This window comes from Pipistrellus kuhlii, unplaced genomic scaffold (genome assembly GCF_014108245.1).
Source record: "Pipistrellus kuhlii isolate mPipKuh1 unplaced genomic scaffold, mPipKuh1.p scaffold_m20_p_3, whole genome shotgun sequence".
NCBI classification, from domain to species: domain Eukaryota; kingdom Metazoa; phylum Chordata; class Mammalia; order Chiroptera; family Vespertilionidae; genus Pipistrellus; species Pipistrellus kuhlii.
Genome location: NW_023425529.1, coordinates 132575462 through 132647550, shown reverse-complemented (window position 1 = coordinate 132647550; position 72089 = coordinate 132575462). Strand labels below are relative to the sequence as shown.

Sequence of the window (72089 nt, the reverse complement as noted above, 5' to 3'; positions counted from 1 at the left end):
ATGTGGGAAGTTTCTCACTTCAGATACTTCTTCCCTAATGGAAAGGTTCAGTGCAGAGGGACCACATGGAAGAGACAGGGGCTCTGCAATGAGATGACCTGGTTAACCTCTCAATGGTTTTCCACTCTGTTTACATGAGTCTAATAATAACAACCACTAACTCACAGTTATAGTAAAAGTCAATTAAGATAATCTAGGTAAGGAACTGAGTACAGCAAACAAGCCTCATGTACAGTAAGAGTTTACTTAGTTGGCAGTTGTATTGCTGTTGTAAATTTTTTGTTAGTATTTGAATCTTTGCTTGGAAAAAGAGCTTGTCTGCCACGGTCCTTATTTATTTCCATTGTGATCCAAAACACTAAGCAACTGGGGATGCTGCCAATAGTTACCATTTATTAAACATCAGGCATTTTCCTTGTATTACCTAATTTATTCCAAATAGAAACCCTGTGAAGTAGGTATTAGTTTCTTCCTTTTCCATGAAAAAAATTAGACCCAGATTAAGTACCTTGCCCAATATCACATAGCTAGAATTACAACCAAACTCAATATAACTAAGTTTCTGCCCACAAAATTAGAGTGGGTTATTAAAAATGTTAAAAAGAAGCAAAAAACTTCTAACAATAATATCTACTAAAGGTAAATTTTCATTAAAAATTCTAGAACCACACAAAAAATCCTATATAATAAAAGGCTAATATGCAAATTGACCAAACAGCTGAATGACTGATTGCTATGACATGCACTGACCACCAAAGGGAAGATGCTCAACAGAGGAGCTGCCCCATGGTGGTCAGTGCTCTTCCGCAAGGGGAGTGCTGCTCATCCAGAAGCCTGAATCCAGTCTCATCGCTGGTGAGTACAGGAGCAGTGGCCAGAGGCTAAGAATGTCCTACTGCTGGAGTGGGGGTGGGCCTAAGCCAGCAGTCAAACATCCCCTGAAAGCTCCCGGACTACAAGAGGGCACAGGCTGGGCTGTGGGTCTCTCCTCCCCCAGTGCACGAATAGTAATAATATAAAAATGCAAACATTAAACCACAGCCTATGCATATTTTCCCTAACCTTCCTGCCACATCCCCAATATACATATCAAATACTGATATTTAAAAATCTAATACAGTCAGTCAATGGAATTTGTAAAGTTTTGACCTCATTTAAGTTGTCAGATAGGAGAAGCTTCTAATACACAACCAAGCAGGAGAATAATAAAAATTGCATACAAACAGCTTTGGAAATACCTGAATACAAATCACTTTCTAAACACAGGCTTCTCTTATCAATGAGTGTCTATAAAACACAACCTTTGACCTTCATAGCACTATAAATAATGAAGAAAAGATCTTATGCTCACAATGATTAAGGCATTTAACACACAGAGTGAGCACTGTGGAGAATGTCTTATCTTCATTATACCAAGTGTTATGCAATACAATGAACATAATTTCCCTTAGGTTTTACTAAACATCCAAGCTCTTTAATTTACATTATTTCATTCATTTGGATTTACTAAAAATAAAAAAAAAAAAAAAAAAAAAAATAAAAAAAAACACACCTCACAGTCCTCACAATAAATGAGAAGGCATAGTTAACAAGATACTTTAATGGATCTTAGTAAAAACCAGATGGGGTGAAGGTGAACATCAATTCACCCTAAAGTCACAACAGCTATTGGCCAAATAATTTATGAGGTGAGAGAAAATGTATTCATAATTAGAAGATAATATTATTATTGTTTATATATGCCCCCCAGCTTAAGTTATTATCATGTAGCATCTCACAGTTTTTTGGTTCATATACAAAACATTTTATAAAAAGGAAATTAGCCAATAAACTTGAGTATTTACCATGATGCTTTGCATATAAGCATTCAATGAAACATATTGGACTGACTGAAGTAAGATGAAAACTTTTCTTGATTTAATCACATTATACATCAGATCTTGTGGGCTGTCTTGGCATCTACTTATTTAACATTTACAAGTTTAATATTCTCAAATGATACTGGTGGCGAAGACATGCAGACTTATAACATATGTTTGCTAAATTTTGTTTGATAAAACGGTTTCCTTTTTGGTAAAAATAAAACATCACTATTTTAGCATAGGCAGCAAAATGAAGAAAAAGTTTTTGCAGCTCTATCATTAGGGAATAAGCAATATGTTCTCCAGTTTTTTTTTATGTATATGTATATATAAAAATTTTTAAAAAGCACTGGATTTTGCCAAACATATGCCCATTTTTGTTTGTTTTTACATTGTATTTTTTCCACTGTGTTTGTCTTTCTCACTATTGAGGTTCCAGCTCCCAGCATAGTGTTTGGGATAAATTAAGAACTCAGAAACCATTTGCTGAATAAATAAATGTATTGTTAAAATTTTTTTCATTCCATTACATACTATTCTCATCATTTTAAAATACGTCTTTATGATTTTAGAGAAAGAGAAAGGGAGAAGGAGAGAGAGAGGTAAATATCCATGTGAGAGAAACATGGACCAGCTGCCCCCTGCAGGCCCCTTGACCTTTGCCTTGACCTGGAATTGAACTGGTGACCTTTGGATACACAGGAGGACCCCCAACCAACTGAGCCACTATTCTACAACATTTTTTAAATGACTGCATAAATAATATTTTCTTTCATGGATGTATTGTAATTTATTTAGCCCAAATTCCTCTGATATTATTATACTAATTTATTTATTTATTTATTTTACTAAATAAGCATTGTTGTAGTAAAATAATTTTTAGAAATTCACTTGGACTTCTTTGAAATTGCTATTGCAAAACATGAGCAAAAATAAAAAGAATTTTGATAGCTATTATAAAAATTTCACCATATATTTTAAATATTTACTCTAGCATGTATAAAGTAAGAGTGACCATGTCCTACACTCTGTGATTTACAGGTCTTAGATGGCAAGTATGGGGGGAAATTTAGTTAATCGAGTAAGCCTAATTAATTGACCAGCATCTATGCCTCATGCCTCTATTTTTCTCAAGTGTGCATTCTATGAAATGAATTAAATCACAAATACTTGGAAATTGTAAAAGCTTTTAGGATGAGTCCCATTTGAATGTCAATAGTAAATTGTATCCAGTGTCATTTAAAGGCCACTTTTTAGTCATTGAAAGCCCAACTCCAGTGAGGGTTAGAGTGAATGAAATTTCAGTAGATAAAGGCATTTCATTGGATAGTGCTGAGCAGTAACTTATCCTACATCTCATTTTAGAAAGTAAATATAGCTGGAGCAATAATCTACATCTCAGAGGTATCAGGTTAGAAAGGATTTAACATTTCTCAATAAATTATAAAGAAGCAGAAACATTATGAAGAACTACTGCATTTATTTGTGTCAAAGAAGGAATCTAGAAGTAAAATAGCCATCAACCAGCAATTGTGGTGATAGGAACATTTCAAAATTCTACATTAACAGGAAAAGAGAAAAAGGAAACATTATTAACAAATGGAAATGAAGAGATTTTTCCAATTTTCTTTTGACACTGAAAGGATGTAATTCATCATGTTGAATTTGACCCTTTAAATGTGTGAAATAGTGTTCCTTGTACAGTCCCAGCATTTCAAAAACATCCAGGAACTCCTTAAAAGTAATTCACTTGAGCTGTCAAGTTGGATATAAAATGGTACTAAACAATTTAATTTTAAGAAGCATAATGGAAACAAAGCCACAAAAACTGAATAAAAAGTGACTTTATTTTTTATTTTTTAAAATATACATTTTATTGATTTTTTTACAGAGAGGAAGGAAGAGGGATAGAGAGTTAGAAACATCAATGAGAGAGAAACATAAATCAGCTGCCTTCTACACACTCCCTACTGTGAATGTGCCCCCAACCAAGGTACATGCCCTTCACTGGAATTGAACCTGTGACCCTTGAGTCTGCAGGCCAACGCTCTATCCCCTGAGCTAAACCGGTCAGGGCTAAAAAGTGAATTTAAATGGTAGCCCAAAACAAACAAACAAACAAACAAACAAACAAACAAAAAAACCCCACAACCCTATGGACCTGAGAAGGCCAACTATTATATATGCACAGAAACAGGAAGAACAAAATCTGAGAACAGAGATTATATTCTCAACTCCTGAAAGTGATTTTCAATTATAAGAATGTACCTAAGAGATGATTTTTCAAAATGCCTGATGAAGCAACTTACTATAATATAAAAGTACTGATACATAAATCTGAACATTGTGAAGGTTAATTTTATGTATCAGCATAATTGGGTTATGTGATGCCCAAATAGCTAGTAAAACATTACTTCTATGTGTGTCTGGGAGGTTCTTTCTTTGAATCAGAGGACTAAGTAAAGAAGATCAGCCTGCCCAATGCCTGTGGGTATCATTCAATATGTTGAGGGACTGCATGGAACAATAAGGGCACATTTACTCACTCTGCTTAAGCTAAGACATCCATCTTCTGCTCCCTTCAGACATTGGTATTCCTTGTTCTCAGGCCTTTAGACTCAGACTGGGAATTATACCACTGACTGTTGGTATTTCTCTCAAAAACAGCGAAGGGGGATAGCCATCTTAGAAAAAGTCTGTCAATTTTCTGATATTGCCTAAGCTGTCTACATGTTAAAATTTATTATTTAACTCAGCTGTTACCAAATAGGCCTATAGTTCTGTTTCCATGAAATAGACTCTTCATACATGGTGGTAAGTAGAAAGTAAGAGTAGAATATGGGTTATCTTGCAAGGTGTAAGGAACCAGAGTTTTGTTCTTCTAGAAGGGTACCTAAAGTCATATTCTCTCTGACCACTTCCCCCTTTATTCTGATTTCTCTAAATTTACTTTGGAGTTTTGGTATATTTGTACTTCCCCCCCCCCATGTCTGTGAGAAAATTCCAAAAGTTGACTTTTCCTAAGGGAACTTTGAGAAGGAATTCCATTTTGTACAACATTAAGGGCAGTGTGAAGGTCCAATAATTCCAGCTTTTATTCCTTTATTTTTTTCATTCAGCAGATATTTAGTGAGTGCCCTTAGTGAGTGCTCTGTATTGTGTTATGTACCTTACATTCATGAAGCTTCCATTTCAGTTGAAAAGCTAAAATACAAATAAATGAATACAAGCAGGACTAAATTAACTAATGAAATTGTTGTAATTTGTGATAAATGATATAAAAGATAAGAGCAATAGCCCAATATTCAAATAAAAAGGGGACATCTACTGTTTTGGGGGGCCTGACTGCTGTACAAGTATTGCTCTCTCAAGCACTTTCAAAAAAAAACTTCTTGCATCAAATCCTGTCTTAGAGTCTATTTCCAGAACCTGACCTACAGTGCACACCTTAAACCTTTATTTTAACTTAATACACATAATACCATTGTACCCCTATCTTTTGATGTTGGAAAAATACCCTTTTCTTTTATTACAGTTCTGCTTAGCAGAGGTCTATTATTTTTATGCATTAACCCTAACCTAACTCATCATCTTCAAGTTCAAGTCTCAGTGTCTTTAAGTGAGTGTATACCTAAAGACAGATGCAAGGGTGACTCCACAATGTTTTCAGATTTTAAAGACTGGCTTGTAGTTGTGTTACCACACCTAATTCCAAAGCATTTTTTGTTGAGACTCACCAATTCTCCCCAGATCATTCTACTTAGTCATGTGCATTAAAGAAGCAATAGAAACAATATTTTCTTTGTACACTCCTATTATCTAATTAATTAAATTACATACTTCAGATTATATATATATATATATATATATATATATATATATATATATATATATATATAATATCTTGAATAAATAAGCTTGGGAAGAAGGAAAACTAAGGGTAAATTCACCTGGTGGGTAGATGTCAGCAGGACAGCCACTATAGGTCACAGCATCACTGTGTTTGAAGGCACATAAGGCTAATCCACTAAGTTAGGTGGGTAGATGTGTCAGAGATTTTAAACCCACTCACTGAAAGACACAAGGAAAGTCATGACTTCATCCCCATCTGACTAATCCTGACTAACTGAACAAAAGGGAATTATACTGCTTTAGGAGAGCTGGTTCCTTCTAGGTTCTTAATTTACAGGTAAAGAGATGGCAGGTTAGAGAGAGAAATGTGTGTGAATGATAAGGACACATATGTAATAACTTAGTCAATAAAGAAAAAAATTACATGTTTATTTTTAGTAATTACTACCAAATCGTTTTCACCGGGATTGTACAATTTGGACTCCCATCAGCAATGCTGAACACTGCTCTGTATCTTCACCCACATGTAGCCTTTCCTATTTAGGCTATTCTGGCATATAGGATGGTATTTCATTGTAATTTTAACTTGCAGTTTCATGATGACTAATGAATGAATGCTTCTACAGATGCTTATTAGTTAATTGGACGTTACCTTTCATTCATTCTTTGATTGGATTGTTTATTCTTCCTCATATTGATTTTTTTAGGAATTCTTTATATATTTGTGATTTGAGCCCTTTATTAGATACATTTATTGCACATATTTTGTTCTACTTTTTTTCTTATTCAGTCCTAGAGCTACTGGAGTCTTTCATGGTCAATCATTTTTGAGATAGAGAAATCAACACTGGCTTTGATAATAGGACACTTGAATTGAAAGCTTGGGACATTACTGTGTGATTCAGGACAAGTCTCTTACTTAACTGAAGAATCTCTCTGTACTTCCTGCAAGCTGAAGCTAATAATACCATTCACACTGTGTTGTGATGGTAAGGATCCATTTTAAGTGACAAAGCCTAGTATAGATTGTCTGATATATGTTAGATGCTTAATACATTTTATTAGCTAAAGGGCAATAAAATATACTTTAATTTCATCATGAGTGTCTGATACTGGCTATGGGCTTTTAGATAGTCTCAACTGAAAGTTCAGTATTAATGCAGAACTTGCCTGAGGAATGCCTTCTATACCATTATGTCTTCCTTATCCCTTCCTGTAAACTTAAGGAAATAGAAAAGCCTGAAACAGCCATCTTCTTTTCTTGTTTCTTTCTTTCTTTCTTTTTTATTTTATTTTATTTTTTTAATATAAATACTAGAAGCTCAGTGCACAAAATTTGTACATGGAGGGAGTGGGACCCTCAGCCAAATCTATGCCCTTTCAGTCTGGGAGCCCTAAGGGTATGTCCAACTACATTTAAAACAAATCACCCTGTACTTAAATTTTTTATTAACTCCTCCTTTTAAACTCCCCTCACTCTCACATTCTGTTTCTCCTTTTTATTTAACTATTTTCCTGGCCTCACCACATTTTAGCATCCTTTGCTTTTCTGCTTTCTTTCCCTCCCTCCCTTTGAGCCTCTTGCAGGCCCCTCTCCCTCCCTCCCTCCTCCCTTCTCTCCCTTCATTCCCTGTATCTGTCTCCTTCTTACTCCTCCTTCCTCCCCTCCCATTAGCCTTTACATGTGAGCCTGAACCTTGCCCCCTCCCTCTTTCCCTATTATCCCCACACACATACCCATCCCCACTATGTTCACTGGTTTCTCTTTTAAACCTTCTGCTTTCCTCTGTAGGACCTGCTTCCAGCCCATCTAAGCACACTTTGATATTAAAGCTTCCATTTGGGAGGCGTTAACCCCCAGCCCAGGGCTCAGCCCTGGCCAGGCCTTCAACACCACCATCCCCACCACCCCCACTTCTAAGGCCTTCCCACTGTGGTTCTCCTCCCATTCCCTGCCGGGACATCCCAACTTCTAGTCAACAAAGTACAGTTAACCTGCCACCAACCTAACCATGGCCAGTGTCTTTGGGGTCTAGCCCTCAAGGACAAAGGAGGTACCCTCCTTAGTGACCAACTCCACCCCAGCTAAGCTGTGCCTCCCCTCCCAGCACGGAGCACCCCGCCCAGTGAGGGTGGCCGAGGCCCACACTGCCTGGGTGCTGCTACCAGGAAGCAGTAGCGCCTCTGCCCCAAAGGCCTTGGACCATCCACCCCTCCATCCCAGGACCCGAGGGTGCCTCCCCTCCAATGGCCCACACTTGGGGCCACTGCTCTCCTCTCTCACCTGGGCGGGGCTCCCCACTCTGCACCGCCTGTGCCCTCCCCTCGGGGGGTGCACCTGCTTCACGCCCTGTGGTCTCCACCCCCTTCCACATGCAGCCCCGCGTTTCCTTCCCTTTTCCATTCCTGTGTCTTTTTCTTGTTCCCTTTCTGTATTTCTGTTTCTCCTCTGGGCCTGTCTTCATGCAGGCCTGCCTTCCTTTCCTTTTCCTTTCTTATCCCCTCCTATTGTATCCTACCCACCCCAGACCTCGCAGCTGCCTGAGCAGGGGGTGGGGACGCAGCCTGCTGATCAGTCATTACTTGACAGTGTTCTGACTAATTTGCATATTATCCTATTATTAGATAGATATAAACTAGAGGCCCAGTGCATGAAATTTGTACACAGTGGAGGGGTGGGGGTCCCCTCAGCCCAGCCTGCACCCTCCCATAATCTGGGATCCCTTGGGGGATGTCTGACTGTCGGTTTAGGCCCTATCCCAGTCTGATTAGGTGGGATAAGGCTTAAACTGCAGTCAGACATCCCTCTTCCAATCCAGGACCACTGACTCCTAACTGCTCACCTGCCTGCCTAATCACCCCTAAACACTCTGCCTGTCTGCCTCATCACCTCTAACCACTCATCTGTCTGCCTGATAACCCTTAACTGCTTGCCTGCCTGCCTAGTCACGCCTAACTGCCTCTGTCTCAGCCCCTGCCACTGTGGCTTCGTCCAGAAGGATGCCCAGAAGGTCGTTCAGCTGCCCGGACTAATTAGCATGTTATGCTTTATTATTATTATAGATTATGATAGATACATTTTTACTGATTTCAGAGAGGAAGGGAGAGGGAGAGAAAGATAAAAACATCAGTGATGAGAGGGAATCATTGGTTGGTTACTACCTGTACCCCTCACACTGGGGATCAAGCCTACAACCCAGGCATGTACCCTGATCAGGAATTAAACTGTGACCTCCAGGTTCATAGATCAAAGCTCAATCAGTGACCTACACCAGCCTGGCTTTAGGTCAAGTTCAGAATGTGTTTTTTCCCCTGTGGAGGTGAAATGTATTAGATTTCATAGAAAAATAAATATGTTGGAAATATTTAAAAATATCAAGTATATATATTTCAAGAGAAATAGTTTGTGTGTTCAATAGGAATCAGTTATTTCTCAAATCTCTTTCTTAATAGAAGTTTTATGAATAATAAACACACATTTTACATTATATTTGTTCTATAAAAATGTTAATGACATTTCTAGTTATAAGAAAAGTGAAGTTTTGACCTGTTTAGTGTAACAAGAACTAGTCCAGGAACAGCCAGGTGGCAGTGCAGGCTAGCTCTCTTACGTAATGGGACATCATGATCTTGCCAAATATCCCAAAACAGACTTGAGGAACACCTGGGAAAAATACCATTTTAGGATTTAAGAGTTTTCTAATCAGATCAAAATGTGGAGCTTCTGATATTAGTTTTAAACCTGAGATACCCAGTACTCAATGTCTTGAAATTGCAGGGAAAAGATGTTCATTTTGGTAGAGGAAAAATAGAAAAAGAATTGAGCAAAGTACATAATCTTCTTATCAGAGGAGTTATATTGATTTCTCTATGTATTCTAGAAAGTTAGACCTGATCAGTGAGAAGACATATAGAATTCTGCTCCGTGGTGCTTTCCAATAAATGCTTACTACAACTAAATCCTTCAAGAGATTATTGGAGTTGGTGTTCTCTCCGGTTACATAAATAATATCCCAGTTCCACTCCACTTATAGGCCTTTGATTTTCTCCCCTTAGGAATTCATTTAGGAGTAATGGAAAAGTGCTAGGGGTAGAACACTTGGTTTTACGACCTAGTACTATACAGCTAAACTAGTTCCAAGTGTCCTATTGACTCCCAAGATTTAATGGGTGAGTGGGTTGATGAACACTTGAGGGGGGCGTGGAGTGTAAAATCTGAGTTGTGACCCCATCCTGGCTTTTAACGATGTTAACTTTCAGAAACTGTCACTGAATAATCCTACACTTTTAGTTTTCTGACTTGCAGCAAGTACTTTATAATGACCAGGGACCAGGCTCACTGTTTGTAGCCAGTTATTTGAGATGATGTTTTATTAGTCAGCTGTGGAAATCCTACAGTGTAATCATCCTCAGATCTGCTCTAGGTGTTTGCTGAATATCCTTCACATACAAGCTTGTTTTATATTTATACTTGATGAGGTTCTGAATTCTCAATATTGGATAGTATCTACTGGTTTAAAACTAAAACTAATATACATTTTAGACACTCGGATATTTAAAAATTAAATGTATACTTTAAATTCAATTGAATAAATAAAATTGGGCAGAATCGAGGGGTTTGGGTAGAAGATGTGTTAAATATCCAGCTATGCTGGAAGGATTTTTGTAATGACTGTATGTTTTGAAAAATTCCTTGAAGACGTTGCTTTGAAGGGCAAAGGTCCAAGGAAATTGCTCTAACCAGCTTTGTAGGTCTGAAGAGATGCAAAGAAATACTGAGCCCAAGGGCATCAGGTTCTTTCAGGTCTCCCAGGTGCATGAGAAATATAGAGTCCATGGCTTGGAAGAAGAAAGAACATGTTTGGTGAATTTTATTCTCAAGCATGGAAGCTGTGGGGAGAAATGCAATGGGGATCTTCTTCATATTGGCAATCAATAGGTGGACCGTGAAATAGCAAGATTCCCAATAGTTTATAATTTCTCCTGGTTGTTTTTTATCTTATATATACCCTATAAAGATCAGCAGTAAAATCATTGTAATAGAAGCTCCGAATATGTTGGTATTTGAGAGCAGTAATGAAAGAAATTATGTTCCATTAGAAAGAAATTAGAGCCATTCTTGCTAATAGAATAATTGATGTGACAGTCACCAAAAGGAATGGACACAGGGAAGAAGCTGGGCCTAAAATGTGTCCTAGACCTTCACTATTGAAATGCCCTTGAGCTTTGTCCCTGTTCCTACAGATTTCATTTAAAGAGATTTGCAGTGTCACATTGATATTTTAATCATCTGAAATCTCTAAACACGCCCACAGAATTTCATTATTAAAACACCATTCTTGTCATGATAATGATGGCACATGTGGTGTTAAAAGTAATTTTCAAATTTGGGTTATTTTAGAAACAGACTAAAAGAGGACAACTGTGTCCTAGCCAGTTTGACTCAGTGGATAGAGTGTTGGCCTGTGGACTGAAGGGCCCCAGTTTGATTCTGGTCAAGGACACATGCCCAGGTTTTGGGCTAGATCCCTGGTATTGGGTGTGCAGGAGGCATCCAATCAATGATTCTTTCTCACCATGAATGTTTCTATCTCTCCCTTGCCCTTCCTCTCTGAAATCAATAAAAAATATATTAAAAATAAATAAATAAGAGGACAACTGTGATGTCATCCCCACACTATAACAAACGAAAGCCCAAATCACTGGACTGCAGGAAAAATATTTCACTTGTAACTGTGGCATTTGCTCTCTATCTTTATAAAGTAGTTCATATTTTGTATTATGCAAAAAGTCTAACAGACACAAAAGTACAGGAAATTACAATAAACTCTCTCTATATACCTATCATCTGAATAATCAAGATTTTCCATATTTGCTTCATTTGTCTCTTGAGTTAAAACTTTTAAAGAACATCTAAGACCTCATCTAAGGATTTTAAAGTTTCCAGTGTGTTTTAATTTTACTTGATTTTCACTTTACCAATTATACTGCAAGTAATTATAGTAGGAAATATTATCAATACTTGACAGGGAAGAAAGCCTAGGCTTTGACATTTGACCTAAGGTCATACAAGTAGTTGGTAGCAAAGCTGAGATCAACTCTGTCTTAGCTCCACTTCACTTGTTGGGATAACTTACCAGATCCCAAAGCCCCCTGTTCCTGAGAAATGACCACATGGAAAGGCCACATGTAGACATTTAGCCCAAGCTGAAGTTCTAGGTGACTCAGCATTTTTGGTCTGACCTGTGAGTGAGGAAGTCCAAGAGATGGCTCTAGCCTTAGCCACCATCTCACTGCAATGATACAAGGGACCCTGGGCAAGAACCACCTGGCTAAGCCAGAACTTAGAAGAACAAAATAAATGGTGATGGTTGGATTAAGCCCCTAGATTTTGGGATAGTTTGTTACATAGCAATGAATAACTAGTATAGTGACAATATGTTCTAGATTACCTAGGGAAGTTCTTTTTTTTTTTTTAATCCTCACCTGAGGATATGTTTATTGATTTTAGAGAGGAAGGGAAAGAGAGGAAGTGAGAGAGAAACATTGATTGGTTGCCTACCATTCATGTTTCAACAAGAAATCAAACCACTATCTATAATATGATGTGCCCTGACTGGGGATCAAACCACAACCTTTTTGTGTATGGGACAACATTCTAACCAACTAAGCCACCACAGCCAGGAACCCAGGAGAGTTCTGATTTAAATTATGTATTCCAGTTGTCAGATAATAACAGCAAATAATTATATAGTACTTGTAATATTCCAGGAATTATTCTAAGTGCTTTATATTCTTTTAATTTTCACAAGGGGATCATAAATTAGCCACTGTCATTTTACAAATGAGAAAATTCAGGCATAAAGAGGTCCAAGGTCACACAATTTGTAAATTTTCTGCCAACTTTCAAACCAGATGGATGACTCCAAAGTCCATTTACTTACACACTACCCTAAATTGCCTCAGACCCTGTCGAGCTGTTTTTAAGGCCATTTTTCTCAATTCTTTGTCCCTGATATCCAATAGTTAAGACCATACATAGAGAACAGCAGAATTAATGTATCCCAAATTAGCTTATCCAAGAAGTATTAATGTTTATCACCCTTTGGTTTTTCTGTTTGATATTTTTAAACAAATACCCAACAGAAAACAAAACAAGCTGATGTTCCTAAAAATATTTTTATTAAAATAAAATAAAAATGTATTTCTTGAGCAATCCAGAGAATCTAAAGGATCCCAAGTCAACCCAATTATGTGCAAATAATCATTAGGGGGCATGCTTCTCATTGTGCTGCAACCACTATTTTTACTCTCTAATGAAAACAAGGACTTCAGAGAAATTTATGAAAATAGGTCCAAATATGCCCCTGGGCATGGCTAAGGCAGTAGTGTAAGTAGGTCAAATGTTTTATTCTCTGCTATTTCCTCTTTTATGTTTGTTTTCTCTTTAAGTGACACAACTGGCTTGATACCATCCCATAAATTTAACCCAGCAAGTGTTTATTGAGCTCAGAATTTCCTTATGGCATATATGTATCAGAAGACTGTATCACACTCTGTTGCTCTCCTGATATTAGTAGAGGAAGGCTGAGGGCCACAAAGTGGGGCCTTGTAACAGGAAAAGCTATATAAGACTTGGATTTTTCAAGTAGGGACAGAGAAAGGGGAATTTCAGGTGGATGGATAAGCATGAACAAAGTTGCACGGTGTGTTAGTACAGAGTGTAGGTAATATAGGGAGTTGGGCATATGTTAGAGAACATTTTCAAGAGAGGAGTAGCAAGGGAGATTTGAGTGGAATGGAGGTAAAAGGTTGCAAACACTCAGGGAGCACCTAATCATAGCATATAAATCAGGCACTTTATATATCATTTCATTTAATTTTCACCCAAATCTCTGGTGGTATTGGAAGCCCACCAATATCCATCAGACTCTAGAAGAGGTTAGAACTCAAACTAAATGGATAAATTAACTCCAAAGAGGTATTAGATTCAGATTTTCTCCTCTAATTATGGAATAGAATGCTTGGGCTACAGTTAAAGAGATTTCTACATTAGGGGAAGTAGTTTTAGAGATGCATGTTGAAAATCTCTCAATATAAAAGCCTGAGTGACCATTCAGTCATTCGACTGGTAGCTATGATGTACACTGAGCACCATGGGGGCAGATGCTCAACTCACAGACTATGGGAACATGGAACAGAATGATGAATCTCTGAGAGCAGGGGAAGGGAAGAGGGCAGGAAGAGATTAGCCAAAGATCTTATATGGATACTACAATATAAGCCTAGTGCAGGAATCCATGCACTGGTGGGTGGGGTCCCTCAGCCTGGCCTGCGGGAATTGGGCCAAAACACAGCCCAAGCAGAAACTGGTAGTTTGATATCCCCTGAGGGGTCCTGGATTGCGAGAGGGCAGAGGCCAGGCTGAGGGACCCCACAGGTGCACAAATCCATGCACTGGGCCTCTAATATATATATTTTCTCTATGATAAAAGGCAGGATAGGCTGCCATCCTTGTCTTGCACTGGCAAGAAGAAGAGCAGAGTGACCTCGTGGTCAGCAAATCCGTGTAATGCTCCACTAACTGGGCTGTTTCTTCACCTGTCATGTGGAAGACACTTCTCACTCCACCTGTTTCAAAGGTTGTTAGTAAAAATTAAAACTAATTAAACAACCATATCTGTGGCAATGAAACTTTCCTTTTTTTATCCTGGATAATTCCATTTAAGACAGTCCATTTAGCCGAGACTGGTTTGGCTCAATGAATAGAGCATCGGCTTGGGGACTGAAGGGTCCCGGGTTCGATTCCGGTCAAGGGCATGTACCTTGGTTGCGGGCATATCTCCAGTAGGGGGTGTGCAAGAGGCAGCTGATCGATGACTCTCTCTAATCGATGTTTCTAACTCTCTATCTCTCTCCCTTCTTCTCTGTACAAAACTCAATAAAATATATTAAAAAAAAAAAAAGACAGTCCATTTAATTTTAACACAATTTAAAAATTTTAATCACTTTTCAGAGATTTGGCAGTGGGCAGGAAGGGGTTGATCCTCCCCACCCCTCCCTTTTTAAAAATCAGAATGATAACAATAGAAATAAAACTAATTGTAGAGCCAAAATATTCAAGTTTGGGATCCTGGCCTACTTACTAACTCACGAGCCTGGGGTGACCCTCTTTACCTTTTGGACCTCAGGTACCTGCAGTTCACTCATTACCTATGTCATGGGCAGTTGTAAGGATTTGAGGTTTAAATAAAAAAGAAGGTGCTTTGTAAATTCTAAAGAATTCTGGAAATGTTGGTGCAATATGTAGAGCCGTTCTTGTGTGATTCCAAGCTGGTACCACCGATCCATATGACCAAGACATTTTTGTCATCTCATCTGACTCATTTCACAGAAGCAGCAGTGCATAAGCCAGCACACCGGCCACATCCTGCCCTCCTGTGTGCCACACTGCAAAACCATGTGTCTGTCATGCACTGAGCCTAACACAACACTGAGAACAGTGTGTGATCCTTCATCCACTACTTGTTCAATATCTCATTTCCTGAAATCTTAGCATTTTTTTTATCATACATGTGTGTTCAGAGTTGGAGATATAAGAGAAGCAGATGAAGTTTTAACAAGATTTGAATATTGAAGTTTTATTAAGATATGAAAAAAATTATCAATACATTCTTCCTCTGCCTCCTCACATTTGGGTACCAAGGTAAAACGTGGCTTATGTTATTCATGTATGTAGATTTTCCATTTGCATAAGTATAGCAATAGCTAGAGCTCTGAGGATCTTTTAGATAATGCGAACTGGGCTAGTTAGCCACAACTCTATCTTCAATAAAAAAATTAAAAAAAAGTAATTCAAAGTATTGTTATTGAAGAATACATATCAACACCAAAACAAATTTTAGTCCTAGTAAACTTTATTTTGTATCTACATTTCTTCTTCTTCTGCTTCTGCTTCTTCTTCTTCTTCTTCTTTTACTTTCTTTGAAGCTGAGGTTGATCCTCCAAAGAGACTTTTTCCCTGTCAGGCAGGTAAGCTGGTGGGCAGACTATTCCTTTTCTCTCTTTATTAGTAACATTGACATAACGCATTTCACAGAGTAAGTGCTGCTTAGGAAAAGCTTTTCACTTTAATATGCAGAAATGACTTGTAATTCAGAATTTAAATTCAGGTTACTTCATAGAGTCCAAAGGACAACAAAAGAGTTATTTTATCAGCTAATCACATGCTGCTGAACTTGATTTAAGCTTGCTCTGCTGCTCCCATAACATCTTACAAATCACTGTCTGCACTTCAATGGGCTCCATGCAACGTGCTGGTGGAATCTATTCCTCTTCGTAAAGACCTTCCTATCACCGGAGTGACATTAATGATTATCTCTCCTTTTCACATGGGCGCCCACCAGCTGAATTGCCTAGGTGACTTCCTGCCTGCTTGGATGATTAGAGTTTTGCAATTGACACTGACTTGGGCAGCAGGATCAAATTCCCCCCCTCCATCTGGCCGCTTCCTGCTTCAGTCTCCTGCATCCTAAGGACTAACCAAGGGCAGCGGCATCGCCCTCACCTACCTCTCTTGAAGAACTATAACTTCTCATTGAATGAATGTGAAGGCAGCAGGGCGTTTTGCTTCATTTTTAGGTGAACATTACCATTAAACAATAGATCTCCCTGGGAGTGGGTTGCTGATGCTTGACTGCTAAACTACTTAATTAAGACTGAAACTGGGGTGGGGATAGGGTGGTCCAAGATGGCAGCATAGGAGGAGCTTTCCCCCTCACAAGAACACTTGGCATGTACACTCATAGGTAGAACACCTCCTCCTGAGAGACAAAGGCGATACAATTGAACAGCTTTTGCACAACAAAGGACACATTGCAGAGAGAATGTTGGCAAACCACAAGAGTTCTCTGTGCACTGAAGGAACTATCTGGGACTGATGAACCAGGGAACAGCATTGTTTCTGCTTCCCTGCACGTGGATACTGGCAGGAGCTCCATCCAGGTTATCTGGCCAACCTACAGGGCCTCTGTAACATGTCCCCAGCCACCTCCTCGCTGAGCTAGGAGGGCACCGTAGCTACGTACAAGGATTCCTTCCACCCAAGGATTGATCCAGGGGGTAAGGCAGAGTGCTGCTGTGTGTACCCACTAGGCTGCTCATGCATATGAGGCCAGTGGCCTGAAGAGATTATTATAGTGTACCCCCATCTTACAAAGGACGCCTCTAGAAGTCAAATTAGGGAGTCATTTACTAAAGGCCAGTGGCATACAAGGGGCTAAAGCTCCCATCTTGCAGCCCTGAACAGCTTGCCACATCTAGCTTATATTGGCAGAATATCACAAAGGTATCGATTACATCTTTGGGTTTGGAATGAGGAACCTGTTTCATGCAAAGCTTTTACAGAAGTGAAATTGAGCAAGTATCTGAGCATCACTGAATCAAGAGAAACACATTTTCTGGGACCACCTGGGCAGTTTAGAATAATTGTGCTGCCCAGATTCTGGGACCACTGAGTCAACTGGAATGCATTATCTGTAGCTACTGAGGCCATTTAGGGTAATTGACCTGTCCTGGGTTCCAGAAGATTATTCTTCAATGACCAGTGAGATCACAATCAATGGGACATTCAAATCATCAATGAAGTATTAGGATAGCATACAAGAGTTCAGAAAATCAAAATAACTTTCTATTGTTTTATCAAACAAATAAGTATAGAACCCAAACAGCAGTTTCTACTACCATACTTCAAGATCACAGAGCTAGCGAAAAGCCTAAGTACCCACATGCAGGGTTGCCCCATCCAGAGAAAGTGTGCAGTTAGTGGGGTGCTGCCACATGCACAAGTGGGGACAGTGTAGAGCTAGCAAACCACATACAGGACTGCTCCATGTGGTGTGAGTAGGGTGCTGTTGCACACAGATGTGAGGCTGCCCCCCCCAAAGAGAGGACAGAACTAGCAGAGCGCGGTGGTGTGCACACAGGGCTGCCCCATCCAGAGAAAGTGTGGAACTATAAAAGCACTGCGGTACCTGCATGTGGACTACCTGTGGTGTGGAGATAGTGGTGTACTGCTGTAACTATTCCACCTGGAGGAAGTACAGAGCTAAGAGGGCACTGAGACAAAGATAGAGCAGTCCCACGCAGACCCAACTTGGGCAACAGACAGTTAAAACAAAGGGTATACCATGCATGCATTGGTCAGCACCATACATACCAGGCAGCTCTGCAGAATCAAAATGGAAACCCAAGCCAAAACAGGTTTGGCTAAATGGATAGAGCATCGGCTTGGGGACTGAAGGGACCCAGGTTCGATTCCGGTCAAGGGCATGTACCTTGGTTGCGGGCATATCCCCAGTAGGGGGTGTGCAAGAGGCAGCTGATCGATGACTCTCTCTCATCGATGTTTCTAACTATCTCTCTCTCTTTCCCTTCCTCTCTGTAAAATATATTAAAAAAAAAAAAAAAAAAAAAAAAAAAGGGAAACCCACACACATTAGGCTGCCCTGCCTGGAACCCACTCTTCCTGACCAGGCAATACACCACACACCACATGTGCCCATGCTGCCAAAACGGTCCAGCACACAGTTTATATGGAGGCCACTCTGTCAAGAGTGGGAGAGATAGATACTGCATTAACTCAAAGGAACAAACACAGGAAGCCAAACAGAATGGGGAGAAGGGAGAACATGCTGCAAATGAAGGAACAAGAAAAATGCCCACAGAAAAACTCTAATGAATGGAGATGAGTCATTTGCCTTATAAGGAATTAAAAGAAAAGGTTATAAGGAGGCTCAACAAACTGAAATAGAAGAACTCAGAGAACATGTCTACAAAGAGAAAATGAAATAAAAAATAATCAGAGATGAAGAATGAAATAACTGAAATGAAGAATACATTAGAAAGAATCGACCAGATTAGTTAATACAGAAGAACAGATTAGAAACCTGGAAGTGAACTAGTGGAAATTACCAATCACCCAAAATAAAAAAGAATTTATAAACCGAAGATGGTATAGGAGACCTCTGAGATAACATCAAGAGCTCTAACATTTCCATAATAAGGAATCAAAAAGAAGAAAAGAGAAAGGGGTAGCAAGCATGTTTGAAGAAATAATGTCTGAAAACTTTTCTAATCTGGGGAAGGAATCCGACATCCAGGTCCAGGAAACACAGAGAGTTTGGAACTCTGGTTTGGATGTTGGGTTATAAATTCTTTTTTTATTTTGGGTGATTGGTAATTTTTTATTTAATAAGAAATGTTAAGGGTAAAGTGACAATCTTGAAGCAGCAAGAAATAAACAAGTCACATACAAAAAAAATCCCATAAAGCTATCAGCTTTTTCCTCAGAAGCAGCTATATAGGCCAGAGGAAGTGACAGGAAATATTTTAAGTGCTGAAAGAAAGAAACCTACAACCTAGAAGATTATATCTGGCAACATTATCACTCAGAATTGGAGTTCATCACCAGGAACCAGATTTTCAAGAAATGCTAATTTTAGAAAAGGGCAAAAGCAGAAATAAGAAAATATAGAAAAGAAAAGAACCTCACTGTTAAAGGCAACTATATAATAAACATAGTGAGCCAATCACTTCAAATGCTAATGAGATGGTTAAAAGACAAAAGTAGCAAAATGAATTATGAATAGTCATATTATACACAAAATAAAAACATATAAAACACGATGCTTAAAACAAAGAGTGAAGGGGGAATAAAAATGTTGCTTTTAGAATGCATTTGAAATTAAACCTTAGCAGCTTAAAATAGGTTGCTATAGATATAGGTGGATATAAATGAAACTCATGGTAACTATAGCCAAACACCTATAAAAATACACAAAAAATAAAGAGAAAGGAAACCCAATCAAACATTGAAGAAAACCAGCAAATCAAAAAATAAAATAAAATAATGAAAAGGGGGGATAAAGAGAAGAGAGGAACATAGAAGAACAACAAAAGCAACTAAAAATATCTATCAATAATTACCTTAAATGTAAAAGGATTAAATACTGCAATCAAAAGATGTATGGTGGCAGAATGGATAAAAAAGCAAGATACGCCAAAACCGGTTTGGCTCGGTGGATCTAGTGTCAGCCTGTGGACTGAAGGGTCCCAGGTTTGATTCCGGTCAGGGGCATGTGCCTTGGTTGCAGGCACATCCCCAGTGGGGGGTGTGCAAGAGGCAGCTGATTGATGATTCTCTCTCATCAATGTTTTTAACTCTCTATCTTTCTCTCTTCATCTCTGTAAAAAAAATCAATAAAATATATATATATTTTTAAAAAAGCAAAATACATCTATATGCTGCCTATAAGAGACTCACTTTAGATCAAAAGACCTACACAGACTAAAAGTGAAGGGATGGAAAAAAGGTATTCCATGTACCTAGAAACAAAAAGAAGCATTGGGTAGCAAAACACATATCAGACAAAATAGACTTTAAACAAAGTATATGGAAAGAGACAAAGAAGGACATCACAGAATGATAAAGGGGTCAATCCAAGAAGAACATTTAACAATTCTTAGTATCTATGCACTCCACATAGAATTACCCAAGTATATAAAGCAAATATTAATGGACATAAAAGTAGAAATTAACAGTAATTTAAAATAGTTGGTCTCAAAGGATAGATCCATCAAGACAAAATTAACAGGAAAAAAAAAATGGCCTTAAATGCCACCTTATACCAGACAGTATTAACAGACATTTTTAGAACATTTCATTCTCAAACTGCAGATTACCCATTTTTCTTAAGTACACACAGAACAGTTTCCAAAACAGAACATATATAAGGACACAAAACAAGCCTCAAATTAAAAAGACTGAAATTATATCAAGCATCTTTTCTGACCATAATTGCCTAAAACTAGAAATCAACTACAGAAAGAAAACTGGAAAGACCACAAATTCATAGAGATTAAATGACATGTTACTAAACAACCACTGGGAGAGAAAATAAAACAGTAAGTTAAAAGCTACTCTTATATAAATAAAAATGAAACACAATAAAATTTATGGGATGCTGCAAAAGCAGTTCTAAGAGAAATGTTTATAGCTGTACAAGCCTACCCCAAGGAAACACCAAAATAAATTATCTAATTTTACACTTAACAGAATTAGAATGAGAAGGAAAACAAAACAAAAGCAAAGAAAAAAGAAAACAACAAAAAACAAAAAAACCCTCAAAAGTAAGTAGGAAGAAGGAAATAATAAAAATCAGAGAGAAAATAAACAAAATTGAGAATAAAAAAATAGAAAAGATCAATGAAACTGAGAGTTGTGTTTTTGAAAGGATAAAGAAAACAAAACTAACAAGACTCTAGCAAGACTCATCAAGAAAAAGAAGTCCTAATAAATAAAATCAGAAACAGAAATACCATTAAAGAGTATTATGAACAATTAATGCCAACAATTGGACAATCTAGAAATAATGGATAACATTGAAAAAATACTACCTTCCAAAACTTAAACCAGGAAGAAACTTAGAATTGGAACAAACCAATTACTAACAATGAACATGAAGCAGTAATAAAAAAATAAAAACTCCCAACAAAGGAAAACCCAGGATAAGAAACTATAAGACTGAAAAAAGAAACTGAAGAGGACATAAATAAATGGAAAGACATACTGATCTCATGAATTGAAAGGATTAATGTTATTAAAATGACCATACTGCCCTTGCCAGTGTGACTCGGCTGGTTGACCTTCAATTCACCAAAAGGTTGCCAGTTTGATTTTTAATCAGGGTCCATGCCTCGTTGCAGGCTGATTCCCTGGTAGGGGTTTGTAGGACGCAGCTCATTGATGTGCTCTCACATCAATGTTTCTCTCTACCTCTCCCTTCTCCTTTCTGTCAAAATCAGTAAACTGTATTTTAAAAATAAGAAAAATGACCATGCTACCCAAAGCAATCTATAGATTTAATGTAGTCCCTATCCAAGTACCAATGCCATTCTTTTCAGAACAGAAAAAAAGAATCCTAAAATTTATATGAAATCACAAAAGACCACAAATCTCCAAAGCAATCTTGAGGAAGAACAAAGTTGGAGGTATCATGTTCCTTGATATCAAAGTATATTACAGAGCTATAATAATCAAAGCAGTATGGTACTGGCACAAAAACAGATACACAGATCATTGGAACAATTAAAAGCCCAGAATAAACCCTCACTTATATATTAGTAATCAGTTAATCTTTAAGACAAAGGAGCAAGAATGCACAATGGATAAATGACAGTCCCTTTAGCAAGTGGAATTGAGAAAACTGGAAAGATACACACTAAAAGTTGAAACTGGACCACTCTCTTACACCATATACAAAAATAAGCAAAAATTGGATTAAAGATTTAAATGTAAGGCCTGAAATCATAAAAGTCCTAGAAGAAACCATAGGTAGTAAACTATTTGCTATCAGTTTGAGTAATTTTTCTTTGATTATGTCCCCTCAAACAAGGAAAATAAAAGCAAAAATATACAAATGGGACTTCATCAAACTAAAAACTTTTGCATATCAAAGGAAATCATCAACAAAACAAAAAGATAACTTACTGAATGAGAGGATATATTAGCAAAGCAAATGACATAGCCAACAAAGGTTTATATCCAATATATTTAAAGAACTAATACAACTCAAGAACAAAAAAATAAATTATCTAATAAAAATGGGCAGAGGACATGAAGAGAGATTTATCCAAAGAAGACATGTAGATGACTAATCAACATTTAAAGATGCTCAATATTACTAATCATAAGGGAAATACAAATTAAAACCATAATATCCCACACAGTCAAAATAGCTATTATCAAAAAGTCAACAAATAACATGTGCTGCTGAGGATGTGGATACAAGGGATTCCTTGTGTACCATTGGCGTGACTGCAAATTGGTATAGCAATTAAAACAGATCTTTAAAAAAATGAGAGAAAAAAATCTAACATACAACCTATTATAGCATTTCCGGTTTTGGGTAATTCAAAGAGAATGAAAACACTAATCTGAAAATATATATGCATCCCTATGTTCATTGCAGCACTATTTACAGTAGCCAAGATATAGAAACAACCTATCGATGTGTCCATCGATACATGAATGCGTAAAGAAGATGTGGTATGTAGATACATGCAATGAAATATGCAGCAATAAGACCGAAATCTTGCTATTTGCAACAACATAGATGGACCTAGAGTACATTATGCAAAGTGAAGTAAATCAGGTAGAGAAAGACAAATACCATATGGTTTCACTTATTTATACAACATAAAATCAACAATAACAACAAGTGAACAAACGAAATAACAGGCACATAGAAACAGACCAAGAGGATGGCTGCCAGAGGATAGAGGTATAGAGGGATGGGTTAAGAAGATGAAGAAAAATATGGTCAATAACAGTGTGTAATTTTGGATGGTGGAAGATGGTTACTAGACTTAGTGAGGTGAGTATATTGTAAGATATATGAATGTCAGATCATGATATTTTATTCCTGAAACTAATATAGTATTGTATGCCAACTATGCTTTAACTTAAAAAAAAAGAAAAAGAAAAAAAAAAGCTGGTTGACATCAGCATCTTACTTCTGATGCACACAGTACCAAATGGTCTTTCTGCTCTGCCTCCTGAGTAAGTGATGCAAGTTTTTGAGGTTATTGACTTCACAAGCTTTGTAATGAGACTGCTCAACCGGGTGGGCGACAATTAAAATTAAACAATAATAATAATAAAAAAAAGAACTTCCAGCATCTACTCAAAAGCTAGTACCATTTAACACGCCCATCTAAAGACAATGACTTAACATATACTTGCAACAGTACTTGCGAAGTACTTGGTGAAGCATAACTTTTCAATTAGATCAAATAATTCGTTTTATATTACTTTAACTTCTAATTAGTTGCGAGTTTTCTTGTACATACATAAACAAAGCAGTGGTGGTTAATATATTGGTTCCATTAACTGAAATAGAACTTTGAAATTAGCTAAATGAGGCCAGTTTTATGTTGCTCTCATTAAAGGCCTGAACATAGATAATGAGTTAGGTTAATTTTTTATATTATGCCTATTGAAGTAGAAGTCGTAGTTATCCAAATTTATAAATATTTATATATATACAAAGAATAATTAAACTAAAAAAGTATTTTGTTTGGAGGCTCATCTTGAATACAAAATAAGTACTTTATCAGGGCATAATGTGCTCTTTTTTCTTTTCTGATCAATGTCAATTGGGTTTTAGTATATTTGAGGATCTGAAGAACTATGTTTTAAATTAATTGTCATTAAATGGCAAGAACATTTGCAAATGAGTTCTCTAAAATTTCAGCAGCATTTTGTTCAAAAGCGTTTTAAAACCCCAAAGCAAAGTATTCCGTGAATGAAGTCCCAGAACACTTCAGCTTTTGAAGCTTTTATTAAATTGCTATTTTTGGAAACAAAATTTGTAAACTGGAAGACATTACAATTTTTTGCTTAATAGCAAGGGAGTAATTAAACAAATTGAATAATAAGAGCATAAATGGTATACAGTATTAAAATTTGAAATTCTATAATTATTCTGTAGGATAATATTTTCAAACTATCTGTGATAAAAAGAAATTTTTGTTTTGAACAATTCTTTTTAAAAAATATATTTTATTGATTTTCCACAGAGAGGAAGGGAGTGGGATGGGTATTGAAAATTGAATGAGTCCATTTGAAACGTTGATGAGAGAGAAACATCGACCAGCTGCCTCCTGCACACTCCCTACTGGGGATGTGCCCGCAACCAATGTACATGCCTTTGACTGGAATCGAACCCGGGACCTTTCAGTCCACAGACTAACGCTCTATCCACTGAGCCAAACCAGTTTCAACTGTATTGAACAATTTTTCACAAAATAATACTTTGGGAAGCTCAGTAAAAGTTAACAAAAAAATAAAATGGACAAAAGAGACATATAAATTCAAACCTACACTTTTAACATTAGCTTATGTGGACATAAAACATTTTATAAATATAATTAGAACAACCATAACAGAGAAAAAGAAAAAAATTACAATAATTATAAAAGTTGTTCATTGAAACTATGGCATATAAATAAGAAATTATTCATATAGACAACTAATATATAGAAATGCTACTAGATACCTAACTATACTGCAGAACTGATCATTCTGCAATGATAATAACATTTTTGGTTTAAATACAAATTCCTTATTAAACATTCATATGCATACTTTCAATGAACAGCACTACATAAATCTTTAAAACTTTTAATATAACAATTGAACTTGCTTCTTGATTATTTGTCTAAACTAGGTTGGATTGACAGCAATGTTACTTGCAAAAGATAATATATGTCTAAACCACTTTCCTTTTCCATTAGTATAAAAACATAGATTTCAGAATAGTCATGAGGATGTAAAGTGCAGCGTAGAAAATATAGTTCATAATGTTGTAATAACTATGTATGGTACAAGTTGATATTTCTAGTACCTGATATTTCTTGCTTTCTTGGTCTTAGATGAACTGATCATATAAGCGGGTGTTTATTCTAGACTTTTAATAGTTTTTGTAAAATATCTGATTGTCTAACCATTATGCAGTACACCTGAAACTAATATAAAATAATATTGAATGTAAACTGTAATTCAAAAAAAAATTGAGAGAAAAAAAATACAACCCACACATACTAGAGTAACCAGAATCACGAATATGTCAATGGGAATGGAAAAATAAAATATGTATCTATACTAATAAAAGCCTAGGTGCACCCTCTCATGGCACCCTCGCATGGCATCCTCGCATCATCATAAGACGGCTGCCCCCACATCATTACAAAATGGCCGCCACAAGATGGCCAGCAGGGGATGGCACTTGATTTTTTAAACTCTTACCTAAAATCAAGTTAGGGGTGACCAGGCCTACAGGGGAGGGAAATTGTGGGGGAACAGGCCTGCAGGAGAGGACAGTTATGGACAATCAGGCCTGCAGGGGGAGCAGTAATGCATCTATCAGGCTGGCAGGGGAGTGGTTCGGGGCGATCAGGCTGGCAGGCAGAAACAGTTAGGGACAATCAGGAAGGCAGTCAGGCAAGAGATTGGGAGCCAGCAGGCCTGTATTGTGAGAGGGATGTCCGACTGCTCATTTAGGCCGGATCCCACCAGTCAGATGGGAATCCCTCGAGGGGTTGCAGATTGGAGATTGTACAGGCTGGGTTGAAGGACACCTCGCTCCCCCCTTCCCTCCTCGCATAAATTTCATGCACCAGGCCTCTAACACTAATATATATATATATATATATATATATATATATATATATATATATATACATATATATATAATTTTTTTTTGAACAAACTCATTATAATTTTTTTAACTTTTACCTAAAATCAAGTAAATGATACTATGTTTTCAAAACTCATACCTAATCATTCATGGATCAGTTATCACAATTTTACCTAATAAAAGGGTAATATGAAAATTAACCATCACTCTGATAAAAATATGGTGGTGCCCATAGTGGCCAGGGCTTGACACTGGCATTGTAACCCTGGCAATGAGGCCAGCTTCCCAAGCCAGGTGGAGGGAGGGAGGGCCTCTCATCAGTGGGCACAAACCAGGGGTGGTTGAGGCTTGGTGCAGGCCCTCACCCCAGTGGACTGGGCTTGGCAGCAAGCAAGCAGCGGAGAGCTACCAAAGGTGGTGGGTGTGGTCGCCCAGCTGCCATGAGGCTGGATTATGGCTGCTGGGACCTGCGCTGAGGTGACTAGTAGTGCGGACAACTGCAGGGGCGCAACTGAGGCTGGGAAGCTGGGAGATGTGGGACTGCAGCCCAGAAGGCAGGTGCCGGAGGACCTGGCCAGCACTGAAGCTGCTTCCTACAAGATGTATCCTAGCCTAGGCATGTGGGAAGTGGGTTCAGAGAACCTCTCCCTTTGCAATGCCCAGAGCCCAGGCTGGCCAGCACTCCAGAGGAGACCCCTGCCAGGATTGAAATCATGGCCCACCTTCAAACAAAGCTGCAGTGGCTGGAAGGGCCAAGGCTCAGGCAGCCATGGGCAGCTGGGAAGGGCTGAGGCTCAGACCAGCAGCGGAATAAGGGATTGGTGCCCCCAGAGGGAGGCCAGACTGATGGCAAAGGCACAGGCAGTTTGGGGTGATCAGGTCGATGGGGGAGGGTAGTTGGGGGCTTTAAGGCCAGCAGGCGAGGGAAGTTGGGGGTGATCAGGCCTGCAGGGGAGGGCAAGATAGGAACAATCAGGCTGGCAGGGGAGTAAGGTAGGGGCAATCAGGCTGGCAGGCAGGTAAGGGGTTAGGAGCCAAAAGTTCTGGATTGTGAGAGGGATGTCTGATTGCTGGAAGTTGGACATCCCCTTAGGGGCCCCAGATTGGAAAGGGTGCAGACTGGGTGGAGGAGCAATCCCCCCACCTGGTGTACACATTTTGTGCACTGCGTCTCTAGTTTGTTTTATAAAGTTATAAATTTATTATGAAAGGAATTTATTATGCAGGATCTTCTTGTGATAGTAAATAAAATTCAAAACATTTCATCAACTTTATGAGGTATTTGGTGATAAACTTTTGATATTGTACACTAGTGTCAAGATGTATAGTATGCAGTGTTATCATTGTTTTTGTTAACTCAGTAATCACTTATATTTACCCATTTATTTTTTTTGTTGCTTTACATTTCTCCTGAATGAGTTTCCTTTTGAAATCATTTTCCTATACTTGAAAAGAGCCTTTAATACTTACTTTAAAATAAATTAACAAATGTCTTCATTTTTTTTGGAGAATCATTTTGCTGGGTAAAGATATTTCTTATATATGGTGAATGGAACTACCGATTTATATGCTTTTTAAAAGGCTTATTCCTTGAAATTCCAGAGGATTCTCCTCTGTATCACCACATTATAGATCATTTAGACAGTCTCAAAGAGCAGACACACTTTTAAGACTTCTGCAAGGCATCAGACTCCTCATGGTCCAAAAATGTTATCACTATTGCCAAGATTTAGAGGACTAAACCCATCAAATTCAGACTGACCTAACCAATCCTTTACCCAAAAATGTACAATATTCTTTGAAACCAATACCAGAGGAAGGATTAAAACCCACAGAATAAACACCAATAAAAATCAGATGTAATATATTTTGCCCTATCCCTTGAGTTACTCTGAACATGCCTTAGGCAAGATTTCAAAATGCTAAGGCTATTAATAGAATTATTATACCTCACTTTCCAGATTTACTTGATCCTCTGATAACTTCTTATAGTCATCAACCAATATTAGTAAGAGATTCATTTTCTTTGCATTGGCCACTTCTTGTACCTACTGGACCCCCACATTATTCACCCTAACTTTTAGTCATGAGAGAAAACAAAAGGATTTTTACCCTGCAAGATCAAATTGGTTCTGCAAAGAGCACTACTTCAATGCCCATTAAGACCAGGAATGCAATAGAGTTAAGAATAAATCCTGGGGTTATTTTTTTTTTTCCTGCACAGTTAACTTTTTCTCCTCAGAGACTCTTTAACTGCTTTATAGGAACTACTCAACTGCAGGGAATCTTCCCTTCCTCAAACAGGTAAAAAATTGGCACACCTGTCATATTAAATGGCTACTACAATGGCACACAGTCTGTGCCCCTAGGACACAGACCATTTTATTATATGGAACCAGTCTTTTGCTTGTTCATCATAAGCAAGCAGCCTCTTGTAAAACAGGTCTCTTTGCAGTGTATGCCCAGGAACTTGGAAAATGAAGCCATGTAGGCTACTCTGGAGAATAACTCAGAGGAAATATTAATTTACTTTTGTATGTACACCATCCAATCTACAGTTTTTACAGAGATGTTTCTATAATTGGAAAAAGTGGTAAGAAATGTATATAATTGGACAGAGTGGTAAGCAGTCAAAGCGTAGCTAATATTATAAACAATTCTTCACTACATAGCTCTTGAAGTTCATAAGAAAAATCTGAACTTTTTGGTCCAAGTAGTAATGATCAAAGTGATAGCTTTAGATTTTCTATTACCTTCTCAGTGCAGTGTCTGTGTCATTACTAACATTTCTGTTACACCTGGGTACATAGTACTGGGCAAACAGAACGATTCATCTCTAAAAAGAAGTCCACCTGACTCCTTTTTAAAAAAGAAAATACACTTTTATCGATTTCAGATAGAAAGGGAGAAGGAGAGAGAAATAGAAACATCAATGATGGAGAGAATCATTGATAGGTTGACTCCTGCATGCTCCTTAGCAACTCCCCTCCCACCCAGGGGATGGAGCCTGCAATCTGGGCATGAGCCCTGACTGGAAATCAAAATATGACCTCTCCTGGTTTATAGGTCCACGCTCAACCAACGAGCCACATGTGCTGGATAAATTCCACCTGACTCTTAAAAGTAGATACAAATAGACTCTGGGATGAGTTTCCTTGCTTTGTATTTTAATCATCATTCTGTCCTCAGTCCTTGTGAGTTTTATAATTGCTAGTTGTAGACTTTCCAGAGTCTTAAATGCTTCTGCATAGCCATGTCACATCACATGATCCAACAATTTCTCATTTGATAAAAAGAGTAAAAAGGACAGACCCTGGCCCAACCCAGATTGTTGTTTGTAGTTTCCAAAATAATGTACTATCTAGATGCTTTGAAGGTAATGTAGATATGGAATGAAATACTTTTCTACCTGCCTCTCTAGCCTGGCTAATGGTTGGTCAGAGGAGGGGGTTCAGGAGAGACTAATATTAGAAATAATCACCCCTATGAGATATGCAAGATTGAGAACAACCACCCTTATTAGTTAATCACAATTAGAACCGCACAATGCCATATATCTTGCATAATACTTCTTATCTCAGAATATCATTTAGTTTGTACTGATAACCACCTTAAAAAACCAATCAATCCAGAGGCTCACTTTGCTTCTGATATCACTTTTGAACTTCCGAGTCAATTCATAAGCAGTAAAAACCCATGTTCTCTTTGTTGATGAAGATGCCTTTTCAGAATTTTCCTTGTTTTGTTGTCTCTTCCTATAATATGTCATTAAGACTGTAATTATTTATATCATAGCAGGTTTCTTTGAATAAGATATTTTTTACACATAAAATATAGAAACACAATGTTGGTATGAAATATACCCAATTATGTTACAGATTAATACAAATGTGTATGGCGTGAAAAAGAAACAAATGATCAAGCAGACCCTAAGAGTCTATAACCAGCAAATTGATTTCCTATTATAAATCACCAAAATACTATGTTGTTTGGTAACTGTGTAGCACTCTTCCTCAAAAGAATTCAAGAGCCTTGAAAATGGCATTTTGAACTATTCTAGTAATTATTAGTAGTACTGAGTTATTATCAGTGTGGAAATTTAAAAGAACATCCCAGAATAATGTAATGACATTTGGAAGTAATGAGCAGCACTAGAGAAACAACGTTGAATTGAAAATAGCACTGACAATCCGTAACAGTGACACTCAAGGCAAGTCACTTAACTTTACACCTCAATCTTCTCATGTACAACAGAATAATAATGTCTGTCATGCTTAATTGCAGGTGCTACTCAAAGAGCACAATTAAATAATGAATGTGGAAAGAATTGTAAAATGACAAAGTACTATGCAAAGTTAAATGATTGTGACTGTGTATATGCTTTAGGCTTTATAGAACAGATTTCATCACACCTGCCTACTATGCTATCCCCATGTTCACTCAATCAATTTTTCCACACCGAAAAAATAAAAATTTTACAGAATTTAGAAAAATTAAATCTAGATATCATGAATTATAGATCCCATTCAAATGACTTATTTACTTGAATTTGAACCAGTGGTAGGAAGTAGGGTTGAGGGACCAGAGGTGCAGCATAGCAAATCAACTTCAATAAATGCCAACACTGAGAAATCAACTTCTCTAAATGCTTTGGGTAGCTGCATGAATAAAAAACAATTCATTTAAAATGTAATTTTGCATGTGATTAATTTATCATCCAGTCTGATTGCCTGTGGTACATTTTTATAATTATAAATCGAATGGAGAATAAAAATAATTCAAATAATCTTATTGGCTAAGGCTCAAGGCATTAATTCAGTTTATAATAGCAATAATGACCTCAGCCCAGGACATTTCCAGGCAATTAATGACTGGATGGAGTTAATGGCCCGAGTTTCAGCCAAGGACCATCAACTCCTCTTAGCTAGTCATCAATCCTCAGAAAATGCCCAATGCTCAGAGCACAGTCAGACCTGTTCAGAGTTTGACATCATCCCAACTTTTTATTTTCAAGTAAATTTGTTGCTCTACTCTATTTTCTAAAAAATCATTTTTTCTTGTAAACTAGGTAAAAATAATTGATTTTTTTTCAAGAATGAGGAAAGGTAGATTTAGTTAGAAAACAATTCATGAACAAAGTAGAAATTAAAATTCTCAGTCATGTTAAATTGCAGAATAATCTTAAGACAGAATGTCAGAGAACACGAGTTCAAATCTCTGTTCTTTCTATTATTAATTGTATAACTTTGAACAATTTCTCCTAAATCTCTGATACTCATTTTACTCCTCAAAAATAGGAATAATATCTATCCAATAAACTTGGCCTCTTCTTGAATTGTGCCCCTATGATTTATTCATTTTTTTATTTTTTTAAATTAATTGTATTGGGGTTACATTGGTTAATATTATGTAGGTTTTAAGTGTACATTTCTATGACACATGATCTGTATATTGCACTATGTTTGAATAATAAATTGTCATGAAATATAACAACACACAGCCATAATACATTAAGTAGTATGGTAATATTGAAAAACAGGGTACAGATCCACAATACTAGACATCCATTTTCCAACTTTACAAATGCTTCAAAATCAGTCCTATTAGGGATAGTTGGGGTGGTAAGCTAAGCTCCCATTTTTGTGCATTTGTTTTTTCTCTCCCAGAGGGAACATCAGAATTTATGTGTATTCTACAGATTTCTGATTTTTACCTAATAACTACCTTGTTTGACTTTACATCCTTTTCCAGGATGAGTAAGAGACACGCAGAGAGAAACATGACTTTTAATATGCAGAGCTACCACATGACAATATCATCAGTCATTTCAAGCTCCTCTAGTATACTTCACATATTTTTTTCCATGTCGCAGGAGGCATATGAAACAGATGACCTGGATCAGCAGCATGGCACATGCAGGCTCTTTATGAGCCATTCAAGCAGAGAGAGGGATTCGCTAGCCAGCCTATCTCTATGGGGGGCCACCAGGATGTTGCTCACCCCTGGGGTCAGAGCCTATAGGAAAAGCACTGTAATATCTCATTGAGTTTGCCTCCCACCAGGCTCACTTCTCCCTTCCTCTTTCTTCTTTTCTTTGTTTCTTTGTTTCTTTCTTTTTTTTTTTTTTTTTTTACAGATTTCTTTGTTGTTTTAATCCATCATGGAAAAGACAGAAGTCATGAAATGACAGTGTATAAGTGGCCTGTATAGTCTGGGTCACTGACCTAGAAGGCATGAACTCAGACCACCTGTGACTGTTAGTGAACGAGAAGATGCCTTCATTCTGTGATCACACATGTCCTTAGTTCTGTCCTGGCTGAACTTGTTACCTTCTAGTCATTATCTATTTGAAAAGGCAAACTTTTAAAAAATCCATATTATTGTCAAGTGGACAATTCACTATCATTATTACTAATGTCCACAACAGGCCTCATGCAGGCTCTGAAAATCACTGTCTGTGCAAGGAGAGAGAAAGTCCCTTAGTAGTTGGACACATAGCTCCCAGAGGGGATTTCTCAGTAGGACTGGGAAGTATGTTGCCTGGTCATCAAAAATGACTGATGATAGGAATAATCAAAATAATGTTAATAACAGTGCACTTGTATAAAGTAAAGGAAAACATTGTATTTCCATGTTTTTTTACTGGGATGGTATCAATCATTAAAATCATTCATTATTCTCCTGTCAAAAAGTAGACATGGAATAACAAAATTCTCACAAAGAACACATGTCTTGATGGTTTGGTATTTGGTGGAGGAAATAAAAGTCCAGAATATGACACTTGCTGGTTTGGCTCAGGGGATAAAGCATTAGTTAGCCCAAGGATTGAAGGGCTCCAGGTTCAATTCTGATCAAGAATATATATTTTGGTTGCAGGCCCACATGTGGGATGTGACCAATCAGTGTCTTTCTCACATCCCTGTTTCTCTCCCCCCGCCCATCCATATACCTCCTCCCTCCCATTCTTTCTAAAATTCAATGGAAAAATATCCTTGGGTAAGGATTAACAACAATAAAAGTCCAGAATATGGGATGCTGCACAGGCGTTAATGTTCCTCCCACCAGGGGCCACATGCAAGTATGAGACAACCAAAGTATTAAGAATTATTTACCAGGAGCAAGAAAATACTAAAAATATGACTCATCAAGTTTTGCTAAGGTAAATTTGAAGTGCAGGAATAATACACCTTTTAATTTAATCAGAACCTTTATTTATACAAATTAATACTAAAGTTGTCGGCAAACTAGTAAGTTTTACAGAATAAAAATAATTTTAATTTGAGAAAAAAGCAGTAATATTTAGGTCACTTTTATAGGAAGCAGCTGACGATCTATGGTGAGTCCTACAGAATGTAACTAGATAATTGGCTTAGGACCAGATTTTCTATGCTGGAGTTCAGCAGGTTTCAGGAATCTTGGGCCCCATTTAGCAGAGCTAAGAAATGAACTCATGTCAGTCTTGACACAACACCTATGTGCTTCTGTCTCACTATGGCCCATATGCTAAAATCTCTTCCTATGATTCCATGCAATGTGCTATTTCACACAGATTTCTCAAACCAATTAAATGTGCAAACAGGAGAAAAGCCAATTTACAGTTTTCCCCATTACTAACATCTATCTAACCTGTTCAACTATAAAAGAAGACAGCACACACCTTCCCAAAACTCTGATTTAAATCTAATCAGAGATTAGAATTTGAAATATTTTTTCATCTAAGGAAGTCTGAAGCTTCAATCAGAAAATGGCAAAAGAGAAAAAAATGGCAAAGAAGTGACATCAATACCCAAATTGCAAAGCATGTTTTAAAAACACTCCCCAAAGAACATTTAAACAGTAATAATCAAGATCAAGAATCACTTTTGCACGTAGCATAAAAGTTGTATGAATGTGAATTAACTACGCATGTAAAAAGAAAAGTCATGCAGCTAAACACTACTCCCAATTGAATCCAGGAAAAGGAAGAAAGAATTAATGGCATGTATACTGTGCTGGGTACCATATTGATAGTCTCTGTCCTCTCAGATCTTTGAATTAAAGGCTCTCTAATATATGCTTATCTTGTGAACTCCTATATTTAAGTTCCATTAAAATTATACAGCAAATGTTAATCAACTGTTTCCTTCCATTCACTGGGAATATGTTACACTAGTTATTTCTACAGATGCTTATGAGCATGTACAGTGGGGTTGTTTTACATTTAGAAATCAGAGTTAGGAAACTCATGAGTTGCAAAGTCACCTATCAAATGAGATGCCTTTTTATTCTCTTTTAAAATAAAGGTTTCAGGATGTTATGATGGGACATGCCTCAGTCTATTCCCACTTTATGAAACAGATTGACACAGATGCTCCTTCTAAGGTCAGTTGATCATTTTAAGATGTTGTCCACACTCTTTAGAGATTTAACAACAAACTAACCCTGAAACAGAAGTAGGGGATTCTCAGATTTATTCCCCAAATCTGCAAAGCAGTTGTTCAAGCTGCTTGCTCTTCCCCCTACAAGTACTTGTATATGTAGTGATCATGTTGTTAAAACATAACGTACAACTGATCCAACTATTAATATAGCTAAAATAGGGACCAAGATCTATGTTCTGACATTAGACTGAACTATGCAGAGGATGGGAGAAGGATTACAACTTTTCTTCCTTCCAGTTAGTAGCAGGCTGAACTCAACAGGGTTTCAAAATAGACATCATTAGCACATTACAACAGGTCATCTGTAAGTGCTAAGGTATGTATCGATAAATGGTAATCTCATCCAAGTGGCCACTCTGACCATAGCTTCCTGACTTCAAAAATGTTAAAAAATGTCAGTTGCAGAAAATGATTCAAGTCTATATTTTCTCCTATCTGGGAACAAAGGCCACCCATTTTCTTTCTAATAAGTGGCACATAACTTATGGCTGCATCATAAGAAGCACGAGGGATACTGTTACTGAACTTGCATTAGAACATGTTTCAGATTTCTAAAGAGTGGCAATGCTATGAAAAGTGATATAGAAGGGAGCCCCCTGCAAGAAAGTCAAAGACAATAACTTTCACTGGGTTGAGAATGGACTAAAATTCAAGATCATGGTTTACCATTGTAGCTCTTCACAGTAAGATATCGGTAAGGATAATTTGATACCATGCTATAGGATAAAAGTATTTCTCCTTACCACATTATCTTCAATAACAAAATCTTATAATTTGACAGGGCACTTAGGTAAAAGACTTAAGGCATTATGTTATAGGTTTTTAACCCACAGTAACCCTGGTTTCAACATCAGCCACCTACTATAATGTCCAAAATTTTCTTGGAGCAGTTGAGTCTTGATGTAGGCAAGAAGGCATTAGGAAAATTGAATGTTATCTGACCAGGGAAGTCTATCATGCTTCAAAAGTGGAAAAATTGGGTATCTGAAGAGCAGCATGTTGTCTATATAAGACATCACTAGATAAAAATCTATTCCAAATTCAGTGCCTGAAAACCACAATCATTTATTTGCTCACACTCATGCCTTTGTGCAGGTTGGGTAGAAATCTCTTGTTTCCATGTGGAGTCTGCTGGGTTGCTCTAAAAATTATAGCCAGTGGAAGTTCAACTGAGTGCTGGAATATCCAAGATGGTGTCACACTCATGTCTGATGAATGGATAGCTGGAGTGTTCAGGGGCTCTTAGGACATCTCTCTGTCCATGTAGTCTTGCCAGCAGGGTAGCTGGAACTTTTTACATGATGGGTCAGAGCTCCATGAGCGTGAAAGCAGAATTTCCAGGTTCCTTAAGGCTTAGGCCTGACACTGGTACAGTGTACCTTCTATTGCATTCCCACAGGGCAGAACAACTCACTAAGCCAGCTCAGATCCAAAAGGAGGATAAATAGGCTCTGCATATAAAATTCAATAGTCACTCAAACCTGACAGAAAGTAGTTCAGAAAGGAGGCCTAAGAAAGATCTGAAGATAATTATCTTTCCTCTCCCCCCAGTGTTTCAGACTTCTGGCCAAACTTAAATCTGGCCATCTACAACCTCATTTATGAGAGCAACAAAGTATAGAACAATAGTAGCAAACTACAGTCCATGTCAACTGTCTTTGTAAATAAAGTTCTGAGGCCCAGTAGAATGGCTCCTGTAAAGAAGGGTCATGAGAAGAAGGAAAGCCATTCTGCCATCAATAAGGTGGTGATCTCAGAATACACCAGCAACATTCACAAGCACATCCATGGAGTAGGTTTCAATGAGTGTGCCCCTCAGGCAGTCAAAAAGATCCAGAAATATGCCATTAAGGAGATGGAACTCCAGATGTGTACATTGACACCAGGCTCAACAAAGCTGTCTGGACCAGAGGAATAAGGATTGTCCCACACTGTATCAGGGGGCAGTTGTCTAGACTAAATATTGAAGATAAAGATTCACCAAACAACTCTATGCATTAATTTCCTACATACCTGTCACCACTTTCAAAACTCTACAATTAATCTGAATGAGAACTGCTGATTGTCAAATAAACTGAAGGAAAAAAGTTTTATTGAAACACATCCCTCCTCAGGCATTTATATGTTGTTTATGGCTGCTTTTGTGTTATAAAAGCAGAGTTGAGAAGTTTCGACAGAGACCATGGTGGCCCACTAATCTAAAGATGTTTATTTTATGGCCTTATTAGTTTACTAGGGCTACCACAACAAAGTAGCACAAACTGGGCGGCTTAAGAAACAGAAATTTATTTTCTCAACAATTCTGGAGGCTAGAAGTCTGAGATAAGCTGTCATAGGATTGATTCCTTTTGGATGCTTTGAGAGCAGAGTGTGTTGCAGTCTGCTCTCCTTGGCTTATAGATGGCCATCACCCTGTGACTTTACTTTGTCTTTCCTGTGCATGTCTGTGTCCAAATCTTCTTGCCTTAGAAGGAAATTTAACTAGGGACTACCCTGATGGCTTCATTTTTACTTGATGTTCTCAGAATGTATTGGGGTTGGTGGAAAAGACAGTTTAAAGCCATAACAATGGCTTTCACAGAAACAGTTTGCTGACCCCTGAAAAAAGAAGAAGGGGGCAAATCTAGTGTTTAGAAACCTTCGACTCTAATTTCAAGTCTGTATCATACTAGCTGGTATCTTTGGTGCTTTGAATAAGTCACCAAAACTCTATTATTCTCTTTCTACATTAGTAAACTACATTCAATAGTTGTTTGACTTTATGATCAAATTGGGATGCTATGTAAGAAAATAGCATGGAAAATGAAAGTTGTTTCATTATTTACTATATATACTTTGAACAATTTATTTTTTCCTCAAATCTTTATTGTTAAAGTATTACACATGCCCCCCCCATCCTTTGTTCTCCATTGAGCCCTTCTACTTTGCCCCTGCCTCTACCCCAGGCCTTTACCACACTATTATCTATATCTATGGGTTATGCATATATGTATACAAGTTCTTTGGTTTAATCTTTATTATTTTTATATTTAAATATATATATTTGAATTAATTTATTATAAAATAAATTTGAGGCCAAAAAAGAAGAAGGCCTTAATAGGAAAATCAGCAAAATGTTTATAATACTGATTTCTTGAAGGATTAAAAATGGCAGCAGCATGGACATGCTCCCAGGAACAAAATGGTATTATAACTAAAATACAGAAAAATTTCCTGAATAATCAATGGAAAACTCACAAGAGAGAATGCTGATACCTGAGGACCGAAAGTTGAGATCACATAGAGACTGGTAGGAGGGGCAGAGGCATGAAAGGGCTGGCTGGGTACCCACAGACAGAAACTGAAGTTTCAGAGATATATCTCAGCTCTGGGGGGTTGGCACTGAGAACTCTGAGATCTAACCCCCAAGCTGGGCCTCCTACAAAACTGAGGAGGGTACCCATATAACATCTGGCTGTGAAAAGCATCAGGTTGCTGTCTGGCAGGGAGTAACAGCTGGAAATTCAGGCACCCTCTTAAAGGGCCAACACAAAAAAATTCCCTGTGGAGTCACCAACCTTATGCTCTAGCAGAGGGAGGGTGGAGTGTACTAGAACTGTGAGAGCAGAAGCCAGGAATGGTGACTTGGGTGGTAGAGTTCAGAAGACAGATACCCCAAGTTTCCTGGGTCGAGTCAATTCCTCATGCAGCAGAGGACATTTTCCCCACATATACATTTGCCATTTCAGGATGGAAGACAGTTGGTACACCCTATTAGAAAACACCTTGCCCTGAGGCCACTTAAGAGGTTAAAAATAGCAATTAGCCTCCAGTCAGAAGCAACTGCCTCACTCTGTTGAAAAAATCTCTCGCCATACCTGAGGATGCTTGCCTGGAGAAGAGGGGAGCAATTCAAGTAGGAATCCTATTAGTCTCTAGGCAGAGGCAGTCTCCTGAGGCTTTGAGTATATGCCGGATATAATTAATCAGAATCAGCCTTGAACACTGTCCTGCACTAGAGATTGAGAAGTGTAGATGATCTATCTAATACGTACTAGTCACAAATCCAAACAGAAAGCCAAAATGAGGAGACAAAGAAACAACCCCCAAATAAAACATAAATTTGAATAATTTACTTTTTTTTTTTTTTTCTATTTGAATTTGAGCTTGGCCTTTATTTAGTAGGAAGTAAAGTAGTGATTTCCTCCTGGATGAAGAAGAAAGTAGCCCCTGTGCTCAAATTTCTACAATGTTTCAGAATCATGCTGCTCAGCATATACTGACCTATAGTTTTCTTGATTTGTGAAGACTTCTTCAGGAGCTTTTGATTCATAATTTTTTCTCCTCTGTCCCCCTGGTCCTTACATGCCTACCTGGTTTAACCATTGCCTTGCATCACTTCTTTGGTAACTTTAGCTTGAGAACTTGAGGCTCTAGTTTAATTTATAATAGTTCTAGAGCTTCATTTTCATTTTCTTTGTGTGTTTTTACACCGAATAGCACAGCAAGAGTCTCTAACTCCTGCCTCACACCTGAGAGAGTTTCTAGAATTAAATTGTTCTAAGGCTGACCCATTCTAGATCTCTAGTTCTACAGCTCTAATATCTACCTGTATTTCTGTGTTCTACCTCCACACCTTCAAATAAGAAGCTAAAAACTATCATACTTTTTCCTTTGATATGTACTTAGATGTGTCATATTATTCCTATTTAAGGTAGAAATTCCTAACTTTCCTATTTGTGTTTAGACCTTATAATGTTGTTAGGTAAGAGAGCAAGCATTAAGCCATAGATTTCATAGGATGAACATTATTGGTAGTTTGTCCACTTATTTGTGATTAATTTTTTTTAGTTTGTGTTTTTTAATTAAAATTATTTTTTAAAAATTTAGGAAAAGGGTATCTTATATAATAAGTAGGTAATATGCAAAATGACTGTTGCACCCTTGTACAAGATGGCTGCCCTCATGTGGTCACAAGATGGTCACCACAGATGGCCAGTAGGGGAGGGCAGTTGGGGTGACGAAGCCTGCAGGGGAGGGCAGTTGGGGTGACCAGGCCCACAGGGGAGGGCAGTTGGGGGCAATTGGGCTGGCAGGGGAGCAGTTAGGCTTCAATTAGGCTGGCAGGAGAGTGGTTAGTGAGTGATCAGGCATATCAGAAGTGGTTAGGGGAAGACATGCAGGTAGGCAGGCAAGCAAGAGGTTGGGAGCCAGCAGTCCTAGATTGTGAGAGGGATGTCCCAGATTAGAGAGGATGCAGGCTGGGCTGAGGGATATCCCTTCCCCCCAGTGCACAAATTTTATGCATTGCTCCCCTAGTACATTGTTGTAAAAGGGAGATAAATTAAATTCCAATCTTGTTGCCCATATAAGAAAAAGCCTAAAGAGTTCATCACCACTAAATCAGTATTTTACAAGAAATGTTAAAGGGACTTCTTTAAGAAGAAAATAAAAAGTAAAAAATTTGAATAAGAAAAATTAGGAAAGAAAAAAATTCTCTTTGACAAAGGCAAACAGTAAAAGCATGGATCCAACAACTATAAAGCTAGTACAAAGATTAAAAGGCAAAGTAAAAAGATTATATGTAATTATACCAATAAATTCAGAAATATACAAAATAAGTAAAAATTAATGACAAAAAACATGGAGGGGATGAGTAAACATTGTAGGGTTCTTAAAATGTTTTCAAACTTAAGTAGTCATCAACATAAAATAGACTGCTCTAAATATATGAAGCTCATAGTAACCAAAAACCAGAATCATGTAAGATATAACAACAAAAACAAATCCAAACATAGCACTATAGAAAGTCAACATTTAAGAAAGCACTAAAACAAACAATAAAAAAATCGAAAAACAGCTGAAACTGGTTTGGCTCAGTGGTAGAGCATTGGTCTGCGGAATGAAAGGTCCCAGGTTTGATTCCGGTCAAGTGTATGTACATTGGTTGCGGGCACATCCCCGGTGGGGGGTGTGCAGGAGGCAGCTGGTCGATGTTTCTCTCTCATCGATGTTTCTAGCTCTCTATCCCTATCCCTTCCTCTCTGTAAAAAATCAATAAAATATATTTTAAAAAATTGAAAAACAATTAATAAAATGACAATACCTATATACCTATCAATAATTACTTTAAATGACACTATAGTAAATGCTCCAATAAAAAGACATGGAATGTCTGAATGGATTACAAATCAAGATATATATATGCTGCCTACAAGAGACCCACTTCAGACAGAAAGACACACAGAAAAAGTAAAGGGAGGAAAAAGGATATTTTATGCAAATGGAAATTTTTAAAAAGCTGGGGTAGCGATACTTACATGAAATGAAATAGACTTTAAAACAAAGGCTGTAATGAAACAAGTGAAAGGAATTTCATTATGATAAGGGAATCACTCCAACAGGAGTACATAAATATTTATGCACAAAAATAGGAGTACCTAAATATATAAAACAAATATTGATGGACATAAAGGGAAAGATCAACAGTAAAAAAAAAAATAATAACAGGGACTTTGACACCATATTGACATCAATTGATAGATCATCTGGACAGAAAATCAACAAGGAAACAGTCTCTTTTAATGACACATTAGATCAGATGGGTTAAATTGATATTTTCAGATCATTTCACCCTAAAGTGGCAGGATATACATTTCTTTCAAATGCACGTGAAACATTTTCAAGGACAGATCACATGTTAGGCCAAAAAACAAGTCTCAGTAAGTTTAAGAAGATTGAAATCATATCAAGCAAATTCTCTGATCACAATAGTATGAAACCAGAATCAATTACAAGAACGAAACTTAAAAATACACAAACACATGGAGGCTAAATAACATACTACTAAACAATGAACAAGTTCACAATGAGATCTAGGAATCAATAATGCTTTGAAACAAGTGAAAATGAAAACACCATGAAAATGAAAACACAATAGTATTGTATCAAAGTTAAATATCCTGAATTGTGTACTGAACTATCATTATGTATACTTGTTCTTATCAAATACATGCTGAATATTTAAAGTAAAAAAAAAAAAAGGAAATGACAGAAAAGTAGCAACCAAAATTATAGAAATATAAAGGATTATAAAAAGTACTACAAAAATCATGTGACAACAAATTTGATAGCCTAGACTAACTAAACATAGTCTCCCAAGACTATGAATCAGAAAGACAGAAAAAATCTGAACAGACTGATAACTATTAACAACACCAAATTAATAATAAAAAATCTTCCAATAAACACAATTCTGGATCAAATAGTTTTGCAGGCAAGTTTTGCCAAACATTGAAGAAAGAATTAATACTTATTGTTCTTAAACTATTCTTAAAAAAAATGGAAAAGAAGGCTTCCAAACTCATTTTACAATGCTAGCATTATCTTGATATCAAAACCCGACAAAGACAATACAAAGAGAGAGAGAGGAGAGAGAGAGAGAGAGAGAGAGAGAGAGAGAGAGAGAGAGAGAGAGAGAGAGAGAGAGAGAGAAAGAATTATAGGCCAACCAATATCTCTGATAAATATAGATGCAAACATTTTCAACAATATGTTAGCAAACTGAATTCAGCAATACATTAAAAGATCATTCACCATGATCAAGTGAGATTTATTTCACAGATGCAAGGTTAGTTCAATATCCACAAACAATTAATGTGATTCACTATATAAACAAGTATAACAATTATGATCATATCAACAGATGCAGAAAAGGCATTTGAGGTTATCCAAATGTCACTTATATAAAAACTCTCAGTAAACTGTGAAAGGTGGGAACCACAGAAGACCTTTAATAGATAAAAAGCAATAATGAGAATGAAAAACAAAGTTGGAGGTTACCTAGTATCAAACTATACTCACGCTATAGTTACCATAGCAGCGTAGTACTGTCATAAAAAGACACATGAATCAATGGATTAGAATAGAGAGCCCATGCCTATATGGTCAATTTATCTATGGCAAAGTAGGGTATGCTTGGGTTATAGTCTCTTTAGTAAATTATGTTGGAAAAAGTTGGACAGATACATAAAAAAATGAAACTAGACCACTTTCTTATACCATATATAGTAGTATGCTCAAAATGGATTAAAGACTTAAATGTAAAACTTAAAACATAAAACTCCTAGAAAAACAACACACATGTAGTAAACTCTTTGACATCATTCTTGTCTTATATATATTTTTGGATATGTCTTCTTGGGCAAGGAAAACAAACAAAAAACAATGGAACAATATCAAAGTAAAAAATTGTTGCACAGCAAAGGAAATTATTAACAAAACAAAAATATGACATTCATGGGAGAGGATATTTGCCAATGATACATCTGATAAAAGGTTAATATCATTTATATATAGAACTAATACAACTTAACCCCAACAATCCAATTTAAAAAATGGATGAGGACCTGAACAAACATTTCTCCAAAGAAGATATATTGATGGGCAACAAACATATGAAAATATCTTCACCATCACTAATCAGGGAAATGCAAATCAAAACCATGAGCTGTCACCTCATACTGTCAAATGGCTATCATTAATAAATCAATAAACAAGTGTTGGCAAGGATGTGTAGAAAACAGAACCCATATGCACTATTGGTAGGAATTCAAATTGGTGCATCCATTCTGGAAAATAGATAGAGGTTCTTAACAAAATTAAAAATTGCTGGTACTTTATGTTCCAGCAATTCTACTTCTAGTCATTTATCTGAAGAAATCCAAAATACTAGCCAAGATATGGAAGCACAATGAGTGTCCATCAACAGATGATTAGATAAAGGATAGGTGGTAGGTATATATATAAAATGGAATATTATTTAGCCATAAAAAATGCAGTCTTGCCATTTGCAAAAACATGGATGAACCTACAGGATATTAGGCTAAGTGAAATAAGTCAGAAGAGGGAAGACAAGTACCATATAATGCCATTTATTTGGGAATCCAAGAAACAAATGAACAAACAAAACAGAAACACTTTTTAGTAGATACCAAAAACAAACTGGTGATGGCTAGATGAGAGGTAGTTGGGGCGATGGATGAAAATAGTGAAAGGGATTAAGAAGTACAAATCAAAAAAATAGTACAAATCACCAGTTATTTAAAAAGTCACAGGGATGTAAAGTACAGCATAGGGAACAGTCAGTAACACTGTAATAACTATAATACATACGGTGCCTTATGAATACTAGACTTATTGGGTGAACACACTGCAAAGTATGTAAATGTCTGATCACTATGTTGTACTTATGAAACTAATATAATATTGTGTGTCTGCTGTAATTTAAACACAAAAAGTCTTAGAAGAATGTCATTTTAAAATGGTGAACTCAACTAAACAAAAAAAAATGTCCCAAAAGAACAATGAAACCATCTGACCATAGCAATCTTAAATATTAATCTTCAGTGACCATGTGTTTAGGCATATGGTGCCATTCAGTGATATCAAGCTAGGTTTCATATTGAATTGCATTTAATGAAGAAAAATAAGGTGCTGTTAATCTTTTGATATATTATAACATGCCATGGCTATCCTTCCTATATTGATGTTACCCTGCCTTTTTATTTACAATATATTTGCTATGCTTGAACTTTCCAAACAAATTGAATAATACAGATTGGCAAAGCCAGTTTACTGAAATGAGTATGTGTAAAAAGAGATGACAGTGCTATATACGACTAGAGGCCCAGTGCACCAATTCATGCACAGGTGGGGTCACAGGCCAGCCTGGCCCCGATCGAGGTGGATTGGGGCCAGGCCTGTCAGGAGGAGGAGACAGCAGAAGGTTGCATGCCAAAAATCTTCAGATCAGATTTTAATTTTGTTTCTTACTCCAAAGCTATCTCTATTTGCCCTGACATTTTAACACTAAACATTCTATACATACTCAATGTTATTAGTGTTATGAGTGATTCAGGCCTGATTCTCTTCGACTATACTTTCTATTAATTGAGTGGAAATATTTGAGTTTAAAAATATACGTTCTTTGACTTCTGGATGAATTCTAACCAATTCATTAAACTTTAACTTGGTGCCACATCTATATTTTGTAGAATTGATATTTATGGAAAAGATTTAGCTGAAGACAAGCATGAAATTAAAAAATGTAAAATGAGCTAAGGTCTCTACTCTGTCATTTAGAAAAACATGGGAGGCACCCAATTATCCAATATAATGGAATTAATAAAAGTAATATATAATGTCATAATATAACTTATCCAATAGAAAAACATTATTACATCTGATTGTACAACAAACAAATACTTTCTGGCAACCAAAGAAAAACATTGACACTGTTGATAATTATTTAGTTTCTCATATACCCAAATGTATAAGGGATATATGTTATTTGTATCATTAAATTCATATTATATTGTAATGTGGTAATTATAATGTGGTAATCTAATTTCTCTAAGTGCCTCATTATTTTTCACTTCAACTGCCAAATGCACATATATTTTATGTTGTTAGTGAATTAAACAGAGGCAGATTGATACTTTGAATTTATTCCAATTTAAATATACTGATTATAGTGTAAAATGTGCTATTTTTTGTAGGTCACATCCAGTGGTTTATAACACAGGCAATCTGTATTGTGCCCAGAAACATACTGTATGTAAACAAGTGACATGATAAATAATGTAATGTCAAATGAGTGTAGCTGCTTATTTAAATCAGAATCTCTGAGATATCAACACAATTCAAGCTACTAAAAATGTCTGTGGGTAATTTGTACTTACAATGTCCAGGATAGCCTAATGAAAGCTACCCACTTTATAACTTCTTACTGTTCCTAGCAATGACATCTCTTGAATAATGATAGATAGATATGATTAGCATAAAGGGATAAAACAGAATGGTACATTAGCTAATTAATACTTTGTAACAAACTATACCAAAGGCAAGTCACTGAAAAATAATTATTTACTTATAATCCTGAGAATTGGCAATTTGGGCTGTGCTCAGTTGAGGTGTTCCAGTTACGGAAGCTTCATGTCTTGTGGTCAGATACAAATTAGTTATATAGATTCTATCTCTGGAACCTCAGTTGGGACAGTGGGCTTACACAGCTCCAGTGATTGGTCTAATTCTCCAGCAGACTAGGCTGGGCTTGTTCACATGTCATGGTAGGGGCCCTAAGAAAGTAACTAGACACACTCAAGACCTTATAAGGCCTGGATGTGGTGATGCCATACCATCACTTCTCTGAATTATATTGCACTAGAGGCCTGGCACATGAAATCATGCTCCAGTGCAGTCCCTTGGCCTGGCCTGTGGGATTGGGCTGAAACCAGCTCTCTGACATCCTCTGAGGGGTTTCAGATTGCAAGAGGGTACAGGCCAGGCAATGGGACCCCGACCAAATGCATCACACGCACTTTGGTTGGCCTGGCACCACTGCATGCTCTAGCATGGTCATCCAGAAGGTCATCCAGTCAATTTGCATATTATGCTTTTATTATTATAGACACATAGCATGTATAATGGATCAGAACCTTTAAATTGTATATATATCAACAGTATTTGCCTTGTTAAAAAAAAGTTGGGCCAGGCCTCTGTTGGGAAAAGATTTGCTTCTTTTTTTTTATTTTATTGATTTTTTACAGAGAGGAAGAGAGAGGGATAGAGAGCTAGAAACGTCAATGAGAGAGAAACACCGACCAGCCGCCTCCTGCACACCCCCCACCTGGGATGTGCCCGCAACCAATGTACATGCCCTTGACCGGAATCAAACCCGGGACCCTTCAGTCCACAGGGCAACGCTCTACCACTGAGCCAAACCGGTTTTGGCAAGATTCACTTCTTAATAGCAATTGGTTAGTTCAGGCAGAATTAATATGGAGACCTATTTAACCATCAAATCTAAATATAAATTTGATAAATTACTGGGCATTGGTAAAAACAACAAAACACCCAAAGGACTATCCAGTACAGTCTGATGATGTCTGAAAGAATCATTTGTTTAAAGCTCTCCCTAGTCAAGGATTGAACTTTGTTTTCAGGGTGCACATATATGACCTCAGAAGTTCCAGACCAAAGGTGCTTGATGATGCTAAGCCTTACAAATATATCCCCAAGGAACCAGACCCAGGTGAGTCTTCTATTTGTTCAGGATGTAACTTTCTTGAATGAAGAAAACCTCATTCTGAAGGCCCACACAGATAACTCAAGAATATCAAGACTTACTACTGGATGGTAACGTGCATCGACAAATATCTAGCTCCCTTGCCCTTCCCTAAAAATATTATTAAATGTCCAACATTGATAAAAAACAGGAATACAATAACAGCACAGAAAACTGGGTTAGATTCTATATACATGAAAACCCTACAGGTTTCAAAGAACACTAGCAACCAAACTGGGCAACAAATCATAGACTGCAAATTAGCTATGCAATGAGTGATCATAAATGCACAAGAATAAAGAAATAAGTCTTTTATAGTTAAATAGAAATAAAACTGATCTCACACACACATACATATATAAGAAGTAATATAGTTAAGAAATATAAAGATCCAACCACAGTACAAATCATTAAGTACATAAATTTGCCTTTCAAATGAGTAAAACATAATTACAATTATTTAGTGCACAAGAGGCTACATTAAAATGGTCACAATCATAACCTTCTGGTGAGACTATCTACCAAAACACATTTCTGGAAAATCAATGTTCAAACTGTGTCCAAAAACTAAAGTATTTTTATCCTTTGACTGTAATTACTTTTCCAGAAATCTATCATAATGAAAACCTTTTCACCACAGCCTTATCATAAGAAAAAATATCCTAGTACATAAGTGTGTAATAACAGATGATTAATTAAGTACATTTGTGGGTCATCCATAATATTATGCAACCATCAAAATGTCATTTATTATAAAATCTAATGATGCAGAATTATGCTTGTTATATAATGTTAATAATACATGCAGTCTAAGATTCATATCTACCATTAAATCACAATGTAAAAAGTGTAAGAAAATGCTGGAATAAAATGTGACAAAATATTAACAATAAATATATCAGAGGAAAAATTAAAATCTTGTTTTAAAGACTATGCTCTTATTTGAAAGAATAATATTTATAGGATTTAAGTCCCCTGAATTTCCTGTTTGTAGCTTGGCTCCATGGAAGTTTTATGATCTGTATCAGATCATTTATCCATATTCTCTTTCATAAGAGACATACACCCACTGCTTATCAAAATACGCTATACAACCATGGCTTCTCCCTCCTTAGAGCAGTAGGCAGCTCCATAAGTAGTGTTGACTCATCTTTCCCCATTCATTTCTGTGTTCCTCCTGAACTCATGTACCTGGGTCGCAGACATCATTTATTGCATTGCTGATGGATAAGCAGCTTTCAATACCCACATTTTCATGGTCAATTATGTCATCTAACTAGCAGTTATTTCTGATTTCCTGAATACATTTACATCAGGAAAGCTCCATTTTATTAATTTTAATGTCTGCTCATGTAATGCATCATACTTGGCTTCTCTTTCTCTGGCCTCTTTTCATCCCTTCTGTATTTTTTCTATTTGCTTATTTAATTACATATCAAACCTGCCTAAATTTCTGGTGCATTCACATGTCCTTTTCATTGTTCACTGTTAACACCCAAAGAATAGAATGGTGCCTGTTAAGATTTAGGTCTTTTTCAATCATGGTTTGGGTTTCATTACATAATCAAGGAAGAGCAGAGCAATAAATTATATTTTTCCTTCAGTAAAATATCTCACTTGGAACGAAAGATCTACACCCAATAAAATTAAATGCTATTTTTACTTATAGGGTAGTGTTTACATATTAGAAACCTTAATTTATAAAATAGCCATTTTTCTTTTATTCTCAAGTCAGGTGACTAGTGGTTTGCAAAGAAGGAATAGCTAACTGGTTAGGAAGAGAATGATCAACAAGCTTAGACCTTCATAGGGACTACACAAGTATACATCTACTTCTCACAAATGCATGTTAAGTACCATCGAACATATTTTTAAAATGTGCATACTATCAGCTCACCAGTATCAACCCTTGAACTAATACACTCAGACATTCTTGGGAGAAAAATGTCTTCTGTAATAAATTTTAAATGAAGTAAAAAAAAAATTATACTTTCAAAGTAAATGACATTGTATTTAAATGCATACCCACTTTAAAGTATTATAAATATTTAGAGACTATAAATATGATGAATATAAAACAAGTTAGACCCAGCTGGTGTGGCTCAGTGGTTGAGTGTTGACCCATGAATTAGGAGGTTACTATAGTTTCTGGTTCAATCCCACAGTTGGTGGCATGCAGGAGGCAGTTGATTGATGATTCTCTCTCATCATTAATATTTATATTATTTTTCTCTACCTCTCTCTTCCTCTCTCTGAAATCAATAAAACACATATTTTTAAAAACTGGAAAGTGTTTTTCCTTACAATACAACTTAGAACTCAATATTTTTCAACCAATCTTACTGGCTGGGAACTATTTCTGATGTCCCATGTAACAGGGTATAAGCAAGTCGTCTCTCCAGTTTAATGATGTGGATTCAAATCCCCCTTTCAATTGTAAATTATTTCATCCATCTGTTTCCATATCTGTACAATGAAGATTAATAAATTTCCTATAGCATAGTCATTGGGAAGATAAGATATGAAAGTAAATGTAGTATATTCTATATGTGTGCATTTCTAGGTATATATTTATGTATGTATATTTTGCACATATGTATACAATATATGAAAAAATTAACAAAGAAAATAAGTATTAAAAAATACTTATCCATAATGAAAATCCACTAAATGTACACTATTATTATATACAGTTTTGGGGCACCGAAATTTCCTAAGGTGATTAAATTGGGGTATCTTAATTTATTATCAGACTGGTTTCTTGTGAAAACAAGTATTTCCCAATAGTACTCTGTAGTCAAAGATAAAAAGCAAACAGGATTTTAAGGCAAAGTACTTTCAGAAAAGTAGTCTACAAATTTTAGGTATTATTATTATTGATGACAATGTTCAAATTTTAATGGCATCCAGATGGTTCCATTTTCGACAACTTTGGAAGTCACTCCTTTTTATCACAAGTTACAGTAGTTTAAGTCACCATCCTTTTTCCCAGTTTCTTCCACATTAAGGACTCACTGAAGAAGATATATTTTTGACACTATTCTGCTCTCTGGGTTGTATCATGTCAAGTATGTACATAGCCTGCACTCAGATGCTCAAAGCACAGCTAAGACTAAATGGAAGCCACAGGCAAATGGAAGATAATTGTACTGTAGGAAAAGAAAACACAACTCTCCTTTAGTCCCTTCACAGGCACCTGCTTATTCTCCTAGCCCTTCAAATAATCTGTAACACTCACTGTACCTGCCAACACATTATATCAATAGAAGCTGCCTAACTCTTCTCAACTAAAGTTCTTTCAGACCATGTCCTTTCTACTGAGAATGCAGATGCATATGCCCCTGGCAATATAAAGAACAGTAGCTTCAATCTAAAACCTCAGCCCAAGACCTGACCCTTGCTTTCTCAGGTGGTAGTCCCAGGTGGAAGCACTTTAAAAAACTATCATAATAATCAAGGGTACATTTTCTAAAGTTTAAAAAACATCACAACCAGTACCTTTTCAAAACTCTTTCTATGTTGTAAAGAGGAAATTATGTTTGCATATCCTTCCAGTCTTCTGATCATCAGTGAACAAACATTTGGAGGGGGGGTAAGGAGGGATAGGGGAAAAAGAATATCTATATATATATTTTTAAAAAATCCTAATATGCAAATAGACCGAAAGGCAAAACAATCAAACAATCAAACCAACCAAACAACTGGTTGCTATGATGTGCACTGACCACTAGGAGGCACGTGTGGAACATGGTGGGTGTTGGCCATGGCAAGATGGTGGAGCAGGTGAGCAGGGGTGTCATACCAAGGTGGGGCACCAATTGCTGTCATCTTGGTGAGCCTCTGTTGGTTACTGAAAACTGCTCCTGTGCACCATGGTCTTGCTGGAGCCGCCACTTGTACCCGCTGGTGGTTCTGGCCCTAATTTCTCTGTGCCATAAGCTTGTACAAGTGGGGCCAGCACAGTCAGTGTGTGGAAGTGGCGGTGGCGGGAGTGAAGCTTCCAGCAGACAGGGGACCAGAGGCCATGGGTGAGCGGCCAGGCAGGGGCACAGAGGATGGGCTGAGACCCACCCCTGTACCCACTGCAGCCTCATGGGCCACAGTTCCTTTACGAATTCATGTACTGGGCCCCTAGTGTGTGTGCGTGTGTGTGTGTGTGCATGTGTGTGTGTGTGTGTGTGTGTGTGTGTGTCTGTATCCTATATAATAAAGAGGTAATATGAAAATTGACCATCACTCCAACACACAAGATGGCCTCCCCCTTGTGGTCAAAGATGGCCACCCCCATGTAGATACAAGATGGCCACCACAATATAGCCAGCAGGGGAGAACAACTCGGAGGACCAGGTCAGCAGGGGAGGGCAGTTAGGGGTGACTAGGTTGGTAAGGGAGGGAAGTTAGGGGTGATAAGACCAACAACAGAGGGCAGTTGGGGGCTACTAGGCCTGCAGGAGAGGTCAGTTACAGGTGACCAGGCCTGCAGAGGAGAGAAGTTAGGGGTGACCAGGCAGTAGGGAAGGGCAGTTAGGGGCAATCAGGCTGGTAGGGGAGCAGTTAGGTCTTGATCAGAATGGCAGGGGAGTGATTAGGGGGTGATCAGGCTTGCAGTCAGAATTGGTTAGGGGCAATCAGGCAGGCAGTTAGGTGCATGGTTGAGAGCCAGTAGTCCTAGATTGTGAGAGAAATGTCTGACTGGTCATTTAGGCCCAATCCCACCAGGATCGGGCTTAAATGGGCAGTCAGACATCCCTTGAGGGGTTCCAAATTGGGGAGGGTGCAGGCTGAGCTGAGGGATACACCCCCACTCCCCAGCACGAATTTTGTGCACCAGGCCTCTAGTATTATATATACCTGTATATATCTATCAATATCTATATATCTGTCTATATATATAGATATATATACCTATATATGATATATAGACAGATATATATATCATATATCTATATATGATATATAGACAGATATATAGATATATAGATATATAGATATATAGATATACAGATATATAGATATACAGATATATAGATATATAGATATATAGATATATAGATATATAGATATATAGATATATAGATATATAGATATATAGATATATAGGTGTATAGGTGTATAGATGTATAGATATAGAGAAAGAGAGTCATTTATCAATGACAGGCATTAATTTTTATGGACAGTATAGCAAAAACCCTATTTTGAAGAAAATATATCTGCTCTTAATAAGTATACACCCAATTTAACATTTCAGTATGAGGTATCTGTATTTGAATTACACCTTTAGTTCTGGGTTTCCTGAGCACCATAAATTAGATACTTGCTTTATATCTAGTTGATTAAAATTGGCACATCCAATAACAAAATAAGTTTAATAATCCCAAGTCTAAATTTCTTCATCTGCTCTGATATTTAGAAACCACTTATTATTTCCCAAATATATTTTCCATCTTCAATTATTTTAATATCAACTTTGTAAATATAAATATGGAGTACAAAAAGAAACTCTAAGAACTATTATTTGGTAAAGGATATAGGAAACATACATATAATTCATAAGAGGCTTGATTTAAAAGTTCATGAATTCTAATACCACATTATTGATCTGGGATTTGTAATTGAGGAAGAAAAATTCGAAATAACTCTTTCTCATGCCCCAAACAGAACCAAGTCAAATAAAAAATTAGAATTTGATTTCCAAATAGCTTTCTAGAACAAGGATATGTTTGTTCTACTCTTTATTGAAAAAAACCTCCACATTTTCTATTATTAGACAGATCAGCCTAATTATTAATTAAATATATCAGTGCATATTTAAAATTAGCTGTATAGTAATTTTAAATGTAAAACATCAAGAAGAGGAGAAAAGAGAAACACTCAATGAAAACAAGTAGATATATTCAGACACTATCATAATATAAATAATACCATAGACCAAAAGATAATACTTGGAATTGTTTTAATAATACTAGAGTACAAAAGATAATCCAGGAGTTAGTTTAACTTACGTTTTGAAGCAAGCTTCCTATGGCCTGTGAGTGTCTTACTTCCATGAGGATTTTTCTAGCTGTGGCTTGGCGAGTGATGAAGTCCAATAAAGCATAAGCAAGTCATGGAGACACGGAGGGTTCAGCATGACCCTGCTGGGACTTGTAGAAGGTCAAATAAAAGTTACCATCATAAGAACTCTGGATGAGCAGTAGAAAATTATTCTTATTGGATCAATTATTGATAAGTAAAAGTTTAAAGAAAGGAGATGAAGCTGCCATAAACTCATTACCTGTGTTGAATAATAAAAAGAAGCAGCTTCAGTCCAAAGGGAGCTAATTATACTACTATAACTAAAACATTACCTCAACTGTTGGAAAGTTCTGGAATCTTAATATTGTTTGAACCTATCTAAGCAAACATTTTCCAAAATTATAGTTTTTCTAACTTGACTGATTTAATTTCCCTCTTGTACTGAAGAATATCTAAAATGAATTTATTTCCTTTATTTCCTCTCAAGAGCATTTCCTCTGAAAGTGTATTTATCATCAGTAAATCAGATTTACAAGAACTGTATAAATAATGACATGTCAAACAACTATGCAATTCAACATATCAATTGCTATAACTGTTTTAATCTTTTTAAAATAAATTAACTGATTTTACTTATATGATTTCCCAATTCCGTCAAGTTGCCAAATTTGAAAATATTAAACTGATATTTATGATTTTGCTTTAAACATTGCTGTATTTACACTACATGATGTTTTATATCTTTCTAAAATTCTGATATTTGGAGAACCGTCTTTTATGGAAATTTAAAAATTCTTAATTTACATTTGGACACGCTCATAAATCTCACATTACTATTACTTAAAAAATTAAACATTTTTTCTTTAATCATGAAAATAATTTTTATTCCTATGCTCTTTTAAAGGTTTATCTTATATGTCCACTCATGTAATATTAATCCAGGATTTTAATTTTTTAAAAAATTCTCAAGATTTTACAGTAAGACAGAAGAGACTTCACTAAGAGCCTTCAAAACTTTTATAAAGACTTACTATTCTGGTCACATATAAACATGGCCCTCTGGGAATACACATTTAACCATCAATGGTGATTTATAATGTTCTATAAGTTGTGTTTAAATACTCAAGGATTAGTTCACTTTCCTTAAGGTCAGGAAGCTCAGCTCTCACAAAAGTCTCCCCATTTCTTCGGGAGAATATCCTGGCATGTGTTGATTGATTGCATTTTAACCATACTGAAGTAAAGCTATTTTTATGGATGAAAAGTAATGAATCCCTTCAATTATTTATTTATTAATGTCATTCTTTCCTGTGTACTTGTCATTACTAATCCTCTCACCAATGTCCCTGCTTACAGTTCCAAGAAGAGTTATGCTTCTGCCATTTGATGAAATATATGTTGATTTCAATTTAATAATTTTTTTCTTTCAACTAAGAAGTAGTCACTGTTAATTTTTTTGAGGTTACTTGTATTGGATCTTCTAATATGTTCATGTTTATAGCCACAGGTGGCACCTCACAGTGAGTATGTATACAGCATTAACATGGTACCTCCACTTATGTAGGTATCAATAAAGCTTTAGAAGCTCTCTCCCCTTCAAACAGCACTCTGAGTGGTCAGTCCAAGACTGACACATAGAAAATACTTGGGCAAGCACTGAAAACAACAATGAAAGACTGAGAAAAATTGAATATTTAGCATCTATATATCTCCACATTATCACACCTAATCTCAACTCCAAAGTCCTAGTATAGGACAATTTAGTTGTAAACACGGTTCGTGGAAATAAAAATCAGGGGTCTATATCTTTTCTAAGATGTTATAAAGTGGGGGGAAATGTTCAAGACTGCTATTTTAGCAAATGTAGAGAGGGAATGAGCAGAATTATGCAAGATATTTTTTAAGAGTCCTGGTCACTACATGGTCTTTGTGAGGGCCTATTTGTTTGCAAATGCTCGTAAAAAGAAAGAATAATGCTTTCAACAATTATCGTTTAATAGCATTGCAATAGATGAGTTTCAGCAGAAATACATGTTATAGAAGTGAAATGGTTGAGTTAGCAGACTCCAATAATGATTGGATATGGAAACTGAGTGAGATACAGGAATCAAGGATGACTCTTGGGTTTCTAGTTTCTATGGAATGAGGGACTCGTCATTCCATTTGTATAGAAAGAGAATACAGTTGAAAAATAAATTTTGGGAGGAGAAGGGTCAAGATGGTAGCACAAGTGAACACGATATTTGCTTCCTCCCACAACCACATCAAAATTACATTAAACCCCATTCAAAACCACCTGAAATCCAGCTGAATGGAAGCCATAGAACTAGAGAATTAAAGAAGAAAGCATATTGAGACTGATAGGAGAGATGTACTTAGGGAATGGGCTGGTCTGACACCTGAGCATTTTTTAAATCAGGAGGGATATCTTGGCTATGGAGACCAACATGATATAGGGAAACTGGCCTCATAGCAAAGCCTCATGAAGAGAGAGAAATGTCCAGTCCAGTTACCTCAGTTAAGGCATAAGACATGTGTGTGAAGATAACTTTGACATCCAACTCCGTCAGACTTTCAGATGACTTTAGTACTGGTAATGGTCTAACTGGAACTGAATGAGAGAGCCATCCAGCTGAGCCCAAGATACTGACAAAACCTTGAGAAATAATTTTTTTTAAATTCTTAATTTTAAAGGTGGCTTGTTGCACTACTCTATGTAATAATGGAAATAGCAGAAAATGTTTAAAAAGATATGGACAGGAAAATGACACTTCTTCCTATTACATAAAAATAAAAAGAGGAGCCCTAGCTCAACTGGCTCAGTAGATAGAGTGTCAGTCTGTGGACTGAAGGGTCCTGGGATCAATTCTGGTCAAGGGCACATGCCTGGGTTGTGGGCTCGATCCCCAGGACAGGGCATACAGAAAGCAATGATTCACTCTCAACATTGATGTTTCTAACTCTTTCTCCCTCTCCCTTCCTCTCTGAAATCAATAAAAATATATATTTAAAAATAAATTAAAAAATAACAACAAAAAGCAGCTTGGCTGGTATTCTCAGTAGTTAGAGTGTCAGCTGGTGCATCAATGGGTTATCGGTTCAATTCCTGGTCAAGGGCACATTCCTGGGCTGTGGGTTTGCAAACTGCTCCCTATTAGGGCACATGTGGAAGGCAACTAGTCAATGTATCTCTGGCATTGATGTTTCTCTCTCTCTCTCTTTTTCTCTCTCTCATCCCTTCCACCCTCTTAAAAAAAATGGAAAAATATCTTCAGGTGAGGATTAAAAAAAACAAAAACAAAAAAAGAAACAAGCACAAAGTGTAAGTTTCAGACATTTAGATTTGGGTTTAATGTAAGGAAGCATATTACCTTGTAAGATCTTTCTTTTGAGCTGCCTCAGGAGACGATAATTTTTCCATCAAACCTGGTAGCAATGTTAGAAAGGGGATTCCACTGCCCAGGAGAGTAGAGTCCCTTAAAAATTGATGAACTGCAACCGTAAAATGTCTATCTATGAAATTTAATATAGCAATTCCTGGGTATTCTATTTATGATCCACTTCTTCAAAGAATGTCGCAGGGATGTGATATTTTCTATTGTATTAGAGGCTCTTGAGGAAGATAGCAAGCAATAAATTTAACTGTTCTTGCCCACCAGCCACAATACCTGGGTATATGCACAACATCACCTATTCAAGAGGCTCCTTCCAGCTGAAGCATCCGGGGAGAGGAATCTACTGCTAGCTCCATGATTTCCCCTTCCTTGGTGTTTCTGCGTGACTGGAGAGAGGTCCAGTATCTCCCAATTTGATAGTTTAGCTAGTGTTCCTGGTGCTCCCAGAGGCGCCTCCAGTATAGGCCAACCAGCAACACATCTGGTGCAGCTGTCTGAGAACCAAACCCTCCAAAGTGAATGCGTGTGCTAGCTATGTACTCAAGTGGTTTGCAGGCTACAGGCCCCAAGATAGGTGACAATCTCCTGTCTTAGACAGATACTAGGCAGTTCCCACAGAGCCATTGTTCCCAAAGTCTGCACGAGCCTAGGGCAGTGTTTTTCAACCTTTTTTGGGCAAAGGCACACTTGTTTCATGAAAAAAATCACAAGGCACACCACCATTAGAAAATGTTAAAAAATTTAACTCTGTGCCTATATTGACTATATATAAAGTAATTCTCTTGAATAGGAATCAAATAAACACAAAGAAAGTATTTTATAATTACTTTATTATGAAATATTAAGTAAACAAAATAGTGAAAAATTATAAAATTCTCATCTTGTCTGCACCTACGGCACACCAGGCAACATCTCGCGGCACACTAGTGTGCCGTGGAACAGCGGTTGAAAAACGCTGGCCTAGGGAATGCATTTACTTCCGTCATCCAAGATGACAAAGTCTCTATAAGCAGTTAGGTTTGCGCTCTTCCCTTTGCCCTCCTGCTGCATTCACCAGTCCACTCAGATGATATTCTAGAGCCAATTCCTCCCAAATAGACTGAGTGACCTTCCCACCATTTCTTTTATTCTTCGTATTTTTTTGAGGGGTATGGGAATGAGGTGGGGGTGGTGGTGATGTTGCTTATTTCTCTGATAGCTCTTTTGTCTCTTTATTTGGGGTTTTATGGCAATTGTACTATTTGTGATTTCACAAGAAAAAGAGCCCCCTTCCTCCCCACTACCCCACCCTGAAAAGAAGAAAGTCTATCACTGGAATTATGCTCTTAGCTCTGTATGATTTTCCAAATATTTCCCCCTAAACCTCCCATAGTATATGTTTTTATATTTCTTTTAAATTTCTTTACTTATAGCATTCTATTTGAGTTCTGCCAACCCAAGAAAGTCCCATGTGAATGTATATATCCTTCTTAGAGAGAATTTCATGAAAAAAACAAACAAAAAAAACCAAACAAACAAAAAACAATTTATAACTACAGATTCAAACCAAACTGACATTTAAGTGCTATAGGGATCTATGGTTAAGTGAAGTGAGCTATTTGCACAATATCAGGTAGATTTTACCTTGAAATGGCACTCACTATAATTTGTGGGCAAGTGCTTTAAAACCACAGATACATTTTGGGAAATAACTGATAAAGAGATTACTACTAATAATTAGTATTATAGTTATACTGATTATCTATTAATTCTGTGTCAGTCTAATGTCATTTCTCCTTTTCTTTATTTAAATCACCTACACATATTATTCTTTTGTTCTATTTTTAGGAAGATAAAAACGGGTCTGAAAGTGCTTATATCCCTTGATCTGAGTGTAGAAAAATCATAAATTATACAGATGGAGTGGAGTTAAGAGAGTTGAATTAAACTACTTGGTATTTCAAGAGGATGAATTTGAAATTACAGGAGTTTGTGATAACTCAGAGATAGTTTTATTTTATTTTTTTCTTTTCACACATAGAGGATAATCAGGTCTCCTGCCCCTCTTATTGTACCTTTTTGCAATATTCTGGGAGGTTTATAATAAGACAAAATACTTTTAACAAATTCAACTACAAATGATCAAAACTTGGAACTCAATTTTCTTTTTTTTATATATAATATATATTTTATTGAATTTTTACAGAGAGGAAGAGAAAGGGATAGAGAGTTAGAAACATCAATGAGAGAGAATCATCGATCAGCTGCCTCTTGCACACCCCCTACTGGGGAGGTGCCCGCAATCAAGGTACATGCCCTTGATCGGAATCGAACCTGGGACCTTTCAGTCTGCAGGCCAATGCTCTATCCACTGAGCCAAATTGGTTTCGGCCGGAACTCAATTTTCTTAAAGCAAATTTTAAAGAAATATTCAGTCCATTTCAAATTTAATAAAATTTGATTTTCTCTTTCTAATGACCATTTTCAAAATTCAAAAATTTAAACAAACATCCAGAACATGGTACTTTTAAGAATTAAAGATGGACTTTTACTACTTAGTCACTTCTTATGCCTTTTACTAGTAAAGTAGATATTTCTAATGGATAAACTTAAAAGCATACACTATAAGAAAAATTAATTTTCTTCCTCATCACAGATGCCACAGTCCTTCAAACATTATAACTTCTCCTGGCAGAGCTTCTCCGTAGCATTTACATGATCTCCCAACTCCTGTTTCTCCAGAGCTGCTTTTAAGGAATCTCTGGAATTAAAACTATCTCGTTCTTGTTGCTTCTTTTCATTCATCCTTTAGTTTATTATGTCTTTTTTAATATTAATATGCTTTATTATTAGATATCCTATATATATCCCAGTGCTCTTTAAAAAAAATAATTTTTAGTCTCCATGTGTCAAGCCATCATCAAATCTCATGAATAAAAGCTATATAGAAGCAATACATTTCAAACATTTTATAAATATTTTAAACTATTATTTCTCTTTTAACAGTTTAATTGCACTACAATTCATATACAATGAACTATGTTTATTTAAAGTATATAATTTGATAAAGTATATAATTTAAGCATATGGGAACACCTGTGAAAGCCATCACTTTGGTCAAGATAATGAATATTGCCCTAGCAAGTTTGGCTCAGTGGATAAAGCATCAGCCTGTGGACTGAAGGGTCCCAGGTTCCACTCTGGTCAATGGCATATGCCTGGTTGCAGGCTCGATCCCTAGTAGGGGGTGTGCAGGAGGCAGCCAGTCAATGATTCTCATCATTGATGTTTCTCTCTTTCTCCTTCTCCCTTCCTCTCTGAATCAACAAAAATATATTTAAAAAAGATAATGAAGGTATCCTTCACACCCAAAACTTCTTTCATGCCTGTTTATAATCCTTAACCCCACCAAGCAACCAGTGATCTGATTTCTATCAAGAAATTTGTATTTTCTAGAATTTTATATAAATCATATAATATCTACTCTCTTTCGTCTAGTTTTTTCATGCCATGTAATTATTTTGAGATTTATCCATGTTGTATTATGTTTAAATAGTTTGTCTGTTTTACTGATTAGTATTCAATTGATTGGATATACTGGGGTTTGTTTATCAATTCATTTATTGATTAACATTTGGGTGGTTTCCAATTTGGGGCTATGAGCATTCATATATAAATTTTTGTGTGGATGTATGCTTCTATTTTTCATGAATAAATACTTATGAATGGAATAACTGGGTTATATGGTAAATGTATGTTGAGCTTTTTAAAACTCTAAACTATTTTATCAAGCAGTTTTATCACTACATTCCCATCAGCAAGCAGCATGAGAGTTCTTAGCAATATATGGTGGGGTCTTTTTAAAAAAAATATTTTAGCCATTTTTATATATATGCTACTAATAGCTCATTGTGGTTTTAATTTGCCATTCTCAAATGACTAATGGAATTGAGTATTTTTCATTACTCTGCCTTGAATAATAATGGGACCAGTGGCTTTGAGATCTACACAAATATCCAGGCAGCTCAGAGGCTGAGGTCCCTAACACACAAATGGCTAGACTAACTGAGATCCACAGAACTCATCTAACGAGAAACCATAAATATCCCCTCAATCTAGGTGATAATAAAACAACATGTAGCAGGAAATAGTACTGTACATAAGAAAAAGGAAACAATATCTTAAAAATTCAAAAGAAAATAATTCTTTAGATATTATTTACTATCAGAAATAGTAAGAAAGTATAAGAAAGCAGTTTAATTTTCTAAGGAGAAACATTTTTTTAAAACTGTTTAATCATCACTATTTTTAAAGGAGGAGTCAGAGTAGGATAGGAGAAGAAAATCATGAGAAGAAATTAGACAGAGAATGAAGAGCAACTATATACTAATATATAAAACCCCTGGGTCTGTCATGACCTAAGGCTCAACTGACCTGAAGTCAGTCCTGCAGTCAGTGCTGGGTTGCTGTGATGACCCAGCACTACTGCCACTGGTGCGAACATGGCAACTTAGCACTGACTGCTGAGGGAGCTGCAGATCAGGCCCTTAGAGAGTCCTGGAGAGAGGAGCAGGGTATGATCTGTAGCCACTGTGGCAGCTGTTGATCAGCACTTGCCTCTGTCTTTTTTTCTGGGCCTGGCCAGCATCTGTGCCTCTCTTTCTCTCTGGGCCTCCACAGGGGCTGCTGATCAGCCCCACCTCTCTGATCAGGCCCTGATATAGGCTCAGAGATTCTGACTGGCATAGAAACTAACCAATCAGAACCAAATCTGGGTGAACTGTGAGGAGCAAATGGCTGCCTAGAAGGTGGAGCTTTTGATTCTGACTGGCTTAGAAACCAGCCAATAAAAACCTAATCTGGGTGAACTACAAAGGCAGAACCTAAGGTGAGGGTTGAGAGGGGTTTTAAGGGCAACAGCTGTTTGGTGTAAGGTGTAAGAAAGCAGTTCAATTTTCTAATGACTGATATAGTGGCTGGCTATTAGTACAGATATAAGGATTATGTATTTTTGTCTGCCAAGAGCATCTCCTCTTGTTGAAAAAGGCTCCCCCCCATTTAAGCAATCCTATCCTATATAATCTATCTATACTACTAAAAGAATAATATGCTGATTAGACCAGGTTGACTGTCTATCTTTCAAATGTCCGACTTCCTTCTGGACAAAGACATAGTGGTGGGGACCAAAGCAGGGAGGGCAGTTGGGGGCAAGATAAGGCCAGCAGGGGAGGGAAGTTTGGGGCAATCAGGCAGGCAGAGGCAGTTGGGGGTGAGATCAGGTTGGCAGGGGAGGGCAGATAGGGATGATCAGGCAGGCAAGCAGAGGGGTTAGGGATAGTCAGGCAAAGTTACGGGTGATTAGGCAGGCAGACAGGTGAGCGGTTAGGAACCAGATATCCCAGATTGCGAGAAGGTTGTCTGACTGCCAGTTTAGGCCTGATGGGAACTATAACCCCTGTCCCCCCCATGCACGAATTTCATACACTGGGCCACTAGTAAAATGATAATGGATGTGATACCTCTAAATGCTTAAAAGAAAATCTATGGATGACAGATTTTTGTGGTATCCAAATTGATTTTCATACATGAAAGCAACAAAAGGTAACAGCAGATGTGTAAGAGTGCCAAAACCCAGTGAATTACAAACTCTTTTTTGAAAAAATGAAGATATACTTTAATAAACCAAGATATATGCATTTATTTGTCCATCTATTTGTTCAGTAAATATTTACTTAATTGCTGTCATATCTCAAGCAATTTTTTTTCAGGGTACTAGGAAACAACTGAAAAGGTATCACACCTTTTCAACAAATGGATGTTGGCCCTTAATATGCATGGTTAATTATAGACTATTGAAATGTTATGTAATGCTTTTTATTTAAATACCGTAATAGGAAATTAGTTACTGTTCAAATGTTTTATAGTTTAACTCTTTTATTTTGGAAGATAGCTGACAGACCTGTTCTAATCCAATATTATGGTTAATAGAAATTTCTTGGCCATTTACTACTTATACAAATTGGGTGTAGCCAATTATTAAATAAGTAATTAAGAAAGAAAATAAAAGGTTTGATTATAAAGTCATTTCTCACCTCATTTTAATATTGAAAGAAGACTTTAGGATTATAGGGGTCTTACTATAAGGATGTGCTTTCATTGTACAATAGATATGAACAATGTCTGTTTCTAGAATTCTAAATCACTTGTCATCTATTGTATAGAGACATTTAATTACTAGTGGCACCCTATTTGTCACATTCTGCCCTCCAACTGATTAGGCAAAGAGTTGGGAGAGGGAATTTGGTCTCCACTGTACCGAGTTAGACACATTCTTAAAAATGGACTGAAGGTTTTCATCTACAAATATCAATAATTTGGAAAACATTAGAACTTTGACTCTTAACAGTAGCATTTGGAAAGCTATTCTGACAGTAATCCAGTGAGCTAGGTGGCTGCATACAAGTATAATGAGAAGAATTTATCCCAGGAAACCACTAGAAATTGAACCTATAATCTGTACTCTTTATAAACCTGATCTAGCCCATGTTATTTCAAACATTTACTTCTTATAATGGAAGGTTTTCTGTTGTTGTTGTTGTTAGAAGCACAGAGGGTAAAAAAAAAAAAGACTCTTTAGAAAAACAACATAAATTTCTCCACTATTATTTCCGCATCCTTGTTGACTTACATGCCTCTCCTGCAATAAATAATTTACTGCAATAAAAAATTTACTACACTAAAACTATCATTAAGGCCTCTGAAAAAATAAATCATCATGTTTTACACAGTATGCCTAGCTAACCAACTTTACTGCTTGGCTTTTTATTTGCTAGATGATGGGATGTGCAATGCAGTTAGAGGAAGTAGCGATTACTGAATAAAAATTAAAAACATTTCTACAGCAAGCTACCAGGATTGAACCTGACCTTTGGGAAACAAATCAAAGAGTCTCATAAAGGCTGTATTTCAAGAGTTATTTTTATGGACAAAATCTCCAGTGAGGTCTTTGACAATATGTGTACTCATGACTTTCAAAGAAAAGAACAGGATTTAATACCAACTTGTTAGTATTCCAATACAATGTGCACACTTACACATCATTCTGTAACAAATACTAACAAAAATACTAACAAAAACTCCAAGAAAATCTCTTTTATCCTTGTACCTTTTATATGTATATAGTGTATTGCATATATTATGTATCAGGTCTATTAGAACCACTTTAGACAACCATTTAATAACTGTAATTTAGATAACAATGCAAATAAGCCATTATCTAATTGTTAAAATTATAGCTATGCTATGAATTGCTTTGTGAAGGTACCACCTTTTCAAAGAATAAGTTATTGTTCAATTGTTAAATGATATTGTACAGCTTTAAAATATAATGGAATAATTTTTAAAATACAGTATATCTTGGAAATACAGAAAAAAAATTAATTTCTAAATCTTATGTTATTCATATTTAGAATACAATAAAGGGAAAACATTATTTGAACTTGAATGATAATTTAATAAATGTCTTCCTGAACTTAACTTTCAATTATTATTCTCAAAACGCTTTTCTTCCTCAAGCTTCATTTACCATTTATGATTTTATAGTTAAGTTTTGTAAATATTTATTGATTAATTTAATCAATATTTATTGTGCTCCTAATATATATTTAAAGTGATGTGCTAGTCTTGTCTGGAGGTATAAAATAGCTACAATATCCTTTATTCCTGATCAAGGATCAAGTAAACATAATATCTGTACCTGTGACTCTAAAGCTAAAAGGAAAGAAAAGATCATTGAGTTTAAGCTTATAAACTCAGAAAGCCAGAGTATTGACAGGTTTACACCCATGATGCTACTCAAGTCACTGGGATTGTTGCCAGGATTAGAGTGGAAAGAATATGGAACCATCTGCTAAAATCTTAGGGAAGGCAGGAATTGACAATGGCCTCAACATCATTCATATCTTTAGGATTTTTTTTTTCTTTGAAACTGTGTTCTCACGCTCTACATGCAGAATAATATCTATCATTAGTATATGGCTTTTGAGAATTCTTTATGATGACCCAGATCAGTGGTCTTGGAATCAGAGTGGACCATGCCTTCAGCTTCTGGGATCACCGAGGTCAGCCATGACAATGTGGAAAAGATGGAATTGGGAAAAGTGAAGCCAAAAACTTATATAAGAGACTTATTTGCAAATGCAAAATGAACATTGATTTACCTTGCTAAATTTCAGAAACTAGTTACATGAACATGCATGCACATTTTAGCATTACTTTTATGTAAATAATATAGAAATGTGAGGGATAAAAAAACCATATTGCAAGATAGAGTAGTCATGCTCAAAAGTTGACAATGTTTTTTTAAAATTCATTCAAACTGTAAAACATGCAATAACCACATTCTAGGAAAGAAAAGAGGAATCATTATCAACCCAGACACAGCCATTTTATTTTTCGTTCACTCTTCTCGAGTTTTTAAAATTAATATATTTGCTTATACAGTTCCTGTGTCCTTTGAAGTAGAGGAGCATTTTCCTGAGCATTAGAACATATGATTATTTACTCGTTAATTTCTAACCTACACCCTCATTTCATTGAACCTGGTTCAAGCTGCATTTCATGCTTTTACCATAATTTCCATCCCTGTTGCTAACTGTTTAACAACAGTTAATGCAGCCCTCCATTTCATTAATGGAAGCATAATGCCCACAACACAGGTGTTAATAGCCTCTCCCTACCCTGGGCTGGGTAGACAACATGCAGATCACTGTGTTCATCCTCAGAAACACATTTTACAGGGGTCATTGACAAATGAAATGCATTCATTCAAAGGTGGGTTATCAGAAGGATGAATGCCAAATGAGGGGCATTAAAGAAATTGAGGGTCTTTAACCTTGGGAAGAAAAGCCCTGGAATGAAATGGGGAGATGTGATGGATCCCATCAATTATCTAAAGTTTTGTCATGAGGGAGAGGCATTAGGCTCATTCTACCTAGCTCAACCATTAGATGTAAGTTCCTGGGAATGGAGTTGATGCTCAGTATAAGTGAACTTCCTAACCAAGAAGGCTGCCTGGAATTTTAATAAGCTCCCTGTTTCCCACGCCTGAGAGTATTCAAGCAGAGACTGGAGCACCACCTGGCAGATGTGCTTAATTGGGAAATAAGTCAAAGGCCCGGGAAGGTATGTGGGAGAACACAGAGGAGAGTTAAGATGAGGAGACAGACATATGTGAAACATCTAATCCCACCCTCAGCTGACGTCAGTCATGTTATGTTTGGGTTGTTTAGAACACAAAAACACATATAGTTAGCAGGCCAAATTCGGCCTCTGGGCACCATGACCTCTAAACTATATCATTTCTGAGATCTCTCCCAAGATTAAAATCCCTGCATTCTAGGTCTATGTTCAGTACTGTGCCCACGGGAACATAATATTTTTATGCTGTTGGTCAATGAATAAATTTGCCTATTTTAACTTGAATTAAAACTGTATCACTTATAGGATTTCATTGATGTTTAACAGTTTTTTAAACCTGGACTTTTATAAAAAGGAATGTATTTCCTTATAAAAAAATCACCACCCCAAACTCAAGCAGAATTAAGAATTAGCAGGAGTCCTCATTAACGGCTTCATCTATCATTGCAGATGCAAGTAAACTTTAAAAACTGAGAATTTGAATCAGATTTTTCCATTGAATAATTTGTATGTGTGCAGTCTTTTTCAACAGTATTTCACAGTAAGTGCCCTGTCAATAAGTAATATGAAGTATTTGAATAACCTTACATTTGTACAGATAGAGGAGAAAAGTCCTTATCTTTGTTTCAAATACCTAAACATGAAAAACTAAAAAGCTCCTGCATAGCAAAAAACAAAGAAACAAAAACAAACAAACAAAAAACCATCAACAAAATGAAAAGGGAATATATCCACTATGGAGGATATATTTACTAATAATGCAAAGGATAGGGGGTTAATCTCCAAAATATGTAATTTATGCAACTATACAGGGAAGGCAATCTAATTTTAAAATGGACAAAGGACCTCAACAGACACTTCTCTGAAGAGGACGTTTAGATGAAAAAATGCTCAATGTCACTACTCATCAGAGAGGTGCAAATTAAAACCACAATGAGCTATCACCTCACATCTGTCAGAATTGCTAGCCATCAACAAATCAACAAATGATAAGTGCTCCTGAGGATGTGTTGACTGCACCAACTATCCACACTGCTGGTAGGAAGGTTGGTGCAGTTGCTATGAAAAACAGTATGGAGTGTCCTCAAAAAATTAAAAATAGGAATGCCATTTGACCCAGTGAGCATACTTATAGGAATATATCCTAAGAGTCACAAGACACCAATCAAAAAGAAGATATGCACCCATATGTTCATAGTCATGCAATTTACAATAGCTAAGATCTAGAAACAGTTCAAGAGCCCATCAGCAGATGAGCAACAAAAAAGCTGTGGTACATTAACAAAATGAAATACTATGCAGCTGCAAAACAGAAGGATCTTTTACTCTTTGAGACAATGTGGAAACACTAAGTGAAATAAGCCAGTCAGAAAAAGACATATACCATATAATCTCATATGTGGAACCTAACGAACAAAATAAATTGATGAACAAAGTAGAAACAGAAGCATGAATACATGGAACAGACTGACAGGTGTCAGAGGGGAGGAGGGAGGAGGATTGGATGAAAGAAGGCAAAGAGATTAAGCAAAACATATAGGTGTAATCCATTGATACAGACAACAGTATGGTGATTGCCAGGTAAAAGGGGAAGGTAGGGAAAAAGTCAGGTGGAAAAAAGGGGAGAAATCAGGACATATGTAATAGTATCAACAATAAAAAATTAAAAAACAGTAAGACAAAAAGTCTATTTTTACTATTTTTTTAACTTTTTCTTTTTAAATTAAAAAATTTTCAGCATTTTTTAGGAAAATAGAACAGACCATCTTCAAATTTGTTATGGAAACTCAAAAGACCCCAAATAGCCAAAGCAATACTGAGAAAAAACAAAAACAAACAAAATCACAACAAAACAAGACTATTACATTCCTTGACTTCAAATTATACTTCAAAGCTACAATGACAAAAAACTGATAATATTTGCAAAAACAGTATGGTATTAGAAGAAAAACAAACACACAGACCAATGTAAGAGAATTGAGAACCCCAAAATAAACCCACGCATATACGGGCAACTAATTTTTGACAAGGGAGCTAAAAACATACAATAGAGAAAGGAGAGATTCCTCAACAAACGGTGTTAGAAAAATCTGGAAACCCATGTGCAAAAAAATTAAACTACACTGCTCTCTGCTCTGTGACACCATATATTACAAAAGTTGACTTATTAGCTCTGGCCGAGTAGATCAGTTGGTTAGAGAATCATCCAGATATGCTCAGGTTGCAGGTTCAATCGCTGGTCAGGACACATACAAGAATCAACCAATGAATGTATAAATAAGTAGAATAACAAATCAATGTTTAGTTCTCTCCTCCCTCCCTCCCTTTTACTCTCTCTGAAAGCAATACATTTTTTTTTAAATTAATGAACTCAAAGTGTATTAAGAATATAAGACCTGAAACAAAATACATAGAGGAAACACAGATACTAAACTTATGGACTTTGGTCTCAAAGAGGTTTTTGTAAACCTGACCCCAAAGGTAAGAGAAGTAAAAGCAAAAATAAGTTAATAGGACCACATCAAACTAAAAAGCTTCTGCACAGCAGAAGAAACCATTAACAAAACAAAAAATCCAACTGAAATGGAGGAGGTAATTGCAAACAATAACTCTAATAAGAAGCCAATATCTATAATATATAAAGAAAAAAATCTATTTTGACATACATTTTACAAAATGCAGTTAAAATTATAGCTTTTTCTTATGTAAGTAGTCATTATTGATAATAAACAGAACATTTTGATTCACAAAATAATTTATGTGGAAAAGTAACCCTAAATATACAATAATTTGCCTTTTATCTAAAACACCACTATTTTGGATCTCTGATATTTGAGGTGCCTGACTGATATACTTAGATGTGGGATTTGGTGAAAGTGGTATTTTGAATTGATAGTTAATAAATACAAATAATTAATGATTAAAGAGGAGGAAAATATTGAGAATAGGAGTGAAGTTAGAAATTCAGTTTTGGACCTGTTGATTTTGAAGCTCTTTTGGGATTCTCATGAGTCTAGTCAACAGATGGAAATGGATCGTTCTAAAACTCAGAGGAGAGATTTGTATTAGAGCTCTACATGTTTTTATTATTTTGCTAATCCTCACCCAAGGATATTTTCCCATTGATTTTTAGAAAGAGAGGAAGGGGATAAGGGGTGGAGAGAAACATCAATGTGAGAGTGACACAGTGATTGGTTGCTTCCCACATATTCTGTGAGCAGGCAGATGCTCCAGCCATTGAGCATCCAGCCAGGACAAGAGCTGTAAATGCTGAAGTGCAGATACTATTTAAAGCCAAAGGAGTGGATAAGACCACATAATAAGAACAGGGATGCATAACTGGTTTGGTTCAATGGATAGAGCTTCGGCATGAGGACTGAAGGGTCCCAGGTTCCATTCCATTCAAGAGCATGTACCTTGGTTGCGGGCATATCCCCAGTAGAAGGTATGCAGGAGGCAGCTGATTGATGTTTCTCTCATCAATGTTTCTAACTCTCTATCCCTCTCCCTTCCTCTCTGTCAAAAATCGATAAAAAATAAAAATAAAAAAAGAACAGGGAGAGTAAGGAGATAGCGAAAGACAAACCCTGGAGTCTGCACTAGTTATAATGTGGGGAGAGTTAAGGGTGCCTGAAAAGAAACAGGAGTGGAAAGGTCAGAGAGCAAAGAGCTCCAGGAAAATTTTTTTGAATCCAAGTTAGCCCAATTTTCAGGGAAAAAAGGTGGCCAATAAAACCAAATATCATGAAGGAAAAATATACCATGGCATGAATGGCTCCGGTTATCACGGCTAGAGAAGTTTTCAGGGGAGGGAAGAACCTGAGTCTTAGAGTGGATGGAGAAGGGACACAAAAAGTAAGTTTTTTGGTACTTCTTGTGCTGTTATCTCATTGGTATATACATTGTTTACTTCCACAGTATATGTCTTTCACCACTCTCAGGTAATGCCTTATCCTTCTCCTTCTCTGTTCAGGTCGGCACCTCCAAATTTCACCCTAGCTCACTTCTTCTTCCTCAGCTCCTCCTTACCTTTCTACCTATTTGTTGAGACATATCCTTCAGAAATATGAATAAGAAAAACTGAACAAAAATGTTCCAAGCAACATTACTGAAATAATAAAATTGGAGAATCCCTAAAACACCCTAAATAGAGGAAGAGTTAAATAAATTATGGTATACTATAAAGTATGTAACTATTAAAATGAATGAGATAGAGCTATATGTACTAATACAAAAGGGACTTAACATATTGATAAAGTTTAGAAAGCAAATTTAGTAATAGTGTCACATAATACTATTGTTAAACATGCTTAAATATCTACCTATACATTCATTCATCTATATATTCATGCTTTAATATGTAAACAAATACAAAAAGATACAATCCAAATTGCTAACAATATCTTATTAGTTGAAATGTTTTTGGACAAGTGCTGTTTCCATAGTTTATATAATTTTTTCAAGGAGTCTTTGCATAATTTATGTTTCAGTATTATGCTTATTTCTCATTAATATACTCTATCAAATTAAGACTGCTTTCTTCCATTCCTAGCTTACTACAATTTATCAAGTGGGTATTTTTATTCACATATTCCTATGGAAACTAACTCCCCATTTCAATATTATTCCTACAGAAATATGTCCATTAGAATATACGCACAAAACATTTTTGTAGTAGTCAAAATTAAGAGAAAATCCAATAAATTACCAATGGAGAAATGTTAAAATACGGTACATGGACATAAGTATGCAGCTGTTAAAATGAAGTAGCCTTTTCTGCATTTATGTCCTTGTGTCTATTATTTTAATAAATGGATACACCTTTTGCTAATATTTTATTTTGCATCTTTGTATCTTATTCATAAGTAAAATTAGTCTGTATAGTTTTTGCTGTTATCATTCATTACTAGGTTTTGCTAATATAATTAAACTAATCTCATCAAAATAGTAGGCACCTTTTGTCATTTTCCCATGATTTTGAATTTCATACACTGTATAAGAATTCTCCTTTCTTTTAAAACCATGAAAGAACTGGCTGAAAAGCCATTGGTTCCTGGGTGTTTTTGATCCTTTTTAATTGCCCCTTCAATTTGTTCAGTAGCAATGGGGTAAGAAGAGAAAACACTGCAGAAAGGTGAGTAAGTTTTGCTTTTGACAGAAGCTTCTTTTAAGTAAAAGCCTTGAAGTGAAAAGATATCATAGCAATAGTGATAATGATAGGAAATAAGTGGAGAGTGTCATAATGTTATAGCAATAGGAAACAAACTGTTATAGGAATGTAGAAAAATTACTTTTTGTGAAATACTCATGTGAAATATTAAAGAGCACAGGGAATGACCACTCTGGCCAAGCCCTAGCTGCACCATGAAGATAAGACCATAGCTGAATGTTACCCTGAGGAATGACCTATGTAAACTTGATAGGCACCTGCTGAGTGACACTGTGATTGATAACCAGCTTGTACTCTGTTTAACACTTGTGTGATGACATATGTCACTGATAGCCACCTGGACTGCCGTGGGTCAGAACAGGCTTAAAAACTGGTCCCTGACTTCAGATATCAATCATCCTCTTGATCCACGCTCCATGCTGCCTTGCTCCACACTGGATGGCAGAAGAATGGCCAAACCTCCCATCGTGAGACTTTGGTCACCCTCTTCCCGCTGAAACTACCCAACCAGGTGGCCAGCCACCCAAAGACAGATCCACCGTTGCCCCTAGAGGATGCTATTCTTCCCCAGGGTCCCCATTAAGTCTGAGCCCATGGCACCAGGAACCTTGTGAGTAATAAAGTGTGCTGTGTGATTTGCAACTACATATTTTTATGTGGCGTAATTCCTCTGGCAGTCTTAACTATCATAGATAATAAAGAAGGAATATGCAAATTGACCATCACTCCACCACAAAGATGGAGGCACCCACAGCGGAGGCGGAGTTTCCTAACACAAGATGGCTGCACCCAAAGTAGAGGCCGAGTTCCCATAACGAGCCTCAATGAGCCTTAACAAGCAATCAGCAGGGACCTGAGGCTAAGTCCCCACCCCCATGCCTGTGAGGCTTGACAGGGAACCTCAGACTTGCCCCCCACCCTATAGGGCTTGAGGGGGGACCTCAGGCCACACTCATGCCCCCCACCCTAGCTCCAGGCCAGGGGACCTGAGACTGTGACCCTACCCAGCGGGGCTTGACAGGGGACCTCAAGGTGTGCGCCCCCCCCCCCCACTGGCACTGGGCCAGGGGACATCAGGCTGCTTCCCCTGCCCCAGCACCAGGCAGAAGCCATACCCCCAGCCCTGGTAAGGCTTGACAGGGACTCTCAGGCTGTGTCCCCAGCCCAGTAGGTTTTGACAGGGGACCTCAAGGTGTTCTTCCCTACTCCAGTGCTGGGCCAGGGGACCTCAGACTGCTCCTCTCACCACAAGCCGGGGGACCTCAGGTGGTTCCCCACCCCCTGCACAGGTGGTAGGCCAGGGGACATATGGCTAAGCCCCCTGCCTGGCGGGGCTTGACAAGGGTGGGACCGGCTGGGTCTGGATCTAGCCCTATGTGTGTGTGTGGGGGGGGGGGGGGGCAGACAGGTCTGGGTCTCGTGTGATTTTGAGGTGCATGTGGATGGGTGGGGACTTGACTCTGGGTCCTGTGGTGCACCCCAGACTCTGACAGGAGGAAAATTTTTATATACATTTTACTAATTTTCTTGCATACCTGACACTTCTATTATAGAGAAAGGGCAAATAGCAATATTAAAATATTTCCTCTAATTAATCCTTGCTCAAACTCCAGAGAGTCACAGCTCTATAAATGCCTGGACCTAGGCAATGCTATATAGAACTTTTTTTTTGTCCACCCCATTCAGCATAGATGATTGAATAGAGTAAATGTTTATCAAATACCTGTTGATAGGTGATAAGTAGAGAGAGATATGGAGACAGATGTCTTTCTACAACAAGGTAAATCCACATGAAAATCATTTTAGCCAGATAATTTCTTGCTAATCTTATAGA

General features: G+C 36.8%; 1 pseudogene; it reads left to right on the top strand.

Moving 5' to 3' along the window:
• Positions 1-36070: 36070 nt before the first annotated feature.
• Positions 36071-36470, top strand: LOC118729659 (annotated as a pseudogene).
• The last annotated feature ends 35619 nt before the right edge of the window (positions 36471-72089 follow it).